This window comes from Mya arenaria, chromosome 14 (genome assembly GCF_026914265.1).
Source record: "Mya arenaria isolate MELC-2E11 chromosome 14, ASM2691426v1".
NCBI classification, from domain to species: Eukaryota; Metazoa; Mollusca; class Bivalvia; order Myida; family Myidae; genus Mya; species Mya arenaria.
The window spans coordinates 51084799-51147703 of NC_069135.1; the positions used below are offsets into that span (position 1 = coordinate 51084799).

Consider the following 62905-nt stretch of genomic DNA (forward strand, 5'->3'; position numbering starts at 1 on the left):
GTTTCCATAGCTTACACGTTGCATGCACGGGGCCCGTGTTTCCATAGCTTACACGTTGCATGCACGGGGCCCGTGTTTCCATAGCTTACACGTTGCATGCACGGGGTCCGTATTTCCATAGTTTACACTTTGCATGCACGGGGTCCCTGTTTCCATAGCTTACACGTTGCATGCACGGGGCCCGTGTTTCCATAGCGTACACGTTGCATTCACGGGGCCCGTGTTTCCATAGCTTACACGTTGCATGCACGGGGTCCGTGTTTCCAAAGCTTACAAGTTGCATTCACGGGGTCCGTATTTCCATAGCTTACACGTTGCATTCACGGGGTCCGTATTTCCAAAGCTTACAAGTTGCATGTACGGGGCCCGTGTTTCCATAGCGTACACGTTGCATGCACGGGGCCCGTGTTTCCATAGCTTATGAACAAAGAAAATTCATGCTATTTCAGAATTTTAACATTAAGATATTTAGCTTGAATTCAAACAAATCCTGCATTTTCTTTTATTTTTATTAAAGTCTTCAAGAGACATTTGTGTGCAAATCACAGTATTGCCGGCCCGACAGACAAAACAAATTGAATCTCTTTTCTAAATTATAGAGAAATGTATGCTATTTTAGAGTTTAAAGATTGGGTATAATATTTAGCTAGATTTCAAACAAATCATACATTTTATTTTATTTTATGTCTTCAAGTCACTTATGTCTGCAAATCCCGGCATTGCCGTTCTAGACGGGAAAACCCCCCAAATTGAATCTCTTTTCAAAATTATAGAAAAATGCATGCTATTTCAGAATTTATTAAATATAACTTATAATTTAGCTAGAATTTAAGCAAATCAGGCATTTTCTTTGGTTTTTATTTATATCTTCAAGACACTTATGTCTGCGAAACCCGGCATTGCCGTCCCTGACAGACAAACCAAACTGAATCCCTTTTCAAAATAATTTAGAAATGTATGCTATTTCAGAATTTAAAGATTGGATATAATATTTAGCTAGATTTCAAACAAATCATGCATTTTATTTTATTTTATGTCTTCAAGTCACTTTTGTCTGCAAAACCCAGCATTGCCGTTCCAGACAAACAAATCAAATTGAATAGCTTTTCAAAAGTTTAGAAAAATTTATGCTATTTCAGAATTTATTAGAGATAACATTTAATATTTAAGCATTTCAGGCATTTTCTTTTGGTTTTTATTTATATCTTCAAGACACTTATGTCTGCGAAACCCGGCATTGCCGTCCCTGACAGACAAACTAAATTCAATCTCTTTACAAGATTAAAGAAAATTGATGCTATTTCAGAATTTTAACATTAAGATATTTAGCTTGAATTCAAACAAATCCTACATTTTCTTTTCTTTTTATTAATGTCTTCAAGAGACATTTGTGTGCAAATCACAGTATTGCCGGCCCGACAGACAAAACAAATTGAATCTCTTTTCTAAATTATAGAGAAATGTATGCTATTTTAGAGTTTAAAGATTGGGTATAATATTTAGCTAGATTTCAAACAAATCATACATTTTATTTTATTTTATGTCTTCAAGTCACTTATGTCTGCAAATCCCGGCATTGCCGTTCCAGACGGGAAAACCCCCCAAATTGAATCTCTTTTCAAAATTATAGAAAAATGCATGCTATTTCAGAATTTATTAAATATAACTTATAATTTAGCTAGAATTTAAGCAAATCAGGCATTTTCTTTGGTTTTTATTTATATCTTCAAGACACTTATGTCTGCGAAACCCGGCATTGCCGTCCCTGACAGACAAACCAAACTAAATCCCTTTTCAAAATAATTTAGAAATGTATGCTATTTCAGAATTTAAAGATTGGATATAATATTTAGCTAGATTTCAAACAAATCATGCATTTTATTTTATTTTATGTCTTCAAGTCACTTTTGTCTGCAAAACCCAGCATTGCCGTTCCAGACAAACAAACCAAATTGAATAGCTTTTCAAAATTATAGAAAAATGTATGCTATTTCAGAATTTATTAGAGATAACATTTAATATTTAGCTATAATTTAAGCAAATCAGGCATTTTCTTTTGGTTTTTATTTATATCTTCAAGACACTTATGTCTGCGAAACCCGGCATTGCCGTCGTTGACAGACAAACTAAATTCAAACTCTTTACAAGATTACAGAAAATTCATGCTATTTCAGAATTTTAACATTAAGATATTTAGCTTGAATTCAAACAAATCATGCATTTTCTTTTATTTTTATTAATATCTTCAAGAGACATTTGTGTGCAAATCACAGTATTGCCGGCACTGACATACAAACTTAATTAAATCTCTTTTCAAAATTATAGAGAAATGTATGTTATTTCATAATTTAAAGATTAGCCATAATTCAAACAAATCATGCATTCCTTTATGTCTATGTCTTCAAGACACTTATGTCTGCAAAACCCGGCATTGCCGTCCCAGGCAGACAAACCAGTTAGAATCTCTTTTCAAAATTATAGAGAAACGCATGCTATTTCATAATTAGACATAAGATTAAGTTTGAATAAAATAATTAAGAAATAAATCGTGTGAAAACACAGGTTCGCGGTCAATTAACTTAATAGCTAAACAATCATTTTTTTCAGAAATTCAAATCTTACTAGCTTCTGGTCTATTTCAAACATTCCCCAAGATTCATAGTTTCGAATCCAACACTGGCATGGACTCAATATTACACTAGCTCAATATGCTTACATTTTGTACCATTTATGAATAATGTTATTTTGGATGAATTAATTAAACGATGTCTGGGATACATTATATGAATAATTTACGACGTTGTAATAATATTTTATAATCAATAAATATAACTCAACCGTTTCAAACTGATAATATATTCCAACCTTGTTGCAAACTTTTGGCAGAGATCTTCGGTCAACACATAGACAATAAATTTGATAAAATATATCAGAACGAATTATAAATCATATCTTATATCAGCATAAAATAAACCGTTATTATTAAAACTTACTTGTTGTGATTTCTCTTGAATGCGGCCATGGTTTTGATTCACAAACAGAAACGTAAAACTATTACAAGTAAGACTTTAGCTTTAAAATGCAAAATGCAATTTTAACCTAGAAATTCCAGATCAAAGTAGTTATGTGTTAGAAAATCTTTAGGTTTTATAGAGAGGTTGGTGTGTTTTGATAGAAGGTGTTGACGTCTGACACTAATAGACATTCGTTGTTTTGGGGTTCTGTTGGTCCCTAAAATGTCACTTTTAGGTGGAAATACACAGTATTTCCGGATTCTCATAGGATGTATCACCTACCTGAAAACATTCACAAATTACCGGGGTCATGAGTCCCCTCCTAATCTGAGTAACCCTTACGAGACTCAAGTGTCATGCAGTAATTGAAATACACAACGTTACTTGACATTTTCACGATTTGCAGATCACAGTATTGCAGGCCCTGAGAGACAAACTTATATATAAATTACAGAGAAATGTATGCTGTTTCAGAGTTTAAAGATTGGGTATAATATTTAAAGTAAAACTGAGATCGCTTGAGGTCGCCAGGGAACGAACCAAATCCTCGAGGAACCGATGTTTCGAGCGACCCGATTATTAATTTTTCAGTTTGATATGAAATATCTTTCAGTGTATTTTAAGTTTGAAGTCGTCAAACAGACTGTTTACTAAGACATCGATTATGTGCTAATATGTTCAAAGTTTGTCGTAAACTAAATGTAAATCGTAAAAGAAAAAAAAACAATAAATGAATATATAGAAATGTTTATTTAAACAAAGAAGCACATTTTCGTAACAAGCAATATTTGAATGACAGTAAATATCGTGGTATCATTCAGATTTAAGTTTCACAAAATCAAGGATTGTTAATTGGCGCATCTTGTCGGTTTCGCGAAACTGTTCAATTGTAATGTGACGCAAAGTGACAAGAGGGAATTCCTTTCGGAGATTCCGATGTTGGATCGATATGGTAGTGTTTTACTCATAGTTTTATTACTCATTTAAATTGATCACAATTAACTTTTCGTCATTAACTTCTCATAATTATCATCTCAAATGCCCATAGCAACTAATATCAGTCATGTGTTAACAGTGATAAATGGTTTTTCACACCTTATCAAATTGCCTTTAAACTGTCATTGCAATTTTTACAACTTGCGAAAATTTTAATACCTAGCAATTGTTTGTTTATTTTGGAACACGCGTTCGGGGAAAAGTGTGAAATTATGTCCTCGAGGGAGCCATAAGGTTTTGTGCACGATTTGTGTACTTGGGACCGAGGATATTGCTCGACTGCTCAACATAATTAGGTTTCGATGCAGCGTTGGTATATTTTATTTAAAAAAAAGGAAAAAAGTTCGGGACCAAGCTCCGACCTCGAGGGAACGCCGGTTCTCGAGCGACCGCTTGTTTGAGGGAACGCAGTTTCACTGTAGCTTGATTTCAATCAAATCAAGCATTTTATTTTATTTTTATGTCTTCAAGACACTAATGTCTGCAAAACCCGGCATTGCCTTCCCAGACAGACAAACAAATTGAATCTCTTTTCAAATTATAGACAAATGTATGCTATTTAAGAATTTAAAGATTGGATATAATATTGAGCTAGATTACAAACAAATTATGCATTTTCTTTTAATTTTATTTCTTCAAGACACTTATGTCTGCAAAACCCGGCATTGCCGTTCCTGGCAGACAAACCAATTCAATATCTTTACAACATTATAGAAAATTTATGCTATTTCAGTAATTTAACATTAAGATATTTAGCTAGAATTCAAACAAATCCTGCATTTTCTTTCGTTTTTAATGTCTTCAAGAGACATTTGTGTGCAAAACCCAGTATTGCCGCCTCGACAGACAAAATAAATTGAATCTCTTTTCTAAATTATAGAGAAATGTATGCTATTTTAGAGTTTAAAGATTGGGTATAATATTTAGCTAGATTTCAAACAAATCATGCATTTTCTTTTATTTTATGTCTTCAAGTCACTTATGTCTGCAAAACCCAGCATTGCCGTTCCAGACGGAAAAAACAACAAATTGAATCTCTTTTCAAAATTATAGAAAAATGCATGCTATTTCAGACTTTATTAAATATAACTTATAATTTAGCTAGAATTTAAGCAAATCAGGCATTTTCTTTTGGTTTTTATTTATATCTTCAAGACACTTATGTCTGCGAAACCCGGCATTGCCGTCGTTGACAGACAAACTGAATTCAATCTCTTTAGAAGATTAAAGAATATTCATGCTATTTCAGAATTTTAACATTAAGATATTTAGCTTGAATTCAAACAAATCATGCATTTTCTTTTATTTTTATTAATATCTTCAAGCGACATTTGTGTGCAAATCACAGTATTGCCGGCACTGACAATCAACTCATTTAAATCTCTTTTCAAAATTATAGAGAAATGTATGTTATTTCATAATTTAAAGATTAGCCATAATTCAAACAAATCATGCATTCCTTTATGTCTATGGCTTCAAGACACTTATGTATGCAAAACCCGGCATTGCCGTCCCAGGCAGACAAACCAGTTAGAATCTCTTTTCAAAATTATAGAGAAACGCATGCTATTTCATAATTAGACATAAGATTAAGTTTGAATAAAATAATTAAGAAATAAATCGTGTGAAAACACAGGTTCGCGGTCAATTAACTTAATAGCTAAACAATCATTTTTTTCAGAAATTCAAATCTTAATAGCTTCTGGTCTATTTCAAACATTCCCCAAGATTCATAGTTTCGAATCCAACACTGGCATGGGCTCAATATTACACTAGCTCAATATGCTTACATTTTGTACCATTTTTGAATAATGTTATTTTGGATGAATTAATTAAACGATGTCTGGGATACATTATATGAATAATTTACGACGATTTAATAATATTTTATAATCAATAAATATAACTCAACCGTTTCAAACTGATAATATATTTCAACCTTGTTGCAAACTTTTGGCAGAGATCTTCGGTCAACACATAGACAATAAATTTGATAAAATATATCAGAACGAATTATAAATCATATCTTATATCAGCATAAAATAAACCGTTATTATTAAAACTTACTTGTTGTGATTTCTCTTGAATGCGGCCATGGTTTTGATTCACAAACAGAAACGTAAAACTATTACAAGTAAGACTTTAGCTTTAAAATGCAAAATGCAATTTTAACCTAGAAATTCCAGATCAAAGTAGTTATGTGTTAGAAAATCTTTAGGTTTTATAGAGAGGTTGGTGTGTTTTGATAGAAGGTGTTGACGTCTGACACTAATAGACATTCGTTGTTTTGGGGTTCTGTTGGTCCCTAAAATGTCACTTTTAGGTGGAAATACACAGTATTTCCGGATTCTCATAGGATGTATCACCTACCTGAAAACATTCACAAATTACCGGGGTCATGAGTCCCCTCCTAATCTGAGTAACCCTTACGAGACTCAAGTGTCATGCAGTAATTGAAATACACAACGTTACTTGACATTTTCACCTGAAAAAAAACATAGGATATTTGAACACCTGGACACAAATATTATACCCAAAACACTCAATCAAAACAATGTAATACAGAATGTTTTTAGAAAACATTCAATAACAATTAAAAACATGATACTTTTTGAGAAATACTTTAAAGCAAATAAAAGAAAAACAAACAAAAAATATTAAATGTTGTGCAGGTGTTATTTAATAATTAACTTTAATGAACAGAACAATGATATCAACAAAACATTAATAGATTAATGTATTTAAAGATGATTGATATTTTTACAACAAACTGTATCATTTGTATATAACAAATTAAGTGCATCAATTATCTATTTTATATTATACAATACAATATAATTTATTGCTGAAAAACAAATTACATGTTTATAGCAAATAAACAAACAAATTGATTTTTTTATTTCAAAGTTATTATTCATACATGTAATTATGCTGAAACACCTTTCTATTCACAGATACTGACAATAACAGACATTTAATTGAAGTTGATTGTACAATTAATTTATCAAAGTTATTTACGTTTTATGTTAGAACAAAGGATATTGTCCGCATTGTAAATTTCAGTGTAACGGGTTTTAACTTATAAAAATGCTAAGAGGGGTTTTGACCGCCTTGTAAATGCCAGCGTAAACGGTTTTGTCCTTGTAAAAATGCGAAAAGGGGTTTGCTCGCCTTGTGAATAGCGTTTAGCATGCATAATGTAGAACGAGCTAAGGGGGTTTCGTCTGCAGGGAATTTTGTCTAGTTACTAATTCAAATTTATTATTATATTTGTTCTACATTATCACACAACATCTATAATATGTACCTGTTTAAGAACTGGGCGACCTGAAACTATAGTGTTATCTGATAATCTGGTCATTTGCTACCTTTGGATCGTACTAGGTCATGCTGTATGGTTATGAACGAGTCAAAGATTAATGCATGTTAAGACAATACCTTACAGTATTTATTACATAATATAAATTATTTAAAACGACTCGTTGTTGTTGTTGTTTGCGTTTCTTTACCCTCGCCACCGGGTAATCCCAAATGGGCGAGCAGTGACTAAAGTTATGTTGTCTAAAGTTGTAGTTGAGTTTAACATTGAGTCGTCTAAGCTGATGTTGTTCAATTATGTTCTGTTAAAAGATTAGCCCACGAATTCGCGCTGGTCAACCAACCGTGAAATTATGATACGATATAAACACTTAAGTTTTATTGGCCAAGGGTTTAACCAATAGAAGTCGTCGTATACTTTACTGGTTCGATGATCATTTTAGGGTATATTAAGTTGTCAATTTGTTTTACAAAACATTCTTATTAAAACACATCAGTATGTACACAATTGTTGGAGATTCGTGGGTTAGTCATCTAGAGCGCCATGTAAAATTAGGCCAGCCCGACGGCAAACTGTATGGTAACGAGACCATCTGGCTTGGAGTACCAGGCCTCACTTGTGCCAAGGTAACGGGTCGACTTCTTACAGAAGCAACAAGAAGGAAGCCAGATGTTGTTATTCTACACATCGGCGGAAATGATCTGTCTTCCCTACATCTACCAACAGTAGTTGTGGCGAATATTCTTGCGATTCGACAGCAGCTTCTGCAACACGGCGCCAAGAGGGTAATGGTCACCGAGATTCCGCCACGCAGGTTGACCTTCAAAAGAGACCAAACCAGATTCACCACCGATGAAAAGATGTGTCACCAAGAGGCTGTGGTGAAGGCAAATACAACATTACGAGAGCAGCTAGGCCTCGATTTCATCCGGATCACCAAGAAGATTCGATTTCCTCGCCATTATGGTCGTGATGGTGTCCACTTGAAGCCCGCTGGCAACCAAGCACTGTTTTACAGTGTTTTGAGGGGGTTAGGCTTCTGCCAATGAGAACAATGCCAATTGTCAAGAAATAGAAACATTAAGTCATACTGTCGTTTACTGTGCTTAAAATAATCTATTATGCTTGTTAGTAAAATAAACCGTTATAATTAAAACTTACTTGTTGTGATTTCTCTTGAATGCGGCCATGGTTTTGATTCACAAACCAAACGTAAACATATTACAAGTTCTTTAAGACTCTAGCTTTGAAATGCAAAATGCAATTTTGACCTAGAAATTCCAGATCACCTACCTGAAAACTTTAACAAATTACCGGGGTCATGAGTCCCCTCCTAATCTAAGTAACCCTTACGAGACTCAAGTGTCATGCAGTAATAGAAATACACAACGTTACTTGACATTTTCACCTGAAAAACATAGGATATTTGAACATCTGGACACAAATATTATACCCAAAACACTCAATCAAAACAATGTTATACGGAATGTTTTTAGAAAATATTCAATAACAATTAAAAAAATGATACTTTTTGTGAAATACTTTAAAGCAAATAAAAGAAAAACAAACAAAAAATATTTAATGTTGTGCAGGTGTTATATAATATAGTCGAAACTCGTTATCTCACGGCTCGATATCCTCGTTGGCTCGAACCAGATTAAAAGGACCGATTTTTTTTTAAATCTTTGTTCATATAAAATTCGATCGGATGGCTCGATATCTTGAGGGTCGATATTTCTCCACGCTCGAAGTCATTTTCGCGGTCCCAAGTATTTCACACTTTGTTATGTTTGATTGGGTTGATGTCATTCTCGCGGGTTCAGTTAAGAATCTCACACCTTGATTTTCTTGCTTGGCTTTATTTAGCACAAGGTGCGAATCGATTAAAATTGCATGACTGGTATTATAGTTATTACCAAATTGAAAAGTTTTAATAGTTTAATAAACATGCCGTCACTTTAAGTTCTGTCTCTAATTGTTAACCATCTATAAATTTCTAAGCCTTTAGATATAACTTATAAGCTATGTTTGTGTTACCCACTGTTTAAAATTGCTTGTTTGTTGTTTCGCATAAATGTATTTTTATAATAATTAAAAAAAATCAAATGATATTTTCTAAGTATCGAATAAGTCATGTTACGGAGATAGCGTAGCCAATAACAAACGTTGTAAACAATATTTTTGTAATTAATACAAAATTAACATTCTGTAAGCAATCCCGTTTGGCTCGATATTCTCAAGGCTCGAAGTATTTTGGCCGGTCCCTAAAATATCGAGCCATCGAGTTTCGACTGTAATTAACTTAATTAAAGAAAAACAAACAAAAAATATTAAATGTTGTGCAGGTGTTATTTTATAATTAACTTTAATGAACTGAACAATGATATCAACAAAACATTAATAGATTAAAAAGATTAATGTATTAAAAGATGACTGATATTTTTACAACAAACTGTAATAATGTTATATAACAAATTAAGTGCATCAGTTATCTATTTTATATTCTACAATACAATATATTTTATTGCTGAGAAACAAATTACATGTTTATAGCAAATAAACAAACAATTATTTTTTTTCCAAGTTATTATTCATAAATGCAATTATGTTTAAACACCTTTCTATTCACGGATACTGACAATGACGGATATTTAATTGAAGTTAATTGTACAATTGTATATTTTCTTTGAATGATGTGTTATTAGTGTGGGTATTCAATCTTTAGTAAGCTGTATTCTCGTAGAATCATAGAGTTAACACCATCAATTTGTACACAATCCATGCGATTACATATATTATTGGCATAGAAAACATCATTTTATACAGAGTATATTCATTTTCTTGATTCGGTTCAATACAAAGAAATAAAATGATCGTAAAACATGAATTCTGTATACGTCGATAATTCAACTGCTTGCATATTATGAAATAGAAAATCATTCTCTTGAATCAGTAACTATTTGTTTGGAAGTCTTTATGTTCCTTAACCTTTTGTTTTTAGTTGAACTAAATTGGAAATAACATGTAAAAGTATTTTGATTTAACCGGATTCAACAAAGTTTAATTTCGGGGCTCTGGTGTATACTGCATTGTCATCTTACGTTCAAACGGAAACTCATAAATTTTGGTTTCCTTTTTAATGCAAAAAATGAATATGTTTATTTTACTGCTAAACATTCAATTTGTATTGTTTGAGAAAAGATATTGATAATTCCCTTGATATTTCTATATTTCTTTTTCAATTAAAGATATGAAATTTAACTCATATGTATACATTTAGGTTGTCAGCTAAAATATACACTAGTTGTGATTTTATTGTGCATATGGTGTCACAAGGGCCATAAAAGGGGACAGGATGTGTCTCGAACGTATTACTTTGTGGTCGCGACTACCTAATTAAATCGCAATATGCCAGAATATTGCCCTCAGCCAATCAGAGAGAAGATTAAAAGAAGAAATGTCTGCCGGATCGATTGGGGGAGGGGCTTACCAATATCTTTAATTTCCGACACATTTGAACTTAAACTTCATGTTTTGTACTTTTCGGATTTCATTAAAAAACACATGTTTTATTCAATTTTAATATAGAGCTTAAGCACATTTTAAGAATTTTAATACCAAACACATTGTTTTTAGCTATAAAATGTCAAGTACTGTTTTTCAGTCCGTTTGGCAGATATGAATCAACTGAAATCTTGTGAAACTTTTTATTATCGCGTCTTAATAAAAACATGGGGGTTTGTTTTGTTTGAAATGGCATCAATTTACAAAAATAAAATCATCCATCCATCCATCTCCATTCGTTCGCGTTCGTTCGTTCGTTCAATCATTTCGTTCGTATCACTTACTCACTCATTTATATCATTCACTGTTACGGAGCTACACTTTAATGTGAAGATATATGATATCTGAACAATAGAACATTCATCTCAAAATTAATTGAGGTAAAGGTACGTAACTTCATCAATATTTACAAAATAGATAATTATTAAGTCGTTATTAGATATAAAAGAAGTTAATATATTTCACTCGCGAACATAATAACTTACATTCTTACTCGTGAAAATTATTAATTATGGTGATCAGTGGGTGAAACTATTTTTTATCTTAAACTCAAATAAAAAGAGTTGTTAAAACTTATGTTACAGAATGTTTCAAACAACAACAACAATATTTTGTTTAACATTACAATACAGCCTTATGCTGACATATCTCCCATCAACCAATTTTTATATGACCCTTTAAAGAATTGAAGATCACTATCTGTAAGCGGTGCTTTATGATCTTTACCGCCTTTCCGGTCTATGAACGGTGGGGTACAGTAAAACACCATGCCGCATACGCGTGAAACATGGAAATCAATCTATATATACATATGAAGTGTATGGCACAGTTTTGATATCAGTAATTTGCACATTTAGATCTCATTTTTTATGCACTCAGCATTCTGTGTGGAGCTATACTCGAGCCCGCGAATTTTCAATGTTCTTGTATATAAATAGGATAGTCAATAGTTGTTGTGATTTCTCTTGAATGCGGCCATGGTTTTGATTCACAAACCAAACGTAAACATATTACAAGTTCTTTAAGACTCTAGCTTTGAAATGCAAAATGCAATTTTGACCTAGAAATTCCAGATCACCTACCTGAAAACTTTAACAAATTACCGGGGTCATGAGTCCCCTCCTAATCTAAGTAACCCTTACGAGACTCAAGTGTCATGCAGTAATTGAAATACACAACGTTACTTGACATTTTCACCTGAAAAACATAGGATATTTGAACATCTGGACACAAATATTATACCCAAAACACTCAATCAAAACAATGTTATACGGAATGTTTTTAGAAAATATTCAATAACAATTAAAAAAATGTTCCTTTTGTGAAATACTTTAAAGCAAATAAAAGAAAAACAAACAAAAAATATTTAATGTTGTGCAGGTGTTATATAATATAGTCGAAACTCGTTATCTCACGGCTCGATATCCTCGTTGGCTCGAACCAGATTAAAAGGACCGATTTTTTTTTTAAATCTTTGTTCATATAAAATTCGATCGGATGGCTCGATATCTTGAGGGTCGATATTTCTCCACGCTCGAAGTCATTTTCGCGGTCCCAAGTATTTCACACTTTGTTATGTTTGATTGGGTTGATGTCATTCTCGCGGGTTCAGTTAAGAATCTCACACCTTGATTTTCTTGCTTGGCTTTATTTAGCACAAGGTGCGAATCGATTAAAATTGCTTGACTGGTATTATAGTTATTACCAAATTGAAAAGTTTTAATAGTTTAATAAACATGCCGTCACTTTAAGTTCTGTCTCTAATTGTTAACCATCTATAAATTTCTAAGCCTTTAGATATAACTTATAAGCTATGTTTGTGTTACCCACTGTTTAAAATTGCTTGTTTGTTGTTTCGCATAAATGTATTTTTATAATAATTAAAAAAAAATCAAATGATATTTTCTAAGTATCGAATAAGTCATGTTACGGAGATAGCGTAGCCAATAACAAACGTTGCAAACAATATTTTTGTAATTAATACAAAATTAACATTCTGTAAGCAATCCCGTTTGGCTCGATATTCTCAAGGCTCGAAGTATTTTGGCCGGTCCCTAAAATATCGAGCCATCGAGTTTCGACTGTAATTAACTTAATTAAAGAAAAACAAACAAAAAATATTAAATGTTGTGCAGGTGTTATTTAATAATTAACTTTAATGAACTGAACAATGATATCAACAAAACATTAATAGATTAAAAAAGATTAATGTATTAAAAGATGACTGATATTTTTACAACAAACTGTAATAATGTTATATTACAAATTAAGTGCATCAGTTATCTATTTTATATTTTCCAATACAATATATTTTATTGCTGAGAAACAAATTACATGTTTATAGCAAATAAACAAACAATTATTTTTTTTCCAAGTTATTATTCATAAATGCAATTATGTTTAAACACCTTTCTATTCACGGATACTGACAATGACGGATATTTAATTGAAGTTAATTGTACAATTGTATATTTTCTTTGAATGATGTGTTATTAGTGTGGGTATTCAATCTTTAGTAAGCTGTATTCTCGTAGAATCATAGAGTTAACACCCTCAATTTGTACACAATCCATGCGATTACATATATTATTGGCATAGAAAACATCATTTTATACAGAGTATATTCATTTTCTTGATTCGGTTCAATACAAAGAAATAAAATGATCGTAAAACATGAATTCTGTATACGTCGATAATTCAACTGCTTGCATATTATGAAATAGAAAATCATTCTCTTATGAATCAGTAACTATTTGTTTGGAAGTCTTTATGTTCCTTAACCTTTTGTTTTTGGTTGAACTAAATTGGAAATAACATGTAAAAGTATTTTGATTTAACCGGATTCAACAAAGTTTAATTTCGGGGCTCTGGTGTATACTGCATTGTCATCTTACGTTCAAACGGAAACTCATAAATTTTGGTTTCCTTTTTAATGCAAAAAATGAATATGTTTATTTTACTGCTAAACATTCAATTTGTATTGTTTGAGAAAAGATATTGATAATTCCCTTGATATTTCTATATTTCTTTTTCAATTAAAGATATGAAATTTAACTCATATGTATACATTTAGGTTGTCAGCTAAAATATACACTAGTTGTGATTTTATTGTGCATATGGTGTCACAAGGGCCATAAAAGGGGACAGGATGTGTCTCGAACGTATAACTTTGTGGTCGCGACTACCTAATTAAATCGCAATATGCCAGAATATTGCCCTCAGCCAATCAGAGAGAAGATTAAAAGAAGAAATGTCTGCCGGATCGATTGGGGGAGGGGCTTACCAATATCTTTAATTTCCGACACATTTGAACTTAAACTTCATGTTTTGTACTTTTCGGATTTCATTAAAAACCACATGTTTTATTCAGTTTTAATATAGAGCTTAAGCACATTTTAAGAATTTTAATACCAAACACATTGTTTTTAGCTATAAAATGGCAAGTACTGTTTTTCAGTCCGTTTGGCAGATATGAATCAACTGAAATCTTGTGAAACTTTTTTATTATCGCGTCTAAATAAAAACATGGGGGTTTGTTTTGTTTGAAATGGCATCAATTTACAAAAATAAAATCATCCATCCATCCATCTCCATTCGTTCGCGTTCGTTCGTTCGTTCGTTCGTTCAATCATTTCGTTCGTATCACTTACTCACTCATTTATATCATTCACTGTTACGGAGCTACACTTTAATGTGAAGATATATGATATCTGAACAATAGAACATTCATCTCAATATTAATTGAGGTAAAGGTACGTAACTTCATCAATATTTACAAAATAGATAATTGTTAAGTCGTTATTAGATATAAAAGAAGTTAATATATTTCACTCGCGAACATGATAACTTACATTCTTACTCGTGAAAATTATTAATTATGGTGATCAGTGGGTGAAGCTATTTTTTATCTTAAACTGAACTAAAAAGAATTGTTAAAACTTATGTTACAGAATGTTTCAAACAACAACCACAATATTTTGTTTAAAATTACAATACAGCCTTATGCTGACATATTTCCCATCAACCAATTTTTATATGACCCTTTAAAGAATTGAAGATCACTATCTGTAAACGGTGCTTTATGATCTTTACCGCCTTTCCGGTCTATGAACGGTGGGGTACAGTAAAACACCATGCCGCATACGCGTGAAACATGGAAATCAATCTATATATACATATGAAGTGTATGGCACAGTTTTGATATCAGTAATTTGCACATTTAGATCTCATTTTTTATGCACCCAGCATTCTGTGTGGAGCTATACTCTAGCCCGCGAATTTTCAATGTTCTTGTAAATAAATAGGATAGTCAATAGGAGTGGAATAGTAGCAGTTTTTGTACTTCTATATGTTGAAATAAGGTAAATTGAATTAAAAAGTACCATGTTAATTTAATTTCAATTATGTTGATTTAATGTCAAATTGCTTAGAAAGATTTCAACACTAAGCAATCGGTACATGCGGTATGACAAAGTGTTAAATAGAAGTTAAAAGCGTAAATTGCACAGACGATACATTATTTGACGGGTCTTTTTAATCATAGCAAGTTGTATACTGTTATTATCAGCTTTTGTTAGTAATTTCAAAACAACATGATCATTATCGCACATTTTAAATATATTAAATACAACAATTATTCCCTCGAAATTGTCCGCAGTAAAATTTCATAGACAAATTGAAGACACGCAGACATGGTAGTAGCTGTTCATGCAATTATATATTTTTATATTTAAATATTATTTCTTTCAAATTAATATTTTTTATTCTAATGAATATAGTCTTAATAAACAACAAACATTTAATTTTTTCCAATAAAAACGATGATTTAAGCTATCGATAAATTTATGAATCGGTTCAGGCAGCGCCTGCCACTGACGGCATCGCCTGCGTATGTCGATACAGGCAACGCCGGTATTTGACCGTGATTGCCTACCGTCTTGAGGCCTGTCTGTCTGTCTGTTTGTGTGTGTCTGTATGTGTGTATGTGTCTGTCTGTGTGTATGTGTCTGTGTGTATGTCTGTCTGTCTATCAGTGTGTGTGTGTGTGTGCGTGTGTGTGTGTGTGCGTGTGCGTGTGTGTGTGTGTGTGTGTGTTTGTGTTTGTGTGTGTGTGTGTCTGTCTGTTTATCTGTCTGTCTGTCTGGGTGTCTGTCTGTCTGTTTGTTTGCTTGTGAGTTTGTCTGTGTGTCTCGCTGTCTATCTCTCTGTCAGTGTATCTGTCTGTGTGTATGTCTGTCTGTATGGATGTATGTCTGCCTGACTGTATGTATGTCCTTCTGTCTTGTCTGTCTGTCTATCTGTCTGTATGTGTGTGCGTGCGTGCGTGCGTGTGTGTGTCTGTGTGTGTCTGTCTGTCTGTCTGTGTGTGTGCGTGTGTCTGTGTGTGTGTGCGTGCGTGCGTGCGTGCGCGCGCGTGTGTGTGTGTGTCTGCCTGTGTATGTGTGTCTGCCTGTGTATATGTGTGTGTGTGTGTGTCTGTTTGTTACAGAAAGTAATGCGTTTAGGTTGTAAGATCCTAATGGGCATCATTTCAATCTAGGATTAGCTTGATATTATCTTTGTGGAGCATCGATGTTTGAAAGCAAAATCAAAAGGTCTGGAAGACGACGACGTAGACGATGACACAATATAAGTTATAAGTTAATTTATGAGATTTTAGGAGAATGTTATAAACAAGCGTCTTAATAAATAAAATATGGTTTCCTTCTTTCATTGCAGACACTGTTCATCAATACAGCACATTCCAGACGTTGCAAAGGGCATCCGCAAAGATCCCGAGTTTCGTCAACTACCTCAACGGGTAGCTGTTCTTAGGAAGCAGATAGAAGATATGAAAAACGACAGAAAGAAAAATTGTGCCTTACTGAAGAAGACTCGAACAGCCATTGTTGATGAAATCAAAGCAATCCGTAAAAAGATCAACGATATTCTTGACAAGATGGAGAAAACAACCGTTCAAGAATTAGACCGTCTGGTGTCTGATCAGGAGCTGTCCATTAAGAAAGATATGGAATCCTGCACTCAGATGCACGACGAATTAAAGAACATTATGGATGACATACAAAGCAAAGACTCATCCGGCGAAACACCCCTATACATTGGGTTCAGAAATTGTGAAAAAAAAATCAAACAAGCAAACGAAATACTGCAAAACATGTCAAATGTTGTCAAATACGATATAACTTTTCGTAAACATAATGGAATAGAAGATTTTTTGTCCTCGATGAAGACATTTGGAGAGTTAAATGAATCGAATGTTTATTGTTAACAACCACTGATATCTCTGTTCCCCCGAGATCATGTATTCGATACCAAAGGTTACAAGGAGTACAACGTGAAGATGAGTTCAGACAAAGATACATGTGGTATTCTAGGGATATGTGAGCTGCCTGGTGGAGAGTTTGTTATTACAGACTACAACAACATGACAGTGAAACTCCTGGACCAGGAGTACAGGGTTGTCGACCACTGTGATGTTCCTAAGTATCCCAATGACGTGTGCCACATTGGCGGGAATGAGGTTGCGCTTTGTGTTAACAATGATGAAAGACATGAACTTCATTTCATTAACATAACAAAAGGGAAACTTGTGACTACGAGAAAATTAAGTTTCACCCATAGATGTTACAGCGCAGCTCATCACGGGAACAACCTTTACATTTCATCACGCACCGCGCTGTACGTCTATACGATGACGGGGAAGCAGGTAAAGACGCTGTACGAGGACAAGTCCGCTGATTACACGGTGGTGAGAATTGCCATCAGTAACGACGGGAAGACTATCTACATCACAAACTACTCAAACAATCAACTTATCACCCTGGACAACCTCGGCAACAAGCTGGCCACATTCACTGATCCTGACTTGGTAGGACCTTACGGAGTACACGTGACAACTGCTGGACACGTGTTCGTCTGCTGCTTTGACTCCGACACAGTGCTGCAGGTTGACAAAGACGGGAAGACGAAGTTGGCCACACTGGCAAGGAAACAAGACGGAGTGTGGTATCCTAAAGCTTTGTTCTTCAGCAGCCGCTTTTCCTCTCTGGTTGTCGGCGGATGGAAAGACACGCTCCTCGTCATCAATGTACGATAAATAATAGATCCAATTACAAGTGGCAAAAATTACAATTATTATAACTGATTGATTTTTACTTTAACCTTTCTCGTAAATATAAGTACGGATGGAAAATGTACATGTATATAATACAAGAATCATATTTGCTTAAACGTACATATACCTTTATATTTGACGTATTTTATTTGCTTTTAGCTACATAGTTATAATGTTTATCGTGCACATGTTATTCAACTTAATGACTTTTTATTGTATAATGTTATTCCCTTATATTCAATATGTTGTTAGTGTGTATGTATACTCGTATATATATAATTATATATATATATTTAGATTTATTCTTTATTTAATGTTAAAATAAAATATATTATACGGCCCGTTTTGCCATGTGCCTTTAAAAAGCTTCAATACTTTTACTACAACTACAAGAGAGCCAGTTATATGTTAACTATTTTCACTGGACACCTAGATGAACGTAGGTGCATTAATTATGCAGAGTTTCTTTAAAGTAAAAACAATAACAACATATACCATGATTATAGTTGGTTTTGTTTTCAATTAAAGGCACACAATAAAGATGGATTCAAAAAACATTTTGTTTTTATATTAAATGCAGAATTATGTTGAACTCATTAGACAGTATGATCAAAACATTAACAAACATAACGCGATACGTTTTAAATAAAAAATACCTTTAATAAAATATTTTTAATTAATAGCTACGTGGCCATTAAAACGTGCAAAAACGTCTTTACACAAATTATGTTTATTGTTTGTTTTAGTAATTATTATCAAATGAATTAAACATAATACTGCATTTATAAAATAATAACATTGCACCAACGTGTTCGGAGTCTGTTTTATATCCGTATATCCTCCCCGTACACGTTACAGGGTCCGTATTTCCATAGCTTTCACGTTGCATGCACGGGGTCCGTATTTCCAAAGCTTACACGTTGCATGCACGGGGTCCGTATTTCCATAGCTTACACGTTGCATGCACGGGGTCCGTATTTCCATAGCTTACACGTTGCATGCACGGGGTCTGTATTTCCATAGCTTACACGTTGCATGCACGGGGTCCGTCTTTCCATAGCTTACACGTTGCATGCACGGGGTCCGTATTTCCATAGCTTACACGTTGCATGCACGGGGTCCGTCTTTCCATAGCTTACACGTAGCATGCACGGGGTCCGTCTTTCCATAGCTTACACATTGCATGCACGGGGTCCGTCTTTCATAGCTTACACGTTGCATGCACGGGGTCCGTATTTCCATAGCTTACACGGAGCATGCACGGGGTCCGTCTTTTCATTGCTTACACGTAGCATGCACAGGGTCCGTCTATCCGTAGCTTACACGTTGCGTGCATGGGGTCCGTCTTTCAATAGCTAAAACGTTGCATGCAAGGGGTCCGTCTTTCCTTAGCTTACACGTTGCATGCACGGGGTCCGTATTTCCATAGCTTACACGTTGCATGCACTGGGTCCGTATTTCCATAGCTTACACGTTGCATGCACGGGGTCCGTATTTCCATAGCTTACACGTTGCATGCACGGGGTCCGTATTTCCATAGCTTACACGTTGCATGCACGGGGTGTGTATTTCCATAGCTTACACGTTGCATGCACGGGGTCCGTTTCCATAGCTTACACGTTGCATCCACGGGGTCCGTATTTCCATAGTTTACACGTTGCATGCACGGGGCCCGTCTTTCCTTAGCGTACACGTTGCATGCACGGGGTCCGTATTTCCATAGCTTACACGTTGCATGCACGGGGTCCGTATTCCCATAGCTTACACGTTGCATGCACGGGGTCCCTTTATCCCTTCCGTACATGCTACGTGTATGGGGTCCGTATATCCATCGTGTGCACGTTGTATGTATGGAGTCCGTTCTTTTGTCCCGAGCATGCCAGGATACGGCTTCCATACATCCATATGTATATTTATATATTATTTTTTTGGCCAAAAATTAACGGTTAAAAGTGCACCATGAGCTTTCGGTCTTGTGACGTCACAAGATTGACGCCACACGCAAGGTAGTGTTGATCAGGCTCATCCGTACCGGAACCAGTTTGTGAGTTCACGAACGAGCGAATCGTTCACGTGCACGGGTTGTCTGCTGAAGTAAAAATGCATCATGTATCGGTGCTTCGGCATCGCACATGCGCGGTCTGAAAAAATAGAAATAAAATATAATAAATAAGCAAAGATGGCATGAAGCACTCGTTCACCTATAATAGGCGTACCTGAAACCAGGCGCGAAGCTGCCTTATACGCGAGTATGGGGCTAAATCCACATGATTCTGACAAAAATCAGCCAAAGTTGCAGTATGCGTACTTGACTCCATAATCCTGTCCATTATTAACTGTCCATTTTCCAGTGCTAAATAAAGCACCTCAGAACGCCAAAAATGCACCAGATTGGACCATTTTTTCCCCTTTTTTCGAGGGGTCATGCCCCCGGAATCCCATAGCATAATTATGAATCCACATTAATAGAGGGCTAGCTACGCCCCTGGAAGCATGTTTAATTGTATGCCCCTATAACTTGAGAGACACATTAAAGTGCGAACATTTTTCATTAGTTCTAAAGAATAAAAAGACCCTGAATGTCATTTAACCATTCAATGGACTACTTAAAGGATACTTCGTTAATAAAAATTGCAACTGTGGCGGATCCGTGGTCTACTGTAACACACTTGACTGTCAATCCATGGGTCGCAGGTTCGTATCCCCGCCGCGCCACTAAAAATAAAATACTAATCGTCTCCCGGGACGGACGTAAAATGAGTGTCCTGTGTGACAGTGCTATTACTGCAGTTTAACAATGTCAGAAAATCTCGAAATGCCTTAATAGGATTTCGAGATTTTCTAACATTGTTAAACTGCAGTAATTCATAGTTATTTTATGCTTGATAGTTGGTAGGAGCGACCCCTTTGATAAATATGAAGAAAAAAAAATATTTTAGGTTAAATGCCATTTAATTGTGTACAGGTCAAATGACACCAAAGCAGGAGTTAATTCCCATCAAATCACTGTGTAATAATAGCAGCAAAAATAACAAAAGCAATCTTAGTGTTTGGCGCGGATGTGCATACCAGGTAAGTCGTTTACATTTGTATGTAATACGTAAATAGTTTAATTCAAGTCAACACTAGTGTAAAAGGCATTTAATCACGCTCGACATTTGGATTGTGCCCCTCCCTCAGAACCAAATGAATTTGGTTTAAAGTGTTGAAAGGGGGGAGGGCGACAATCCCCCAAGAAACTTTTTACAATTTTTATTTTTCTCATACATTTAAATAAAAAGTAAACTTTTGCGATTTAATTTGGGGGGGGGGTGGTCTTCCGGGGGCGCCGCCCTTGGATTCACCAGTGAAACGTGTCCTGTAATCTACATTATGTTTAAAGGGCCAAACTCGCTCTTCTTGGTATATATATTTTATAAATCATCCAGTCGAAACCCATTGGCTCGATATCGCTTGGCTCGATTTCCTCGCTGGCTGGAACTGAACGTTGTGAACCGCTTATCTTTTACTAAAAATATGTAAGGATACACACTTGGCTCGATATTTGCCAGACTCGAATTATTTCGTCGGTCCCTGGGCTATCGAGCCAACGGGTTTATAAGACAACCTTAATAAGGTATTCGACCCAAGCAGATGTGAACAACAGTTGCCTGGTGACGTCATATTATATTGATATCACTTGAAAGGGTTTTGTGTCCAGAATTATTTTTTACCAAAAATAACTTAAAATGTTTTTTATTAGGCCCTTCAAAGATTGCAAAATATGGCGTTAACATCCATTTAAATTGAAACAAAATAGCAAATATACAAACTGTACATAACTTAATGTATGATATGTTGTCGATTGTTACTTTTTTTGAACGAATTAGAAATCAGCCAGCACATACTTAAAGTACACCGTATTGTGTATGGTTACCAACAGACAACTTCAGGCACCAATAAATACTTTTCCTATATATTATACATGTACAGTCAATTGAGCAATTTGCATGTAAGATAAGACTGGTTTCAAGTACTTCAGGTATATTTCTGTTAGCTTTATTAACGCTCTAGCTAGGACATTCTGTTTTACTGAGTGCCACTTTAAAGTGACTCGCTCATGTCTTTTTACCAAAAATTACTTTTATTGTTAATGCATCAGGAAACACTTATTTTATCATTATTTGACTCTATGATATCGAAATTGCAGAAAATATACAATTATAGCATTAAAAAGTATTTTGGCTTTAGTGGGGTTCGAACCCACGCCGGTAAAGTCAAGAAAAAAGTAGAGTACATCCGTTTAGTCCTAACGGCCACCGGGACGTTAAAAAGTGATGAGGATATGTTAACATCTTAAGGATACATTGATGACATCACGAGATAATGTCAATCAACTAACACCACAGCCGTAATTAATTTTCAATCGCCATTTGCTGAAGGGTTCGAGCTTTTGGTATTTTTGTTTTAACACTTCTTACGATTTGCTACATTTTATTTCGTAATTAAAAAAGTGCATTTTACAGTCCATGAGTGAGTCCCTTTAAAACAAGGGTTGGGCCTTTAAGTCTTATTATCTTATATTCATACTGAATTGCGATCTGTCTGTATGACAGATATTGAAAAACATCTTTGCTTTAAATGATTTCAATTTAATGACTTCTAGACATATCGATTCTAATAAGCCTGTCATCTTCAAAGACGTGAATCAAACACAAATATGTTGTTTCTTCCAAACAATGTGTTAAAACTAAAAATGCCTTGAGAAATTAAGCGTCAAATTCTATTCAGGGTTGTCAATGCATTTATTTTTGAGAAAAGATGTATAGATAATATGTTTTGAATATATTATGACATTTAAATGATATCCGAAAGATGTGGCTTGTTGATTTGAGTTACGTGTATTGATTTGTTTCATAAACAACGATTCAATACTTTGTACAAGAGAAATGGTAAAAATAACAAACAGTAAATGATGATGATGATGATGATGATGATGATGATGATGATGATGATGATGATGATGGTCATGATCATGATCATGATGATCATCACGACGACGACTGACGTTGACGATGGTGATGATGGTGACGATGTCGATGCTGCTGCTGCTGCTGCTGCTGCTGCTGCTGCTGCTGCTGATGATGATGATGATGATGATGATGATGATGATGAGAACTGAGAGGTATTGCATTTTGAAAACTGTTCGGAGATATTGTTTTGACTGGTTTGTTATATTGAACAAAAATTGTTAAAGACAATTCATAATTCAATCTTTATTGTTTAAATCGTTGTTAAATCTTTTAAATAAACAGTATTTCAGATCAATATCAAATACGTGATAAAATCCTCAGTTGAAGACATAATGCAAGGACTCCTGAAACCGACATTTTGTCACATGGAGGGCAAATTATTCTATGCGCATGTGTACCGGAAGGCTAGTACGATGATGGATCACAACAAAACGATGATGAAACGCGACGGAACGATGTAGAGAACACGACAGTACGATGATGAAAACACAACATACGATTATGAAAACACGATAGTACGATGATGAAAACGAGACGGTACGATGATGAATGCGCGATAGTACGATGATGAAACCGCGATATCACGATGATGAAAACGCGACAGTTCGATGATGAAAACGCGACAGTACGGCGTTGAAAACGCGACAATACGATACTACGATTATGTAAGCGCTGGTGAAATGCGACAATACGATGGTGAAAAACGATAGTCGCATTATCACCATCGAACTGCCGTAGTATCGCTGTCGTACTATCGCGTTTTCATCATTGTATTGTCGCGTTTTCATTATCGTAGTTTCGTGATTTCTCGTTTACATCATCATACTATCAAGTATCGTGTTTCAGATTAACACATTCATAGGCGATGGCCATAACAGCATTCCGTATAATTTTATATTGGTTCCCGGCTGGTAGATTAGTGCAAGGGAAAATCGGAAACCAGGATCTCGCGAGATGCGAGGTGAAACTTCAGGCAAGGCACATACTTGCTTTAGTTTGAAGGTGTAAGGCTATTCCACTAGACTTCTCTCATTTTAGAGGAACTATTTGACGCCACTAGTGATTTAAAATTACTGCGTTTTACAACGTCAGTAAACAACGTCGCACGCCCTTTTTGGTGAACTGTACAAAAGTGCGTTTTCTACGTCAACTTTTCCACAAGCTTATAATTTTAGATATGCAAGAAAAAAATATCAACCATGTTTTTCAGGTCCGGGTCGAAAAATCCGACCCTCGGGCAAGTGTGTGTACCGGAAACACATGATAGATACTTAAAATATCATTTTGATTAGGACCTGTTTCTCCTTAATTATTCATTCGAAATAGTCTTGAAATACTGAGGTACATGTAAAATAGTTTGTTCATACACATCATAAACACCATACTTAAAAGTATATACTGGGCAGTTGCCTAATTCCGGATCAATTTTGAAGTTTTCTTTAAATACTGTCGGAATTACTGAAGTATAGGCTTCCGTCTTGACTGCGAATTCTTTGACTTTTTTTAGTGTCCAAACCAAAAGTATAACCTTTAACTTTTTTACTTACGTTTGAACAAGATCAACGAATTACACTCGACTGGTTTTTAATGTCAACATGCCATAACCTCATTTTCCGCTAACTCTATGCCAAAATAATAAATGGCACTGTAACCTACCAGTCGGATTGTGTATTGAGCCGTGGGTTCAGTGAAAGTGCGCCGTTACAATGGGTTATCACACTTTTATGATTGCCAATTAAAGGTTGTCAGTATAATGTTTGTTTCTTTTGTAATATACCGCCGATAATTACGGGTACAATTATAACTAATAAACACTAATTAAGGCAACAGAAATTGCCAGTTCTAAACATCAGTTTGCAAGAATTGCAACAAACACACATCGTTTATTTAATATATGATCGATTTATTTTGGTAAATAAACTGTTTTGGAAAATATTTCTGCTCGATTTATTTTGGGAAATAAACTGTTTTGGAAAATATTTCTTCTGTTGCTGATTTAGCTGCCGATTTTTCAAATTTCGTTCATTATTGTTCACATAATTGTTATAAATGCATAGGTCTTTAACACTTTTTGGAATTTCACAAGATTTTATATTGAACCATTGATCTATTCGAACTTCACGGGATTTTTCACAGTTTTATGGAAGATATAACGTCATACTGAGCACTCATATTCAAGTAATTATTAACAAATTAAAAACTAATAAGTGATTAATTAAAAAAAAAAAAGTTTAAATCATGGTCCGTAAGATTCCGAAGATGGTCCGTAATGTCCCTAAATCTGGTCCGTAGTGTCCCTAAATCTGGTCCGTAATGTCCATGGTCCGTAGTGCCCGTAATTCATCTAGACGCTTGTATCTGGGTTAAGATCGTTCTTAGACTTTAATTAGAGCGGCTGCATGATTGAGCCGGTGCATTGATAATTGTTACGACCAAAAAACGCGGTGATCATTCGGAGCTCCTCGGTAAAATGGCCGAGGAGTTCCGAATGCGCGGTGATAATAGACTGGTACCCTACGTTACTTTTTGATAAAAATCTAGAAAAGATTTGTAGAAAAGAGAATGAGGGTACCAGTCTAGGTGATAAGGGAAGAGCATTCGGAACTCCTCGGCCATTTTATCGAAAACAATTTGAAAAAAATGGCCGAGGAGTTCCGAATGAAGGGAAGAGGCTACATTCTACTAAATAAATTAGCGCTCGTAAAAAAAAATTTTTTTTTTGCTTTTCTGAAGAAATAGGTGCGGTAAATCCGATGAACAAGTTATTAATTTGGTGTGGCCTTATCTTGTCCGTTATTATGCAAGAACTGAGTTTTGCATAGTATACCCCAGAATGCAACATTTTAGACACGATAATTAATCAATTAGTTGTTCCATTGTGACTGAGCTTGCTCTCATGTTGTGTACATCTTTAAGACAGACAGACAGACATAAACATAAACATATACATATTGCATGAAATATACAAATAACATTCAATATATATGTATATATAAATAAATATAGTAAACATTCACGTGTCAGGTAAATACAAAAAACAAGACAGAACACCAAACTTACACCAGACAGACAAACAAATAAAGGAAAAGAAATACAACATCATAGAGCAATACTTGTTTGTGAGTTAAATGAAAACGAGGATGTAGCATTCTTAAAACAACTATATAATGCTACCTTTATAGACAAACTGTACAACGCTAATAGTATATAGTAGCACATTATATATCCTGGAGTATATTTAAAAAAAAAGTATTATTGATGTATCAAGCTTTTCAAATTTAACTATAGTCATTCGCGGAAACCGGTAACCGGACTGTAGTTATATACGATCACGTGACTTAATATAGGTATCATTCCGGACATTTAATAAATCGGATAACACGTGATGTTATGATCTTGAAAAACATGAAGTACGATTGTTTATAAGAAGTAATATATGATATGTGTCGTTTAACTATAAATCTGTATGTGTTCCGAGGATGTCTATGTGTAAACTAAGTCATGACACTTAGCATAGGATTAACATTTCTAACTAACTTGGAGACAGCAGATGCCAACTTGCACGTCAGATAAGTAAACATTGTTGAAATATGCAGTAATTATATAATTTAAATACATACAATAAAGACATATTAAGATCACGGTCAATCTACCTGCTAAACTTAATCAACAGAGCTTAAATGTAGACAACACAGAAATATACAGGGATACATTTATAACAACTTATATGTACGGTACTGTAGTCTGTATTGACTTTAAATTGGCGGCTTAAATTGGCAAGGATTCTTTGTGTAATATTTTATATTTCAGTGCCAGTGGCTGATTCTACTATCCTGTAAATACTCCATATAAACAGATCCTGTGTTTTGTACAAATTCTGTGGTAGGATTAATTATTTATATTTCAGGGCTATATTCAACATCATCTAACTCAACATTGTAGGTGTCATTTAAAATACAATCAGGCTTGTTTCCCACTCTACTATTCCAATCTCCAGCAATATATACAGCACCTAAATCAGTAAAGTCATTTATATCAATTTGTATAACATCAAATAAGTCAACATTTACAACATTATATACAGGCGAATCTTCACACCAAATGTATACACCACATATGAAAATATCTGATTCTGTATGGAAAATATTCTTGTCTAACTTTAACCATATTACAGTATCGTGTTGGTTACGGACTACCTCTATTCCTGGTTTTAAATGCTCTTTAAAATATAAAACGGTGCCACCACTATTTCTACGTGCTCGTCTGTTTTGAAATTTTCTGTAGAAATTATAGCTACAATAACCCGAAAGTTCTATATCAGTATCTTTTGACAACCAAGTTTCAAACAGAAATATAATATCATTAGCAGTAATAATATCTGTACTGGTTGAGAAGCAGTTTCCGACAGTTTTTATACGTTTTTATTGAATTATTTATAAGTGTTTAAATACCTACTAAAATTGTTCACATTTTAGATAACTACAGCTCAAGCTGCTATTGTCGATATATTTTTCACACGTGTGACGTCACACATAGTGTATCTAATAGGGGCGCAAAGAGGGTACTTACACTGTTCTGATTAGCTGGTAATGAGAAGCAGTTTCCGACAAATCGAATGCGGGGCGGATTTATGTGCCTATTGTGTGTTTTTATTATCCGTTTATTTGATATACTAAATATAAGACTTTAATAAGAGAAATATTATTTAATTTTTTAGGATTTACGAAAAATTTAAACCTTAAAATATATGACAGTCAATTCATACTCGAAATCAGGCAGACACTGAATATCAATGATATTTTGATTCATTTCTGATATAAACTTTTGTTTGTATACATTTAAGTGAATGTAGGTGTGAAACAAGCATGACACCAGTGTTCACAAATATGTACACAATGATCATCGTTTGTGTAAGTCAATTAAGGAAAACCTTGTAGCTATTCATAGATATGCAAATTAGGTTCACACGCATGCGCATTACGCGGCGCGTGCCGATCCCCCACGTGCAAGTTTGTGTACAAAATGATAAACATTAAACATTAAATAATAATAAAAGTTACTTACGTGTCTCGGTAAGAATTTCAACTTTTGATTACCTAGTTACCACATTGTTGAATTACAGTACCTTCTTTATGAAGATCTAAAGAAAGTACGCGAAAAAGCGATTTGTCGGAAACTGCTTGCCGTCAGAAACTGCTTCTCAACCAGTAAACTCCTCAGATTGTCTTTTATCATGTAAAAGTCCATTTACATTCCAGGAACAGACCTTTAGCCTACCCTCATCAAATCCCTATCTCTTCATCGCAATTCCCTCACTCACAGGGTGCCCGTTCACGTACAGAGTGTCATAAGAAAGCCAGGTACGGTCACCCTTCTGCTGTTCTTCTTTTATACGTGGCACCATTCGTCTACGTTTCTCGCTAACCTCCCGTGGGAATTGCTTGAAAACATAGTTGCCAGTCCCCTTTAACGCACTTGACTGCCTCCTTACCAGCTTCCTCTCCTTAAATAGTGTAAATTTGGCAACAATATTTCTACTGGACCCCTGCCTTCTCTGACCCATCCTGTGTACTCTGTCAAACTTAAAGCTGTCCACAAGTTCCTGTGCCAGTTTTATCTTCTCCATCATAAAGTCCCTGATCACTCTCTCGCAGTCCTCTGGGCTAGCATTAGCTCCCTAGGCCTCCGGTATGTTGCTGAAAACCAGGTTATTGCGCATGGATTGCGCCTGAAGGTACACAAGCTCTGCCCTCATTTCTTCCTCCCTGGTTTCCAATCCCAACACCTGTTCCGATATCTTAGTTAAGTTGAAGTCCGCTGATTCGACCCGGTCCTCCACCCTGTTTATTCGCTCACTAGTCTTCTTCTCATTGTCATGTATATATGTCCAAAGTTTTTTCAAATCATTTTCAAAACTCCCCACCTTCGTTTGTAAAGTTTCCAAAGTTTGGGTCTGACTTTCCATTCTCCCATCTAGTTGTGTCAATTTAGAATTTATGCCACTTAAACATTGCATGATGTCTGCGTTGGTGGGTTCTTTGTTTACATCCGCCATGTTTGAAGATTCAAAATTCGTCACGGTATTCGATGACTCCTCATCACTCTCCAAGAAAAGATTCGTCAAAAATCCACTGTTCTCCAGATAATCTCTGTCACTAGCATATATATAAAAGAATTTGTTTGACTTAGAACTTTACTTAAACATGTATTTATCCCCTCCGGTGTTTTACTCCATGTTTCCCACTTTTCCTCAGGTTCATTGTTTACACTATTGTCGCTTGCTTTTCTACGTTTATTTCCACGTCTTCCCATGAATTAACACTATTTTTCGGAAAAGAGCGTCACTAATACTATAATTATGCCCCCCTTCGAAGAAGAGGGGTATATTGCTTTGCACAGGTATGTCGGTATGTCGGTCGGTCGGTCGGTCCGTCGGTCCGTCGGTAGACCAAAGCTTGTCCGAGTGATAACTCAACAATTCCTGGACGTATGGTCATCAAACTTTACATGAAGGTTGGGCCTGACCAGTAGATGACCCCTATTGATTTTGGGGGTCATCGGGTCAAAGGTCAAGGTCACAGTGACCTTTAATGGTAAAATAATTTTAAAGCTTGTCCGAGTGATAACTCAACAATGCCTGCACCCATGGCCCTCAAACTAGACATGGAGGTTGGGCCTGTCCAGTAGATGACCCCTATTGTTTTTGGGGGTCATCAGGCCAAAGGTCAAGGTCACAGTGACCTTGAATGGTAAAAGGTTGTCCGAGTGATAACGTGACAATGCCTGCACCCATGGCCCTCAAACTTGACTTGGAGGTTGGGCCTGACCAGTAGCTGACCCCTATTGTTTTTTGGGCTCAATGGGTCAAAGGTCACAGTAACCTTGAATGGTAAAAAGTTGTTCGAGTGATTACTCAACAATGCCTGCACCCATGGCCCTCAAACTTGACTTGGAGGTTGGGCTTGACCAGTAGATGACCCCTATTGTTTTTGGGGGTCATTGGGCCAAAGGTCAAGGTCACAGTGACCTTGAATGGTAAAAGGTTGTCCGATTGATAACTCAACAATGCCTGCACCCATGGCCCTCAAACTTGACTTGGAGAATTGGCCTGACCAGGAGATGACCCCTATGGTTTTTGGGGGTCATCTGGCCAAAGGTCAAGGTCACAGTGACCTGGAATGGTAAAAGGTTGTCCGAGTGATAACTCGACAATGCCTGCACCCATGGCCCTCAAACTTGGCATGGAGGTTGGGCCTGACCAGTAGATGACCCCTATTGATTTTAGGGGTCAAAGGTCAAGGTCACAGTGACCTTGAAAGCAAACTCGACAATTCTTGGACCAAACTTGACATGAAGGTTGGGCCTGCCCAGTAGATGACCCCTATTGACTTTGGGGGTCATCAGGCCAAGGTCAATGTCACAGTAACCTTTAACGAAATTTTTTTTAACAAATTTTCCCCCACTGATATTTCAACAATGCCTGAACCTATGATCAATAAACTTGACATGGATGTTAAGCCTGACAAGTAGATCACCCTTATTGATTTTAGGATTCATAGAGCCAAAGGTCAAGGTCACAGTGATCTTGAATGGTAAAAGGTTGTCCGAGTGATAACTCAACAATGCCTGAACCCATGGCCTTCAAACTTGACTTGGAGTTGCATCTGACTTGTAGATGACCCCTTATGATTTAAGGGGTCATCGGGTCAAAGGTCAAGGTCACAGTGACCTTGAACGAAAAGAACTTGTCTTGTGATAACTTGACAATGCCTGCACCCATGGCCCTCAAACTTGACATTTCGGTTTCTGGTAACCAGCTGATGACTCTGGATTTTGAGTTCATAGAGTCAAAGGTCATGACGGTCATAACACACTTTATCCTCACACTTTAATGGTCATAATCTTAAAACAGCAACAAATCAGCTGTCATTTCGGTCCATGCATATTTCATTCAATTGTCCATATAATCCTGACAACATGGCGCTCAGGGGGGGCATAATGTTTGACAAACATCTCTTGTTAACATATCTGTTACAAATTTATTTAAGTTTAGTCCAGTTTTCCAAAGAAAAAACACAAAATCTAGCCGAGCTCGAATTTTTGACTTCTTCACCTGATCACGTGACATTCAGAATCCACATCGTCCCATTAACCTTATTTAAATTATTTTTTTCAATTTCAACACCAGGACTGCCATCTCCAAATGAGGATCCAGGTTAATCTCATTTGAAAAAAAAGTATATTTTTGCGCTGTTTTGAGACATTTTTTTTTCAAAATTAATAAATGTAAATAAATCTCATGGAATGAATGTTTTTGCTGATGTTTTAATTGTGTTTGTTTCATATTGTTTGAATCATTTACGCGTAAAAAAATTCTGAAAATAAAAGCCTTTTTTTAAAACACGTTTTCGAATTTTCGCTGAATAAAATCCCTGCCATTGCTATATTATAACCAAGTTCAATAACCAGAGGTTGATTCCTAATGCTGATATTCCAAGTACACGCTATTGATGCCTCAGCTGTCCGCATAGAATAAAACCAAACAAGATTAATACTGTTGGGTCTGTTCATGGTACCTGCTTTTACTTGCCCAATTCCGACCAGAGTCTGATCTGTGTCTGCTTAAGTCACACAATGGCAAATGGTGTCCATTTTAAAATGTCGACAGCAGCCAATGGATGCAGACAGTAGACATGGAAAGTGTGCCCATGGAATATCGGCCTAAACTAGTATACACTTTACAATGCACTTCACGACCTTGTTAATAGGTTAACTTTGTTGTACAATCTTTACATTATTACAACATCAATATGGGAATGGAAAAACTAAGGCGGAGCTAAAGCATTCAGTAACTAGCATGCAGAGGCGGAGCTAAAGCATTCAGTAACTAGCATGCAGAGGCGGAGCTAAAGCATTCAGTAACTAGCATGCAGAGGCGGAGCTAAAGCATTCAGTAACTAGCATGCAGATAAATTACAGTGCTATCAAAAAAAATATACTGCACGGTTGTGGTTGGAGCAACTTAAAATTACAAGTTAGTTACAGAAGTTGCTGACTAAACCTGAGGCCCCAGGCAATTTCTCGAAACTTCTTATTTCAATTAGCCGAAATACATACTGAAATTGAATTTTGATAAATGAAAAATGGTGTATGTAATTATCATAAAGATAATTTCTATCTAAAGTATAAAAACTCTTAAAGAAGTTAATATTATTCAATTTATTGAAAACCAAAAATAATGAGATTAGCTCAAACTTTTTGGTAATAGATTTGTAAAAGCAACAGCCTTATTGTACATCAATGTTCTCACATGCCAACACCTTCAGCTATAAGTATTATAATCAGGCCTCCAAAAAACCAACAATTTGCTGTCTGGACCGGTTTTGACCATGCCGGACCAATTTCAGTAACAGAAAATGTTTAAAAAATCAGTCAGAAATATGTCCAAAACTGCTAAGGCCTAAAAAAAAAATTGTTTGGTTAGGGTTACATCCTTTTCAAAAATAGGTAGGGTAGGTAGGCTTTTTTTTTTTTTTTATTTTTTTTTTTTATTAGGCTTTATATAAGAATATCATTTTCATCATTGGAGAATGGTGTTAAAGCTATCTTCTGTATAAGCATTTAAGGTTTAAATTACATATTGAAAAGCAATTTAAAAAAAAATTTTTTTTAGTTTTTCATTTTTTTTTCAAACTGACTATAAAAACGGTAGGGTCGGCGCCTATTCCGTAGGTAGGGTCGGGTAACCCGAACCAAATGTATTTTTTTTTTAGGCCTAAGTTAGGGAAAGTTGTACGATATTGGGTAACCGGTTAAAGAAGTACATATATAACAGATTAATTGATGCACAAAATCCCTAAAATTTCCTTAAAAGTGAATCGATATGTAAACAACATTTAAAAGAAAAACAAATATACTAATCAAACGCATGCTGAAAATGTTCATTGAAAATATAAATAAAATCGTAACATCTTTGTTATTTCCAGGTACGTTGACCCGATGCCTTGAAAGCCTCGAAAGAGTCGAGCAGGAACACCCGGATAGCAACTCCACCACAGAGGCACTCAAACAGGTATGTTATCGCATCTGACGTATTTTACTCGTAATAGTTGAGGCACCCACAGCCTGCGATAATAAGACTATTCACAAGCACTTTAGTGCAAGTGTATTATTTCTTTCACATGGTCTGTGGATGATGTAACTGTTTTATGCTGTGTTGTCAATGACAATGTTCAATAAAAATTGTGGGTTAAATTTAATAGCATTGTAACTTATTGGCACAGTAGTTATTGAATGGTTGATCGGCCCATTCTAATATTGTTATCACTCTGATATGGAAAGTTAATGTGTTGACCAAATCAAAGAGACCCCGCTCAAACGATTAGTGCACCTAAAGTTTATGTAATTTGTTTTAACATTCTTAGCTTGTTGGTATTCCGAAGAAAACAGTCGAGTTTTTGGTGATAGCCATCAAGGTGTCACCGTAATGGCTTGTAAATACATAAACCTTCACCTTCGAAATAACACAAAGAATTGAGAAGCCATTTAAGTTATTCACATGAAACTTAGACCGTACGTTGCAAGGAACAATATGCACATGGGTAGCAAGGGCTTAACTCTGGAATAAGTAATGTTTGAATTATTTCCCTTTATTGACTGAAAAAACAACACCAGAAGAGCAGGAGACCATTCTAACCACAATTATGCACGTTTAGGGAACTTCACAATTCACATGAATTATTATTTTTTGTTGTCGTTTTTCTGACTGTGATTTAGTCCCTTTAAGCCACTATTTTCTTTGTCCATCAGTATTGACCATGGTTGTGTATAACCCAGCATTTGGACAAGGTCTGATCACCAGGCGTGATGACCACAGTAACAAATTAACCCAATATTTGGACAAGTTTCGTGCATTGCTTGTTATCATTTTAATTAAAGAGTTGTATATTATTGATAATTGATGCATAAAGTCTTAATACATATGAATGACAAAGGTGATTAGCCATATATCTCAAATTGCCTTGGAGGTTTTATTATAATTTTACCTGACCTGTCTATGTAATATAGGTTACGGGGTTAGTAGGAGACCCGATATGGGATATACGGGGCAAAGGAAACCATATTGGATGAGAGCAAAGCTCGAACCCGAATATGGTTTCCTGTGCCCAGAATATCCCATATCACGTCACCTATTTAATAAGCCCCATAACATATATAACGTGTTGACAACCTGTTTACATGTTTGAATGTTTCATTAATATCCATCAAAATATTCATTGGAATCAGAAAATAGACACCATTTTGGTACAATATAAATTTGGTGACCCAATATGGAAAAATATGTTTACATGTGAAATGTTTCATTCATTCATTGGAATCGGAAAAAAAGGCGCCATTTTGGTAAGACATGAATTTGGTGACCCAATATATGGAATAATATGGGGTCACCATGTGACCAGTCCTGGACCAATGGCGTTGCGTCATTTATGTTGGAGGCGTTATATATTTTAAAATCAATGCGCCGTTTTTTATGATTATTTAATTTCATACTACAATATCATTATGGCATTTATTTCTTCCATACTGTTTTTTCTGTAATCAATTCAATTCTATTCAATGTACATACATTCCAAAATCTGTTCTTCTTTTCAAAAAACATGTTTGGTTTCTTTTAAAGCTGCACTTTCACAGATTTACCATTTTGATAACCTTTTTATTTTTTGGCGTGGAATGAGCCAATTTCCATGTAAATATCTGTAAACCAGTGATATAAGACTGCTGACAAAATATCAGATGGCAGATTTACATATTTACGTCCAAAAATTATTATTTTATGGCTAAGTGTAACTAATGGTTTAAGAAAAATGCATAAAACATCATTTTTTGAACCTAATATGAGAATCTGCAATCTGATGTTTTGTCAGCAGTCTTATAACACTAGTTTTCTTGCACTTTCACATAAATTGGCTCATTCGAAAACAAAAAATAAAACAGTTGTCAAAACGTTTAATCTGTGAAAGTGCAACTTTAACAAATATCAGGAAATAACTATTATTGTTCTCTTTACTTATAAGCCCCTGTTGATATGAGCCAAAAAAAAAATGAAATTTAAATGGTAAAGAGAAATTAACTTAAAGCTGCACTCTCACAGATATACCATTTTACAACTTTTTTTGTCTTGGAATGAGCAAATTTTTGCGTAAATATCTGCAAACCAATGATATAAGATTGCTGACAAAAAGTCAGATTGTAGATTTTCATATTTCTGTTCGAAAATTAAAGTAAAAATGCATAAAACATCAATTTTTGAACTAAAATATAAAAATCTGTGATCTACTTGTTTTCAGCAGTCTTATATATCTAGTTTCCATTAATTTTTGCTACAATTTGCTTGTTCCTAGACAAAAAATAAAAAAAGTTGTCAAAACGTTCATTCTGTAAGAGTGCAGCTTTAATATGTCATAGTTTTGTTATTTTGTGAAATATTTATAAGTACTACACTTAAGCTAGTAATTAATTAGTTAAAACCATAATTAAGGAAGCAACACAATATGACCTTGTTGTTAAATGGGGTTTTCCATTCATTATTCCACCACTTGAAAAAGTGCAAAATATTACCCTGCGCCCACTTCCCCCCCCCACATTTTTTTATGTTGATATTTGAGAATAAAAGTAATAAAATAACGTCAAAATGCACCATTTGGATTGCTAAACATTTCTATGGGGAGTAATTACCCCCCCCCCCCCCCACCCCCCTTGAAACATTCTAAGCCATATAAATTATGGTAATAGGGTTAAAATGGGTGTCAAAAGTTTGCACCCCTATTAGTTATGACCCCTTTAACGCTGATTCCTGAACCCGCCCCTGGACATTAAGATTATAATCTCAACTTACAACCAGAACCTTACAACTAGAACACTGTTTTGGCCGTAGATGCTATTTAAAGCTGCACAGCTCTCTCAGATTGATCGTTTTGACAAAACAGTCAATCTGTGAGAGTGCAGCTTTAAAAGAAGGACTTTCATTGTTTATGATTGTCTTTTCTAAATATTCTTCTTTGGTTAAAGTTCAAGTACTTTCACATTTGTATCATTACCACTGTTCATGTCTTGAGAACTACTGGATTTTTTTATTCAGGCCCAAAAAAATAAATTGTTTGTTTCTGATTTTAATATTAAGGCACTTTTCTGTAAGATTGTGTTTCCTGATGTATCTTTTAAAAATTGCAGTAAACTTGTGAAACGGCTCCCTGTTCTTTTAATGTCTTTAATGTGACTCGCTCATGGTTTTTAAAATGTTCTTTCTTTTTACAAAATAAAGTGTGGCAAATCACAAAGAGTGCTAAAACAAAAATACCAAAAAAATTGAACCTTTCAGCAAATGTTGATATTTGCTCGAATATCGTCTTTGAAGACCATAATTTTCATTAGCGTATATAACGCCATTGAAATTTAATTTAGGCTGTGGTGTTGAGTGATTGGTTGATTGACATTATCACGTGATGTTATCAATGTATTCTTAACAGTTTTACATATCCACCACTTTTGTAAAATTCTGGTGGCTGTGTGGACTAGCAGGCTGTTTTCTAATTATTTCTTGACTTTACTGGCGTTGGTTCAAACCCCACTAAAACCAAAATATTTTTTCTGCAATTTCAATACCGTAGAGTAAGATAATGATTAAATATGTGTTTTCAGATGCATTACCGGAAAAACTAATTATTGGTCCAAAAACATGAGCGAGTCACTTGAATATGATTATCCAACATTGTAAATATCATTTGTATTTTTACATAACCTTCTTTGCATGGAGCATGAATGTAATCAATTTCAGATACTCAATGCTGCGTACCAAGTTGAGATAACAGTCCGATCAAGTTCTACTTTCATCCATTTACTCCTCCAAAGAATGAAGCAGGTAATACCATGTGACCTGGTCATGTGATCAAGTCATGTGACTGGGCAGCCTGGTGATGTTGTTTTGCAGTCAGGGAATGCCTGTTGTGCTTTAACTTATCAATAAGCATGTGCAATAATGAACGTACAATAATAAAAGTTTTATAGAAATAATGTATTTTCATTTAATCAAGAATCATATATGACATTAGCTGTAGACTAACACTGAATGCATAAAATTCTGTATTTTTCTACATAGACGTACATTCCCTAATAGATGTTCAGGGGGACTGTTTTTTGGTATTATCACACAACATAATAAGAAAAGTTTTCATGATTAAAAACCTTGTTTTAGCTCATTTGGCTGTTAGATGATATATCAGTCGGTCATTTTGTTGACATTTAATTTATACGCTTGTGTACAACTCTTAGGTTAAATAACACCAATTTTAAGTTACACAACACCAATTTTGGAGAATTTTTTTTAATCACGTTCATAAAAATGACATTGCAGGGTGCATTTATTTTGAAAAATATGGTATATGTATTAGATATCTGAGATTCATAAGAAAAAAATCATGTAGGTCTGCTAGATTTGAGCATATTCAAATATATATAATTATGAGCTTTGGTATTTGATATTAATTGAGCTAAAATGTACTTCACTTTGAAATGGAAATAATATGATTGAAACTGTATCAATGGTAAATGTGCAGGCTACTCGATATGGATGGATATATAAGGTGATTGAATGTGCATCGAATGATCAAAGCTTTGGACAATCTTGGCTATGTACAGCTTATATAAAGCCTGCTTAAAACAGCCAAAAACGACCTCAAACTTAATGAGACAAAATCGTTATTCTTTTCTGTCCAGGCATGCATTCCAACTTTTAACAGTCTTTAAACTATCTGCAATCGACTTCCACTTTCTACTTAGTTCCAAGTGAGGGCATGGAGGGGTAAAAAATTTGGTACCGGGTCCCTGATCATCAACTGCCCATGGTTACCTGGATATGGGTTATTAATTATATACATACATTCAGCAGAATAATCATGTCATATAACAAAAACCATGTTGTCTGAAACAAAAATGGTTCGGAAGTCTTTTTATCTTGTGTCAAAAAAGTTGTCAAAACGTTCATTCTGTAAGAGTGCAGCTTTAATATGTCATAGTTTTGTTATTTTGTGAAATATTTATAAGTACTACACTTAAGCTAGTAATTAATTAGTTAAAACCATAATTAAGGAAGCAACACAATATGACCTTGTTGTTAAATGGGGTTTTCCATTCATTATTCCACCACTTGAAAAAGTGCAAAATATTACCCTGCGCCCACTTCCCCCCCCCCACATTTTTTTATGTTGATATTTGAGAATAAAAGTAATAAAATAACGTCAAAATGCACCATTTGGATTGCTAAACATTTCTATGGGGAGTAATTACCCCCCCCCCCCCCACCCCCCTTGAAACATTCTAAGCCATATAAATTATGGTAATAGGGTTAAAATGGGTGTCAAAAGTTTGCACCCCTATTAGTTATGACCCCTTTAACGCTGATTCCTGAACCCGCCCCTGGACATTAAGATTATAATCTCAACTTACAACCAGAACCTTACAACTAGAACACTGTTTTGGCCGTAGATGCTATTTAAAGCTGCACAGCTCTCTCAGATTGATCGTTTTGACAAAACAGTCAATCTGTGAGAGTGCAGCTTTAAAAGAAGGACTTTCATTGTTTATGATTGTCTTTTCTAAATATTCTTCTTTGGTTAAAGTTCAAGTACTTTCACATTTGTATCATTACCACTGTTCATGTCTTGAGAACTACTGGATTTTTTTTATTCAGGCCCAAAAAAATAAATTGTTTGTTTCTGATTTTAATATTAAGGCACTTTTCTGTAAGATTGTGTTTCCTGATGTATCTTTTAAAAATTGCAGTAAACTTGTGAAACGGCTCCCTGTTCTTTTAATGTCTTTAATGTGACTCGCTCATGGTTTTTAAAATGTTCTTTCTTTTTACAAAATAAAGTGTGGCAAATCACAAAGAGTGCTAAAACAAAAATACCAAAAAAATTTAACCTTTCAGCAAATGTTGATATTTGCTCGAATATCGTCTTTGAAGACCATAATTTTCATTAGCGTATATAACGCCATTGAAATTTAATTTAGGCTGTGGTGTTGAGTGATTGGTTGATTGACATTATCACGTGATGTTATCAATGTATTCTTAACAGTTTTACATATCCACCACTTTTGTAAAATTCTGGTGGCTGTGTGGACTAGCAGGCTGTTTTCTAATTATTTCTTGACTTTACTGGCGTTGGTTCAAACCCCACTAAAACCAAAATATTTTTTCTGCAATTTCAATACCGTAGAGTAAGATAATGATTAAATATGTGTTTTCAGATGCATTACCGGAAAAACTAATTATTGGTCCAAAAACATGAGCGAGTCACTTGAATATGATTATCCAACATTGTAAATATCATTTGTATTTTTACATAACCTTCTTTGCATGGAGCATGAATGTAATCAATTTCAGATACTCAATGCTGCGTACCAAGTTGAGATAACAGTCCGATCAAGTTCTACTTTCATCCATTTACTCCTCCAAAGAATGAAGCAGGTAATACCATGTGACCTGGTCATGTGATCAAGTCATGTGACTGGGCAGCCTGGTGATGTTGTTTTGCAGTCAGGGAATGCCTGTTGTGCTTTAACTTATCAATAAGCATGTGCAATAATGAACGTACAATAATAAAAGTTTTATAGAAATAATGTATTTTCATTTAATCAAGAATCATATATGACATTAGCTGTAGACTAACACTGAATGCATAAAATTCTGTATTTTTCTACATAGACGTACATTCCCTAATAGATGTTCAGGGGGACTGTTTTTTGGTATTATCACACAACATAATAAGAAAAGTTTTCATGATTAAAAACCTTGTTTTAGCTCATTTGGCTGTTAGATGATATATCAGTCGGTCATTTTGTTGACATTTAATTTATACGCTTGTGTACAACTCTTAGGTTAAATAACACCAATTTTAAGTTACACAACACCAATTTTGGAGAATTTTTTTTAATCACGTTCATAAAAATGACATTGCAGGGTGCATTTATTTTGAAAAATATGGTATATGTATTAGATATCTGAGATTCATAAGAAAAAAATCATGTAGGTCTGCTAGATTTGAGCATATTCAAATATATATAATTATGAGCTTTGGTATTTGATATTAATTGAGCTAAAATGTACTTCACTTTGAAATGGAAATAATATGATTGAAACTGTATCAATGGTAAATGTGCAGGCTACTCGATATGGATGGATATATAAGGTGATTGAATGTGCATCGAATGATCAAAGCTTTGGACAATCTTGGCTATGTACAGCTTATATAAAGCCTGCTTAAAACAGCCAAAAACGACCTCAAACTTAATGAGACAAAATCGTTATTCTTTTCTGTCCAGGCATGCATTCCAACTTTTAACAGTCTTTAAACTATCTGCAATCGACTTCCACTTTCTACTTAGTTCCAAGTGAGGGCATGGAGGGGTAAAAAATTTGGTACCGGGTCCCTGATCATCAACTGCCCATGGTTACCTGGATATGGGTTATTAATTATATACATACATTCAGCAGAATAATCATGTCATATAACAAAAACCATGTTGTCTGAAACAAAAATGGTTCGGATGTCTTTTTATCTTGTGTCAAAAAAGTTGTCAAAACGTTCATTCTGTAAGAGTGCAGCTTTAATATGTCATAGTTTTGTTATTTTGTGAAATATTTATAAGTACTACACTTAAGCTAGTAATTAATTAGTTAAAACCATAATTAAGGAAGCAACACAATATGACCTTGTTGTTAAATGGGGTTTTCCATTCATTATTCCACCACTTGAAAAAGTGCAAAATATTACCCTGCGCCCACTTCCCCCCCCCCCACATTTTTTTATGTTGATATTTGAGAATAAAAGTAATAAAATAACGTCAAAATGCACCATTTGGATTGCTAAACATTTCTATGGGGAGTAATTACCCCCCCCCCCCCCACCCCCCTTGAAACATTCTAAGCCATATAAATTATGGTAATAGGGTTAAAATGGGTGTCAAAAGTTTGCACCCCTATTAGTTATGACCCCTTTAACGCTGATTCCTGAACCCGCCCCTGGACATTAAGATTATAATCTCAACTTACAACCAGAACCTTACAACTAGAACACTGTTTTGGCCGTAGATGCTATTTAAAGCTGCACAGCTCTCTCAGATTGATCGTTTTGACAAAACAGTCAATCTGTGAGAGTGCAGCTTTAAAAGAAGGACTTTCATTGTTTATGATTGTCTTTTCTAAATATTCTTCTTTGGTTAAAGTTCAAGTACTTTCACATTTGTATCATTACCACTGTTCATGTCTTGAGAACTACTGGATTTTTTTTATTCAGGCCCAAAAAAATAAATTGTTTGTTTCTGATTTTAATATTAAGGCACTTTTCTGTAAGATTGTGTTTCCTGATGTATCTTTTAAAAATTGCAGTAAACTTGTGAAACGGCTCCCTGTTCTTTTAATGTCTTTAATGTGACTCGCTCATGGTTTTTAAAATGTTCTTTCTTTTTACAAAATAAAGTGTGGCAAATCACAAAGAGTGCTAAAACAAAAATACCAAAAAAATTGAACCTTTCAGCAAATGTTGATATTTGCTCGAATATCGTCTTTGAAGACCATAATTTTCATTAGCGTATATAACGCCATTGAAATTTAATTTAGGCTGTGGTGTTGAGTGATTGGTTGATTGACATTATCACGTGATGTTATCAATGTATTCTTAACAGTTTTACATATCCACCACTTTTGTAAAATTCTGGTGGCTGTGTGGACTAGCAGGCTGTTTTCTAATTATTTCTTGACTTTACTGGCGTTGGTTCAAACCCCACTAAAACCAAAATATTTTTTCTGCAATTTCAATACCGTAGAGTAAGATAATGATTAAATATGTGTTTTCAGATGCATTACCGGAAAAACTAATTATTGGTCCAAAAACATGAGCGAGTCACTTGAATATGATTATCCAACATTGTAAATATCATTTGTATTTTTACATAACCTTCTTTGCATGGAGCATGAATGTAATCAATTTCAGATACTCAATGCTGCGTACCAAGTTGAGATAACAGTCCGATCAAGTTCTACTTTCATCCATTTACTCCTCCAAAGAATGAAGCAGGTAATACCATGTGACCTGGTCATGTGATCAAGTCATGTGACTGGGCAGCCTGGTGATGTTGTTTTGCAGTCAGGGAATGCCTGTTGTGCTTTAACTTATCAATAAGCATGTGCAATAATGAACGTACAATAATAAAAGTTTTATAGAAATAATGTATTTTCATTTAATCAAGAATCATATATGACATTAGCTGTAGACTAACACTGAATGCATAAAATTCTGTATTTTTCTACATAGACGTACATTCCCTAATAGATGTTCAGGGGGACTGTTTTTTGGTATTATCACACAACATAATAAGAAAAGTTTTCATGATTAAAAACCTTGTTTTAGCTCATTTGGCTGTTAGATGATATATCAGTCGGTCATTTTGTTGACATTTAATTTATACGCTTGTGTACAACTCTTAGGTTAAATAACACCAATTTTAAGTTACACAACACCAATTTTGGAGAATTTTTTTTAATCACGTTCATAAAAATGACATTGCAGGGTGCATTTATTTTGAAAAATATGGTATATGTATTAGATATCTGAGATTCATAAGAAAAAAATCATGTAGGTCTGCTAGATTTGAGCATATTCAAATATATATAATTATGAGCTTTGGTATTTGATATTAATTGAGCTAAAATGTACTTCACTTTGAAATGGAAATAATATGATTGAAACTGTATCAATGGTAAATGTGCAGGCTACTCGATATGGATGGATATATAAGGTGATTGAATGTGCATCGAATGATCAAAGCTTTGGACAATCTTGGCTATGTACAGCTTATATAAAGCCTGCTTAAAACAGCCAAAAACGACCTCAAACTTAATGAGACAAAATCGTTATTCTTTTCTGTCCAGGCATGCATTCCAACTTTTAACAGTCTTTAAACTATCTGCAATCGACTTCCACTTTCTACTTAGTTCCAAGTGAGGGCATGGAGGGGTAAAAAATTTGGTACCGGGTCCCTGATCATCAACTGCCCATGGTTACCTGGATATGGGTTATTAATTATATACATACATTCAGCAGAATAATCATGTCATATAACAAAAACCATGTTGTCTGAAACAAAAATGGTTCGGATGTCTTTTTATCTTGTGTCATTTCTGTTCATATGAGCTCTGTCTTTGTGACAGAGTGGTGGTGGTTATGTCATCTATGAAAAAGTACATGGATTAAAGAAATAGCTTTATAATTTCAACAAGCAGCAGGTGAAATAGCTAACGTTACAGACCCAAAATCACAAATCATTTAGATGGTATTGCTGTATTTGTTGGGTTCCGGGTACTCATATTATTCCCAGGTGACCCCTCAAAAATGTACCCAGCTGGCGGGTTTACCTACCAAAATATACCCCTGCCGGCAGGTTCCCACCAAAATGTACCCTAGCCAGCGGGTTCCCATCAAAACGTACCCCTGCCTGTGGGTACAGGTAACCCATCCATGCCTTACAACTTGGACAATCATTCTTTCACAAAACATTCATTTCATTTTATGTAAGTCATCATTAACCCAGAAAGGTTCTTATTAAGTACACTAATTTCAACAGTACCGAGAAGTTGAGTTGGTGTATTTTGAAAGAAACAAACTTGTATCAACCTTTATGTTTAAATTGTGTCTATATATTTGTTTTGTATATTTAACAATTTTGTTCATTATTAAAGAAAAATGAAATTCCCAAATTGAGTCAAAAATTGATTCCCAATCAGAAAGTGAGACCCAAAATGGTGGAAAAAGTACTAGGCGTAAAACAGGCAATCATGGCGCTTTAAATCTTGCCAGGATTAAGACCTTCTTCTTCTTGTCTTGATTTAGAGTATTGAGACTCTTAATTGCAAATTTTAATGAATTATAAAATTGTTACTTGAAGGGCAATAATTGTAAAAATTGCTGCATATTTTTAAAATAACATTTTGTTAATATAATAATACACCCTTTTTGTTAAGAACTATTATATATAAGATACAGTTAACATTTTGAAATTTACTTTCCTGAGTCTCATCCTCAAACTGAGACTTAAAACATTTATGAACTGAGACTCAAAATGTTAATGAACTGAGACTCAAAATGTGAAAGAACTGAGACTCAAAATGATCATAAACTGAGACTTAAAACATTTATGAACTGAGACTCAAAATGTTAATGAACTGAGACTCAAAATATGAAAGAACTGAGACTCAAAATGTAAATGAACTGAGACCTATTACCTATGTGAATGAACTGAGACTTAAAATATGAATGAACTGAGACTCAAACTGTGTATGAACTGAGACTCAAAATTATTGAACAGAGACTCAAAATGTTATTGAACAGAGACTTAAAATGATATTGAACAGAGACTCAAAATGTGAATGAATATGGGCTCAGTGTATACCTACTATGATTCATGAACAAACAGCTTCCACAGTTATTATATACTGTGTATGATGTTTGTATGCTTTGCTTGGGATTACAACTTCGGAACACAGTTGTTACTCATCATTTATTTTTCAAAGCTTCAAGTAAATGTGGAAGAATATTTCTAAATTAACCTGCATTCGGAACACCTCGGCCATTTTCTATCCAAAACAAGCTTATTATTAAAAAAAATGCAGGTACATCAGTAGAAGAAGTTTATAAAATTTTAAATAATAGTATTCATTCTGTGTATAGTGTATTTTGTATGACTCAGTTTGAATCAATCGCAAGCTATTATTGTATTATTGTATAAATAAGGAAGAGTCTCAAGAGTAAAGTCATTATGTTTAACTTCTAAATTGAAATTTCTATGTGGTTTGACTTGGAGCGTATGCTGTTTTACTTGGAGCGTAGTAAAATGTAAAGAAGTCAAAATACTTCTGAGGTTGTTGTTCATAGAAAATGGCCGAGGTAATCCAAATATATTAACCTGCTTTGCTCCATCAGATGATAATCACAGCCTATAGGCTTGAATTAGAAATGGAAAACACTTGCAGACAGTCAATACGACGTAAAATGAGGAAGGTAATCAGTTTGAAAGATATGGTGTACTCTTTGGGACAAGTCTTTTAACAGTGAGTTTAGCGAGGTCTAAGCGTTTCCTCCCAATACTCCACAACGCAGTCTGTGTATACCAGGTGATACATTTCGTCATAAATGTTTTCTTCCAAGGCAATATTTTGCTTTAAATAAAGATAACTTCACCATTTTAAATCATACAATCCACAGTCTACGCCACTCACAGAGCACTGCCTTTGGTCCTTTACCAAAGTTTGATTGAGCGTTAAGTTTTTCCTAAACGAACCTTTTCACAAAACCACTGCCTGATGGATCACTGTCAAAACAATAACCTGGAAACAGGTTTGTCGAAGTGTTTGAGGAAACTAATCACCTCATCAAACTCTGGTAATAAGCCAATGGCGGGGCTCTTTAAGTGGCATTGTCTGCCCTTCGTTTCATATCAAATGATGAAGATAAAGGGAAGCTTATTTTGTCTTTATATGCACCAGTCAATTTTAACCCCCCCCCCCCTCAGGTCCGGGGAATAGCGGGGACTTAGTCTTCCGGGCAAGCCAAGCCTGTGTAAACAGGGGACGAACTGCTGGTAAAATCCCTGCCTAATGCCCCGTACCCCAGGGACTCTAGGTAAGGACCATTCCCTGCTATTTTTGGCGCAAAGACAAAACCACCACATTCACCCGACACTGCAGGACCACCTGAAAGGTAAAAACACAGCCCATTTCCCCCGCTATCCACGGTATACCCCCGGACCTTGGGCATGGTGACAATTGACTGGTGCATTATTCAAACCAAAGTATTACCTTGCGACGTTTATGACGTAATTTATCACATGGTATACACACACTGACAACACTATACCTCACTAATGTGAGAGATTAATAATTGTATTAATTTTTTAGCACTATTTATATCAATGTACATTATAAACTTTGCGGAGACTAAAATACAAGTCCTAATGGTACACCATAAATATTGAAGCCGATGGGCATGTTTAAAAATACTGCGCTGTGCATTTGCTGCGGCGCCTTCTTGGAACGTTTACAAATATTTACAGAGCCTTGCATTTTCTTAGAAGAAAATAATATAATCTGGTTATATGTATGCACTTGATGCATTTTTTCTGCTTAAAGGGGCACATAATAGGGTGTTTAAAAAAAAAAAAAAACTTTAAAATTAATGCATTATCATGTTGAACTCATTGGTCTTACATAAAAGATCAAATTAAAAAAAAAAACGCATATCATTTAGGTACATTTAAAAAAATATGAACCATTTTTTATTTTTGTTTAAATTTATTCAGCTATGTGGCCACAAATTCCACCGTTAAAAAAAACACCAAAATATATTACTATTATTTTTTATCTGTAACTAATAAATCATATGCATGTTTTTGATGTCAGATCATTAAAGTCAATGAGTTAAACATGATAATGCATTAATTTAAAAATTAAAAAAATATATTTTGGGGCATCAACCTTTAATTTGTGCACCTTTAAAAATAAATTACTATATGGTAATTAAATTTACAATGTACAGAGAGTGCATACACTTATAAATCATCTTTTAAATGTTATGGAAATACATGCATGACTTTCTGTGTACCAATTCATAGTAAATAATAATTGTTTATAAAAACAAACCCTTAAGCATTACATTTTCTTGAAAAAAACAATAACATAGGCCCAATAATTTATTGTTCAGAAATTTGTTAAAGTTAACAATGGTTAACAATGTGATAAACGACATAGTCCTTATTTTTTTAATGTGAAATATTTTATGATGTGTTCATATATATATAATTAAAACAAATACGGTTTAACAATTGTCTCAAATCTTGTTAATCTTCCTGCGGATCATAAACGTATCTGTGAATTTTCCAGATTTATACAGATTTGAAAGTTAACAAGGATGACATTAAAGCGGCTAGACACCAGATTGTCCGAAAATCGGCAAATGCCGTATTTCCTCAAATCAAGCCTAGAATTGTCAATGCCAGCTAGAAGGGGTCAATGAAATGTCACTTTTTTAATTACATGGTTAAAATAAAAAAAGCAAAAATATTATGTTAAAAATTGCTGTCTCATCTGTGTTTTCCCATTTAAAAAAGCGTATACTGGTTTTCAAGTTTAATTTATATCTGTTTATGAGTACAGATAAATATACTGATGCTATTTTTAAACTTACTGGGATTTACATGGTAGACAACCATAGTAAATTTCGAATTGAATTTTGTTTATGCTCAAAAACTGCGAAAGATGCATGAATGTTTGTGTTTTAAGTGATGTGATACATCAGAAAGTAAGATTCAATGCGTTGTACACAACATGTCAATTTTTAAGTTTTTGACAATTTTTCTTTTTTATCTTGCAATAAATTTATTGTATCATCTGGTGTCTTTTTAATTAATAGCCCCTTTAACATAATTGTTAACTTTGACAAAGTTCTGAACAATAAATGGGTCCATCGTTTGTTTCCCCGAGATTAAAACATAAGCTTCTTGTTTTGGAGATTATTTGTTTATATATAAGAATTAATACTGTAACTAAATATATATCTCTTGTTTCTTAATATGAGGTTCTATGTCTTCAATTGATATTATTCGTGTACTTTCAAAACTTGCTTAACAATTGTCTATTACATAATCATTTCTTCACTCGAGGTTCAAATAAAAAATATTCATTTTAAGGTTAATTTTAAATAAATTGATACATATTTATTATGAACATATTGGCTACTGAGTTTGTTTCTTTAGTTTTTCATATTAATATGAGAAGCATGATTGTAAGGAATAGAAATTTGATATGGATTTTTTTTTTTAATCATGGCTAAACTTATAATATAGAGAACACAGTGATAAAATTATATTTTACATCATAGATTTTAATTGTTGCGAGATGTTGTTAACTGATTGTTAGTATAATTAATGTGTTTGAGCTATAAAAGAAACAAAAAGATTTCCATGTTAACAGTTGATTAGTCTAATTCATGTGTTTCAGGAATGATAAAAACTAAAAAATTTCCATGAGAACAGTTTGTTAGTATAATCTAGTGTTTTGAAGCACACTAAAAATGCAAAGATTTCCATATGATTGTTTGTAAAAGTTGTGTGTTTCAGATATAATTAAAACTAAACGATTTTCATGTTAACAGTTTATAAGTATAATTCATGTGTTTGAAGTATAATAAGAAAAAAAACAACATGTTAACTGAGTGTGTTAGTATAATTCATGTGTTTGATGTATGAACACTAAACTATTTTCACTTTCCATCAGATTGTCCAGGGTATGCCGTGGAGCCAGAGTCCCCGTATTGATGATGATTGGAAGAAAAAAGTTGCTGCCGAGATGTTGGCCAGTCTAAGTGCTACCAGGTATGTCTATGAGGCTATGGTTATAATAAATATTATGCCCCCCCCCCCCTTCGAAGAAGAGGGGGTTTATTGCTTTGCACATGTCGGTCAGTCAGACGGTCCGTCGGTAGACCAAGGCTTGTCCGAGTGATAACTCGATAATTCCTGGACGTATGGTCATCAAACTTGACATGAAGGTTGGGCCTGACCAGTAGGCGACCCTTTTTTATTTTAGGGTTCATCGGTTGAAAGGTCACCTTTGAAAGTAAAAGGTTGTCAAAGCTTGTCCAAGTAATAACTCAACAATGCCTAGACCTATGGTCATCTAACTTGACATGAAGACTGAACCTGACCAGGAAATGACCTCTATTTATTTTAGGGATCATAAAGTCAAAGGTCAAGGTCAAGGTGACCTTGAATGCTAAAAGGTTGTCCGATTGATAACTTGACAATGCCTGCACCCATGGCCCTCAAACTTGACTTGGAGGTTGGGCCCGACCAGTAGATAACTCCTATTGATTTTAGGGGTCATCTGGTCAAAGGTTACAGTGACCTTGGATGCAAACTCTACAATTCCTGGAACTATGGTCATCAATCTTGACATGAACGTTGGGCCTGACTAGTAGATGACCGCTATTGATTTGAGGGGTCTTCCGGCCAAAGGTCAAGGTCATAGAGACCTTTATTGGTAAAAGGATTTTAAAGCTTGCCCAAGTGATAACTCAACAATGCCTAGACCATACAACACAAACACAAACACCAAAAAAAACTAACCCTACATAAACAAAAACAAAAACTACAAACAAACCCCCTTATCAAAACTGCTTTACCGTTAAATGAAGACATGGAGACATGATAATAATTATAATATAATGATACTGTGGAGCTAGAGTCAGTGGATTGACAATGACCGGAAGAAAAAGATTGCCAACGAGGGGTTGGCCTGGGTCTTGGCTCAACCAGGTTAAAAGCCACAGACGTTTTATAATAAAGTTGATAACAATTATTATAAAAGTGTTATTATAATTATGCTTTCCAGTGATTTTTAGATATTTATCAGTGAAATAAAATTGATATTTCATTGTTTCAAACATTGAAAATATCAATTTGATATTTTTCACTATTTTGAAATTTTAGCCCATGACTCAATTTACAAATTGACTTTACTTGCACATACAAATAGGCGGGTTTTTCTAAAAAGTGTTATTAAATTCAAAGATCGATAGCCTATTATCCCCATGAAATATTCTGTAAAATCAGAAAAAAGCATGGGTTCTGAAAATGTAGGAATACATGAAAATTAAGAAGTTTAATATTTCTGCTAAGTAGCCTTTTAACCTGAACCTTGTGTCTGAGAGGCCTACAGACAGAGAGACAGACAGATAGGCGCGTTTCTGTCCAAGCATTTTACAGTCTGAGGATTGAATGGGAAAATCTTTTCTTTTGTATTGAAAAAGGAAATAAATAGTAAGTAGGCAAGTATTACATTGTAAGAGATGATGATGTCATTCCTAAGGCATAGCAAAATGAAATTATTTTTTCTGTTTTCCTGACCTATTCTAAGTTTTTATGTCCAACTATAACATTTAAAAAAAAAAATTCTCCTGAAATCTTTTGGTAGATTCTTGATTTGGAAAGATGTTTTAGGTAGATTCTTCCTTCAAATTGTACGTAAATGTATTTAAAGCTGCACTCTCACAGATTGAACATAATTTTAACTTTTTTTTTGTCTTTTAATAAGCCAATTTTTGCGTAAATCCATGGAAACCAGTTATATAACACTGCTGATAAAAAATTAGATCGCAGATTTAATATTTAAGTTAAAAAATGGATGTTTTATGCATTTTTCTTAAACCGTTAAAAAAATTACATTTTCAGATTAGCAAAGAGCATATCATCCCAGATCAAAGATCGTCTTAACAAATCCCACGATGCCTTTCTGACAGCACTCAAGCAACTGGAAATGAAGCACTCGGGACGACTTACTAAGATCAAAGAGGAGCGGTTGAAACTACGGAAAGTGCATGCACCGAGAGTTGCCAAGGTTGCGCTTGAAAGCACCTCGCTAAAAGATGTCATACTTTATGGTAAGGCTACGATCGATTATTAGCGTGTTTGGTGTTTTCCTGCCAACTCATTAAGTACCCACTTAAAATCGTTTATTAGGCCTCATTTTTATTTATTTTTATTTTTTTTTCATTATGAAATCAAGGAGTTTGTTCTTAACAATCTATTTATTAAAATTAATGTGGTCGCAGAGTTATTATTTTAAGTCCAATTATTTCACAGGCCCTGATTTTTCGAAAGTTCTTAAATTTCACAGACATAAGTAGCTTTATAATATTATGTTGATTAGCAAATTTTGTACTTCTGATTTTGATAAATAAAACTTTAAAACTTACTTTTTTGTGATAATCAGAAAGATCTCTTCAATATACAGTCAAAATACCCTTACAGAGGCAAACATTTCACAAAATTTAGAAGAACAAAAATGGTGAGCTACGATTAGACAACTTGAAACAATTTTAAGTAGTTTCGAGAAATCGGCCCCAGTTGCTTTAAGTTCAGTGTCCTTTTTAGCTTCCAGAAACTTTAACTTCACTAATTCTTGACATTCACAGAGCAGTAAAGAATGAATATTAAATTCAAAATGTTTAGTCTTCCAAGAAAATTAGTACTGCCTTTTTGTACTTTGTTTTGTTATAAATTGTATAGTTTTTAGCTCACCTGAGCATGAAGTGCTCAAGGTGAGCTAATGTGATTGCCCTGTGTCCGTCGTCCGTCATCGTCGTCCGTCAACAAATTGACTGTTAACACTCTAGAGGTCACAATTTGGGCACAATCTAAATGAAATTTGGTCAGAATGTTACCCTCAATAAAATCTTGGACGAGTTCGATATTGGGTCATCTGGGGTTAAAAACTAAGTCACTAGGTCAAATTAAAGGAAAAGCTTGTTAGCACTTTAGAGGTCACATTTATGACTGCATGTTTATGAAACTTAGTCAGAATGTTTATATTGATTAGCTCTAGGCCAAGTTCGAATCTGGGTCATGTGCGGTCAAAAACTAGGTCACCAGGCCAAATAATAGGAAAAGCATGTTAACACTCTAGAGGACACATTTATGACTATATGTTCATGGAACTTGATCAGAATGTTATTCTTGATGATCTTTATTGGAACAGGTGAGCCATACAGGGCCTTCAGGGTCCTCTTGTTCATCAAAATTTACGAATCTATAACTTTGTCATCGTTCCTGTCATGATTCTTTTCAGGTATGCCACAGATGGGGCGAGAAATCGGCCGTGGTCAATACGGAGTTGTCTACTCTTGTGACTCATGGGCAAGTTACACCCCCTGTGCCATAAAGTCAGTTGTTCCTCCGGACGAGAAACACTGGAATGATCTTGCTCTTGAGTTCTTCTACACAAAGTAAGTAGTTTCTCTTTATTCATTAATGGCTCGTCCGCTCATTGGCTTGACTGTTCATAGCCTCGTCTGTTTTTGTAGAAGGAGAATAATTGAGTTATACCCCTTTAACGAGAAAACAACATTGGTATTCCATTCATTTATTTGTGAAATAAGTCACCCTTCCCTTTCTTTCAAATACACGCCTTTTACATGGAAATGAAAATAGACAAACTTATTTTAAAACCCTTTAAATGAGTGAGTTCATGTTATACTTTCAGAAGCCTAAGCAGTATTACTCATCATGAACGAATGAAAAACAGACCTTACTGTCAGTGACATCTATAAAGTAGAGATCTTACCAATTTGTTTAAGCATTATTTCTGACCATGACAGAGGTGTAAATTGTTACGTGGCTCTCTTATCAACTCAAACAGCTACGGAAGAAGTACTCGAGCTGTATATATATGAGGCATCCTAGCCGATTACCATTCAATGAAAATTATGCTGAGAATTGTTTTCAGACATAGATTTAGGAACATCCCTAATCATACATAAGTTGTAACGCGGTGTGACTCAATGATTTACAGAGCTTGACGAAGTTCCCAAGAGGTAAAGAGGCGTCCTAGCTCACTCATATTCTGTTAGATGAAAGTTGACAATTAATTTATTGGTTTGAAATATTTTCAGGAATATCCCCGACCATGACAGAGTCGTTATGTTACGTGGCTCTGTTATCGACTACAGCTACGGAAGTGGTACTCCCGCTGTATTGTTCATCATGGATCGACTTCAGAGAGATCTGTACTCGGCAATCAAACAAAATCTGGACTGGGTCTCAAGGTAAGCCTGGATAGACTGACTGGATTTCAAGGTTTGCTGAGTAGACTGGTTTATTTAATTATTCCTAAAGAAGCGGTATCCCAGCGGTTTTACCTTTCATGGATCTACTACAGAAAGATCTATACTTGGCAATCAAAACAACTCTGGACTGGGTCTCATGGGAAGGCTGGATAGACTGGTTTATTCAATTATTCCTAGGAAAGCAGTATCCCGGCATTATTTCTCATCATCTTTTGTCTACAGAAGAGAGATCTGTTCTCGGATTGTGCTTCAAAGACTGAATAGACTGGTTTGTTCTTCTTGATTAAAATAGCTTGAGTGAGAAGAAATATATTAATAATTAAATATCTTTAAAATGGGACTAGAAATGTGATGCAAGTCATTTGTTGGTCCTTGAAAAATAATATGTTTTATCTGAATAGCGTACAGTTATTGTAAACAATGGTGATGTTTTTAAATGTGATGATTCAGCCAAAATGAGTTCAGTGGAGGTAATGATCATCAACAATTTTCCATATTTCAGATTACAGGTTTCTATCGATGTGGTCGAGGGGATACGGTTTCTTCATGGTCAGGGCCTTGTTCACAGAGATATTAAACTGAAAAATGTCCTAGTAAGTCAACCTTATGTTGTTAACCAATTATGCAGCAAACACTAGATAAATTATTCACAGTGGGTCAATTGTGTAAAACCAGGATAAGTTATCCACAGTAGGTCAATTGTGTAAAACCTGGATAAGTTATTCACAGGGCGAATTGTATAAAACCTGGATAAGTTATCCACAGGGGGGCCAAATGTATAAAACCTGGATAAGTTATCCATATGGAGCAAATTTCATAAAAACCTTGATAATTTATCCACAGGGGGTCGATTGTATAAAACCTTGATATGTTATCCACAGGGCCCAATTGTGTAAAACCTGGATAAGTTATCCACAGGGGGCCAATTGTGTAAAACCTGCATAAGTTAACTACAAAAGGCCAATGGTATAAAACCTGGATAAGTTAGCCACATGGGGCCAATGGTATAAAACCTGGATTAGTTATCCTCAGGGGGCCAATTGTATAAAACCTGGATATGTTATCCTCAGGGGGCCAATGGTATAAAACCTGGATTAGTTATCCTCAGGGGGCCAATGTTATAAAACCTGGATTAGTTATCCTCAGGGGGCCAATTGTATAAAACCGGGATAAGTTATTCTCAGGGGCCAATTGTATAAAAACTGGATAAGTAAACTACAAAAGGCCAATGGTATAAAACCTGGATATGTTATCCACAGGGGGACAATTGTATAAAACCTGGATAAGTTATCCATAGGGGACCAATTGTACAAAAACCTGGATAAGTTATCCACAGGGGGCCAATTGTATAAAACCTGGAAAAGTTATCCATAGGGAGCCAATTGTACAAAAACCTGGATAATTATCCACAGGGGGTCATTGGTATATAACCTGGATAAATTAGCAACAGGGGAGCCAATTGTACAAACACCTGGATAACTTATCCACAGGGGGTCAATGGTATAAAAGCTGGATTATTTAGCAATAGGGGAGCCACTTGTACAAAAACCTGGGTAATTTATCCACATGGGCCTCAATTGTATAAAACCTGGTTAAGTTAGCCACATAGTTGAAAATTGTACAAAAACCTTTGTTAAGTTATCCACAGGTGGCAAATTGTACAAAAACATGGATACCTTATCTGCAGGAAATTGTATAAAAACCTGGATAAATTATTCACAGGGGGCCAATTGTATGTAATGTGGATAGGTTTGCCACAGAGGGCCTATTGATTAAAACCTCTGTAACTTATCCACAGGGGGCAACTGTATAAAACTGGATAACTTATCCACAGATAATCTTTTGGTAAGTTTGCACATTTAAGCAATTTAATTGGTCAACAGTCATTATTGGATAAATATTGACCAATCTATAACCATTTTAACTTAATTTAACCAAACCAAAAAATGAACTGTTTTCATACAATTGGCTGGGTTATCTTCTACCCAGTTTGCACATTTAAATGATATCAATAATTTTGTTAATTGTAATTATTAGATAATAGTTTGCCAACCAATACACATTTTGGACAACTTTAACCGTACCAAAGAATTTAACCAGTTTCATTCAATTGGCTGATGATAGATTAATCTGGTCTTAAGTAGAATTCAAACCAGTACCTATTTAAGATTAGGCAAAAATATTTCTTCAACTATATGGTTTTAGTTACCGTGGTATACGCCTAATTATATGACAAAGTTTTTCTGAATTCATAAACATCAATGGCATGTCTATAATGTTTAAGGTTATTGAAAATGCGTTAAAAAAAACTGTGTTAGACGTTGAACGTTTGATTGTTTAGAAATTAAGCATGGAATAATTATATTTCTTTACAGTTGGATAAGGACAATCGTGGGAAAATCACAGATCTTGGTTTCTGTAAGCCAGAGGCAATGATGAGCGGGAGTATTGTGGGTGAGTATGTCTGCTATCTAGTTCTTTGTTAATAAAGTAATGGTATGTTTCAGCTACTTTTGACTTTAGACAACTGGGGAGACAAGCGGATCTTGGTTTAAGCTAGGCAGGAGTATTTTAGTGGGAGTGGGAGTATCACTCAGTGGGAGTATTTAAGTGGGAGTATCAGTCAGTGGGAGTATTTAAGTGGGAGTATCAGTCAGTGGGAGTATTTAAGTGGGAGTATCAGTCAGTGAGAGTATTTTAGTGGGAGTGGAAGTATTCATATTCATCAATGGGAGTATTTTAGTGGGAGTGAGAGTATTACTCAGTGGGAGTATTTTAATGAGAGTATCAGTCAGTGGGAATATTTAAGTGGGAGTGGGAGTTTTACTCAGTGGGAGTATTTTAGTGGGAGTATCACTCTAGTGGGAGAATTTTAGTGGGAGTATTACTCAGTGGGAGTATCACTCAGTGGGAGTATTTTAGTGGGAGTATCACTCAGTGGGAGTATTTTAGTGGGAGTATCACTCAGTGGGAGTATCACTCAGTGGGAGTATTTTAGTAAGTGGGAGTATCAGTCAGTAGGAGTGTTTTAGTGGGAGCAATATGTTATCAGTTAAGGTTAAGGCAGGGGTTTAGAATATTTATCTAACTAGCAGTCTTTCAATATTTGAGATATATATAATTGATATAATGCTTTTCATGATGTAATCTATTTAAATGAAATACATTCTTTCCTAAAACTACAAAAATGCAGTTCTGTAAAAAAGATTCTTTTTTAGGTACTCCAATCCATATGGCACCCGAGCTGTTTTCGGGACGATATGACAGCAGTGTGGATGTTTATGCATTTGGAATTCTGTTTTGGTACATCTGCGCCGGTAGCGTCCGACTGCCACAGAATTTTGAACAGTGTGCCAACAAGGAGCAGCTTTGGAATTACGTAAAAAATGGTACATATGTGTGTGAATTATGTAAAGATTTGAAATGTTATCATTAAAAACTATTTAGCTCTAACGAGTCTCCAGGAACACCCCCAAATATCAGTTCCATGTTCGTAAAAACCCTTAGATATTTAACAACCTTTCATCCTTTTTAGCTCACCTGTCACGTAGTGACAAGGTGAGCTTTTGTGATCACTCTTCGTCCGTCGTCCATCCGTCCGTCCGTCTGTCCGTCCGTCCGTCCGTCCGTCCGTCCGTCCGTTCACAATTGCTTGTGAACACAATAGAGGTCACAATTTTGACCAAATCTTTATGAAACTTGGTCAGACTGATCATCTCTATAAAATCTAGGTCAAGTTCGATATTGGGTCATCTGGGGTCAAAAACTAGGTCACTAGGTCAATTAGTAGAAAAACCTTGTGAACACAATAGAGGTCACAATTTTAGCCTAATCTCAATGCAACTTGGTCAGAATGGTCATCTCTATAAAATCTAGGTCAAGTTCGATATTGGGTCATCCGCGGTCAATAATTAGGTCACTAGGTCAATTAGTAGAAAAACCTTGTGAACACAATAGAGGTCACAATTTTAGCCTAATCTCAATGCAACTTGGTCAGAATGATCATCTCTATAAAATGTAGGTCAAGTTCGATATTGGGTCATCCGCGGTCAACAACTAGGTCACTAGGTCAATTAGTACAAAAACCTTGTGAACACAATAGAGGTCACAATTTTAGCCTAATCTCAATGCAACTTGGTCAGAATAATCATCTCTATAAAATCTAGGTCAAGTTCGATATTGGGTCATCCGCAGTCAATAACTAGGTCACTAGGTCAATTATTAGAAAAACCTTGTGAACACAACAGAGGTCACAATTTTGACCTAATCTTTATGAAACTTGGTCAGACTGATCATCTCTATGAAATTTAGGTCAAGTTCGATATTGGGTCATCTGGGGTCAAAAACTAGGTCAGTAGGTCAATTAGTAGAAATACCTTGTGAACACATTAGAGGTCACAATTTTAGCCTAATCTCAATGCAACTTGGTCAGAATGATCATCTCTATAAAATCTAGGTCAAGTTCGATATTGGGTCATCCGCGGTCAATAACTAGGTCACTAGGTCAATTAGTAGAAAAACCTTGTGAACACAATAGAGGTCACAATTTTAGCCTAATCTCAATGCAAATTGGTCAGAATGATCATCGCTGTAAAATGTAGGTCAAGTTTGATATTGGGTCATTCACGGTCAATAACTAGGTCACTAGGTCAATTAGTACAAAAACCTTGTGAACACAATAGAGGTCACAATTTTAGCCTAATCTCAATGCAACTTGGTCAGAATGATCATCTCTATAAAATCTAGGTCAAGTTCGATATTGGGTCATCCGCGGTCAATAACTAGGTCACTAGGTCAATTAGTACAAAAACCTTGTGAACACAATAGAGGTCACAATTTTAGGCTAATCTTAATGCAACTTGGTCAGAATGATCATCTCTATAAAATCTGGGTCAAGTTCGATATTGGGTCATACGCAGTCATTAACTAGGTCACTAGGTCAATTATTAGAAAAACCTTGTGAACGAAATAGAGGTCACAATTTTAGCCTTATCTTAATGAAACTTGGTCAGAATGATCATCTTAACATAAGCTAGGTCAAGTTCCGTATTGGGTCAACCCAGGTCAAAAACTAGGTCACTAGGTCAATTAGTAGAAAAACCTTGTGAACACAATAGAGGTCACAATTTTAGCCTAATCTCAATGCAACTTGGTCAGAATGATCATCTCTATAAAATGTAGATCAAGTTCGATATTGGGTCATCCGCGGTCAACAACTAGGTCACTAGGTCAATTAGTACAAAAACCTTGTGAACACAACAGAGGTCACAATTTTAGCCTAATCTCAATGCAAGTTAGTCAGAATAATCATCTCTATAAAATCTAGGTCAAGTTCGATATTGGGTCATCCGCAGTCAATAACTAGGTCACTAGGTCAATTATTAGAAAATCCTTGTGAACACAACAGAGGTCACAATTTTGACCTAATCTTTATGAAACTTGGTCAGACTGATCATCTCTATGAAATCTAGGTCAAGTTCGATATTGGGTCATCTGGGGTCAAAAACTAGGTCAGTAGGTCAATTAGTAGAAATACCTTGTGAACACATTAGAGGTCACAATTTTAGCCTAATCTCAATGCAACTTGGTCAGAATGATCATCTCTATAAAATTTAGGTCAAGTTCGATATTGGGTCATCCGCGGTCAATAACTAGGTCACTAGGTCAATTAGTAGAAAAACCTTGTGAACACAATAGAGGTCACAATTTTAGCCTAATCTCAATGCAACTTGGTCAGAATGATCATCGCTATAAAATGTAGGTCAAGTTTGATATTGGGTCATTCACGGTCAATAACTAGGTCACTAGGTCAATTAGTACAAAAACCTTGTGAACACAATAGAGGTCACAATTTTAGCCTAATCTCAATGGACCTCTACCAAGATTGTTCAAATTATGCCCCTGGGGTCAAAAATGACCCCGCCCCGGGTCACGTGGTTTACATAGACTTAGATATGGAAAACTTAACAAATCTTCTCCAAAACTAGAAGTCCTAGGGCTTTGATATTTGGCATGTATAATTACTTTATGGACATCTACCAAGATTGTTCTAATTATGCCTCTGGAGTGATAAGAGGCCCTGCCCGGGGGTCGCAAGTTTTACATAAGCTTATTTAGTGAAAACTTAAAATCTTGTCTAAAACCACAAGGCCTAGGCATTTGATATATGGTATGTAGCTTTACCTTGTGGTTCTCTACCGAGATTATTCAAATTATGCCCCTGAAGTGATAAGAGGCCCCACCTAGGGGGTCACAAGTTTTACATAGGCTTATATAAGGAAAGTGTTTAAAAATCTTCTTGTCTGAAAATGCAAGGCCTACGCATTCAATATTTGGTATGTATCATAACCAAGTGGTCCTCTACCAAGATTGTTCAATTTATGCCCCTGGGGAGAAGAGGCCCTATCCTAGGGGGAGTCACAAGTTTTGCATAGGCTTATATAGAACAACAAACTTCTTGTCTAAACCAACAAGACATTGGCATTTTATATGTGGCATAACCTAGTGGCCGGCTACCAAGATTGTTCAATTTGTGCACCTGTGGTGAAAAGAGGCCTCACCCTGGGTGTCACAAGTTTTACATAGGCTTATATAGGAAAAAACTTTAAAATTTTCTTGTCTGAAGCCACAAGGACTAGGTCTTAAATATTTGGTTTGAAGCATTGCCTACTGATAGGGTCATGTGGGGTAAAAAACTAGGTCAGTGGGACAAATAAAAGAGTGGCCTCTAGGGGCCATACTTTTCATTGGATCTTTATGATAATAGGTCAGAATGTTCACTTTATTTAGCAAAGCTACAGGTGAGCGATACAGGGCCATCATGGCCCTCTTGTTTTACATTGTTGCCGCTTCATTGACAAACCCCAAGCATATAAATAGCGATACACTTGCCGATCTGTATGCCGCTCCATCACTCCTTTTCATCGCATAGCGCCATATCTAGAATATTTATATGTTAAAAACAAGTCTTGAAGGACCAAAAGTTCATGTACTTGGATTATATTATTAAGAGTGAAGCAGTCAATTGCTGTTGATTAATATTTGCACAGTTTACTCCAGGGTGACAAGTAATTTTGCCGTTGAAATAAGTTTGTCATTGAGAAAATTGCATGTTTCCTTAAAATTTGGGATGTTTGTGTATTAGTTTGCAAAAAATACTTTCTTTAAGACATAATTCAACCAAAGAAGAGGAAATCCAATTCTGCTACAAAGTTCTAGGCCAGCAATGTTTTTTAGGTTAGCCGTAACTTGATTGATTTCTTCTCCAGGTTTAAGGCCAGAGCACTTGCCCGTGTTTGATGACGAATGTTGGGACCTGATGTCGAATTCTTAGGAGTGTGAACCAGCCAAACGCCCGCTGCTCGGGGAAGTGCATGCAACACCTCAGGTTACACAATACCATTTTAATTTCCTTTGATTATAAACCAGGTTGTCTGAAAACTTTGGTTATACGGTTGTGGTATGACCTTGGGTGGACAGATTTATGATCTGGCAGACAATTGGGATGACTTCTCATTTTCTGGGCAGTAACTTGGTCATGCATAAGGGGATTTTAAAATAACTTTGCACTAATGTTCACTATGACAAGATTATGTGTTGCTGAAAGACCAGCCTCTGTAGGTCAAGGTCACATTTAAGGGTCATTGGTTAAAGTTCTTTGTAATTTGACTTAGAGGCTGTAACATAACCATGTATCATATAGTGAACCATATAGTATATAGGTTGAATGTCATGGCCACACTTAAGGATCATTGGTCAAAGTTCTTCGTAATTTGGCCAATGGGCTGTAACTGAACTATGCATAAGTTGATTTTAAAATAATTCTGCACCAAATGTTCACCATAACAAGACAGCATGTCCAGTGAACCATGTAGCATATGGGTTAAAGGTCATGGCCACACTTAATGATGTTTGGTCAAATTTCCATAATTTAGGGGTTGCCAGGGGGTTTCATGGCAATGCATTTGGAGACTAAGAAAACCCATGTACTTTGCTTTAGGGAGCTGTGGCTTGGTCATTTTTTGGCTGATTTTAAAATTGTTGGCACGTATGTTCACCATAAGAAGTCAGTGTGTCATGTGCAAGATCCATGTCAGTAGGTCAAAGGTCAACGTCTCAAGGGTCATTCATCAAAATTCATTGTATTTTAACCTTTCCTGGCTTAAACTTTGAATCCACACTGTGTGCTTTTGTATATGGCATGTCATTTGTTTTTTTAGGGCATCTACGACAGATATCGAAACAAACCAGGCGGACCAACGAAAACAGCGAAAGAATCCCCACCGAAACCGTTGACCCAAAAGAATGTTAAATATAAATTGAAGGACAAGAAGTGACTATCTAACAGTAACAAGGCAGATTGGAAAACCAAGTGCCTTTATGGAACCATTTTTGTCCATGATCATTGACTTTGTGACAGACTTGTCTCATAATTTAAGGGTTTCATGTTCAAAGCAGGGTAAAGGGCTTAGGGTTCTTCCATTTAAACATTTAGGCACTTTTGAATTATATAACCACCCTTTTGGGGTCCAAATTAGTGAAAAAAGATACCCACCCCTATACTAAGAAAAAAATTGCCTTCACCCTGTGGGGGTATATGAAATTGTAGCCGATGCAATTGATACTAATTTGTAGTTTTTTTTTCTAATTTTGATGCAAGTGTGCAAGCAAATATCAGCTGTAAAAAAGTCATTAGCTCTCGATTTCAGGGCTCATCTTGGGCCCGTATTCACAAATGCCCAGGGACCATGATTACAAACAGTCTCAAGTCAAAGTCTACACTAAGGCTAAAAAAGGCGTTATTATGAAGGAACAAAAAATCATATTTATTACATTTCTTTTACAAAAAATAAGTAAATAATTGTAAAACATTCAAAAAGTTATATATTTCAGCAAAATTCATCATCAATGTGTTGATACTAGGAAAATCACAATGAAATGATGTTCTGCCATAAGGAGTCTTGAGTCTTAAATCTGACATGAGACTGTTCATAATCACTGCCCCTTCCCATGGCCCCAGGTAATTTTGGCTTCAATAACGATTGAGTTTTGAATGAGTATAAACAAGAAACGAGCATAAGCAACCATTTACAGTGCTCCTGTTTTCATTTTTAGTTCTCCATAACCTCATAATTTTAAATACACGTGACAATTTTGTTAATTGGGTTATGTTTTAAAGGAAGGTATTATTGCAATATAGACAATGTATAACATAATGTATAATGAGATTCAATATTTTATTAAATAATATGCACTGAATTTAACATTAATGCGCTTTTCTTCATTTCATTCATGTTTAGAGCTTTGGGCCGATTGTTCAGAACTTTGATAAAGTTAACAACAAGAATTGCCACATTGTTTTAAATTTTAAACTTTTTCTATACGATGAATTGCTCACAAATTAAAATATGAACAAGTACAGCTGAAACAGTTGTCTCAAATCTTGTTAGAAATACAGCAGATCACAAGTCTAGAATACGATTTGAAAGTTAACAACGAGAACATTAACAACATTGTTAAAAGCTTTTCAGTAGTAGCTGTGAAAATCTTAAATCTGTTGGATCATCACAGATGGCATTGACTTATCAGCATTTGTTTCTTTCTGCTATGTTTTCATCTTTAATACAGAATACAATTCATTTCATACAAAAATGTTGTAGAATAATAAAAATATGACATTAAGCGGATTCAATTTTACGCCTAAAATCATTATTAAACCAGACTCCAGATATGTTATCAAACTTGGCACACATGGTACCAAAGCATTCAAAACTCCTCAGCTATTTTCCATCAAAAACAACCCCGGATGAATGCCGGTTCATCAGTAGAAGTAGTTTGTAACATTTTGACGATGAAAACATTGACAACATTGTTAACTTTAACAAAGTTCGAAACAATTTACCCAGTATTGGTTTGTTCTAATATGCTTGTAGTTCATCAGTATTGCACATTTCAAAAATGGCATGAACAATGACTTTGAAAAACATATACATGTATGCACCAACTGTTCTAAATAATTATTATCCCATTATTAACCATTCATGTAATTGAGCTGTAATAAAGGGAAATGTATGTTCTTGAGTGGTAATAATTGTTCTTGGGTGGTTACAAATCAATGATCTTGATGATGTTGGTTTGAAGGTTCTTTTTTTTCAGTG

At 35.0% G+C, this 62905-nt stretch overlaps 2 protein-coding genes across 2 annotated transcripts; both read left to right on the forward strand.

Annotated features, from left to right (window-relative positions):
- Positions 1 to 7826: 7826 nt before the first annotated feature.
- LOC128216226 (uncharacterized) lies at positions 7827 to 18556 on the forward strand. The gene is made up of 3 exons (XM_052922797.1): positions 7827 to 8359; positions 16612 to 17156; positions 17211 to 18556. The coding sequence occupies exons 1-3, from the start codon at positions 7827 to 7829 to the stop codon at positions 17987 to 17989; spliced, it is 1857 nt and encodes a 618-aa protein (XP_052778757.1). The 3' UTR covers positions 17990 to 18556.
- A 13479-nt stretch (positions 18557 to 32035) lies between these two features.
- On the forward strand, positions 32036 to 60081 carry LOC128216227 (dual serine/threonine and tyrosine protein kinase-like). Its single transcript, XM_052922798.1, has 10 exons — positions 32036 to 33091; positions 45054 to 45131; positions 48401 to 48498; positions 50356 to 50564; positions 51752 to 51908; positions 52575 to 52727; positions 53251 to 53341; positions 55124 to 55202; positions 55967 to 56137; positions 60017 to 60081. Exons 1-10 carry the CDS (start codon positions 32948 to 32950, stop codon positions 60079 to 60081), a joined length of 1245 nt encoding a protein of 414 aa, XP_052778758.1. The 5' UTR covers positions 32036 to 32947.
- Positions 60082 to 62905: the final 2824 nt, after the last annotated feature.

Bases quoted from the DNA above. Each gene is read 5' to 3' on its own strand.
- LOC128216227 (XM_052922798.1), top strand. From the start codon at position 32,948: ATGCTGAAAATGTTCATTGAAAATATAAATAAAATCGTAACATCTTTG. The intron at 33,092-45,053 runs GTATGTTATCGC...TTGCTCCATCAG, and splicing joins CCACAGAGGCACTCAAACAG to ATGATAATCACAGCCTATAG. The intron at 56,138-60,016 runs GTACATATGTGT...TTTCTTCTCCAG, and splicing joins TTGGAATTACGTAAAAAATG to GTTTAAGGCCAGAGCACTTG.
- LOC128216226 (XM_052922797.1), top strand. From the start codon at position 7,827: ATGTACACAATTGTTGGAGATTCGTGGGTTAGTCATCTAGAGCGCCAT. The intron at 8,360-16,611 runs GTTAGGCTTCTG...CTTTCATTGCAG, and splicing joins TTTTACAGTGTTTTGAGGGG to ACACTGTTCATCAATACAGC. The intron at 17,157-17,210 runs GTTAACAACCAC...TCGATACCAAAG, and splicing joins AAATGAATCGAATGTTTATT to GTTACAAGGAGTACAACGTG.